The 72,089-nt window shown below is 35.1% G+C and overlaps 1 pseudogene; it reads left to right on the top strand.

Moving 5' to 3' along the window:
- Positions 1-22,934: 22,934 nt before the first annotated feature.
- LOC136388419 (large ribosomal subunit protein uL6 pseudogene) lies at positions 22,935-60,043 on the top strand (annotated as a pseudogene).
- The last annotated feature ends 12,046 nt before the right edge of the window (positions 60,044-72,089 follow it).

Below are 72,089 nucleotides of genomic sequence, written 5' to 3'. Positions count from 1 at the left end.
GTAGAGAACTCTCCCTCAAAATATTGTAAAAGAATAATATGTACCAGCTGGTATATTACTCCTGATTCTATTGAAAGATCATGAGAGCAAATTCTTCTAAACACTTCCCAGTTTGTTTTTTTAAGAAACTAAAAAATTCTTCATTAGGCAGGTATCTCTCATGACTGTCATTATACACAATGACACTAGCAGAAACATGATGGTTATGCTGTGATGTCTCTAATGGCACATCTGGTGAAATGTCTTCTGATTTGCAATATTAAAAATCACTTATGTTACATGTGATTTGAATTATTATTATTATTTTTTATTAAGTGAGAGACAGGGAGGCAGAGACAGACTCCTGCATGCGCCCACCAGGATCTACCAGGAAAGCCCCTACCAGGCAATGCTCTGCCTCCCCTGGGCCGTAGCTCAGCAACTGAGCCATTTTAGTGCCTGAGGCCAGGCCATGGAGCCATTCTTATCACCCAGGGCCAACGTTGCTCTAACCATTCGAGCCATGGCTGTGGGAGGGGAAGGGAGAGAGATAAAGATTGAGGTAAAGGTGGAGAAGCAGATGGTGCTTCTCCTATATGCCCTGACCAGAAATAGAACCCAGGATTTCCACATGCAGGGCTGATGCTCTACTGCTGAGCTAACTGGCTAGGGTTGAATTAATTTGTTTTAAAAATTAAATTTTACAATGCAAAAATTCCTAGACTGTTAGGATAGAGAACATAAAATGGTGACCTTATTTCACAAGCAAGATGCCAACTCCACCTGAGTAATTAATAGCTTTGATGAGCATTTTGAACCTTGATGTCCTCCGTAAGAACTGTCAGAGCCTCTTTGAAACATTAATTTTCTTCCTTAAGAGGAAAAACATGGACCACTTCTGAATCTTCTCTTGATAATATGGATGATAAAATTTGTGTTTTCAACAGAGAATACTGTTAAAACTTAAATATACTAAAGATATTCTTTAATTGAGTAAAACCCTTTGCAGTTTGATATAAATGGAAGGAATGCTATCAAATGAGGAATATTTTTCAACAGACTCCTTTTACTCCAGGCATATCTGGAAAATTACATAATGCCAAACTGCAGGAAGATGAAGACAAACTGATGGCTACTTTGAAATAAGTATGTTAAACAGTTCACATACTTTATCTCTGAAAACCTGGTTGTGTGCTCCTAATAGCACTGTTGCTAGCTAAAATTTATATAGTACTTTTTCCATTGAGTTGGAAATTGTTCCTTTTTCAGAGAGAGGTTCATGTTTATTACCAATGCAGAACTTGTTTTAGTTTTGAAGGTAAATTGAACAAGTGATTGCTTTCATATATCATGTAATTCCTTACATGTTGATGGCTGTAACTTTTCTACTTAACACATTTTATTCCTTACCATGCCTGTCACTGGTTTAAGCAATCTGCGGGTAATTGATTTCTTCTGTAAAACAGATAACATTTGCTTAAAGCTCTTCTGATAGCTTTACAGCCTCTGCATTAGGAGAAGCACTTCCGTCACCACTGGCATTCTTATAAAATATAATTATTATATATCCATCAAAGACTAAAAGAAAAAGGAATAGAAAAAGGCAGTGCAAATATTTCCTGAATTCAGCATCACTCCAGTCACAATACTACTAGTACTCATTTAAGCTCTGCTCGCCTCATTTTCCGGCCCTGGAACATATGATCCACCCTCCTTTTGAACTTCATTGATTATTTATTTAAACAAATCTTAGTCTCTTTCAAATGTGACACTGTGCTCAATCCATTGGATTTCCAAAAAAAAAGAAAGAAATGTATCTTTAATTTGACCAGTAACTTTTTCTCCACTATGATTTGTATTTTTACTCATAACCTCAAAAAAGTAAATACATACTAAATCCCTTAAGTAAACAATATTATAATGCACAAAATTTGAATACAAATAAATTTGAAGGGTCATAATTTATTTCCTCTTCTCTCTCTCTCTTTCTGCTATTTTGTTGTTTGGCTTTCTCAAGACCCAAACCAATTGCCACTTCAGGGTCTCTTGTCTTGACATAAAAGAGAGGTCACTTGTGGCCTTTTGTAAATGAGTGATCTACATTGCAGGAAAGCTGACCTGTCTTTGTTTTTAGGTTTCTTGGTGTAATTGTGTATGTGTATATATGAGAGAAGACTATCAAGAAAAAGAGAATTTTATCTATATAGTGTTTCAATAAAAATTATTTGCTATCTATAAATCTAATAGATATGACTTGATATTTTCTTTTCTTTTTCCATTTTAGGAATCCTTATACAAGGCTGATTATTTTTCAAATAGCGAATGTCAGTTCACTGAAAAGTGCACTGCAGGCTGAATATGTGGATAAGAATGAGAAACCAGAAGAGGACAGTACATTTTGAGGTGATGGAAGGCAGTCTAAGTGATTTGGGTGATCTATTAGTTTAGTATCTATAACATCTATTCAGGAAAGATGTAATAGGGCAATAAATAAACAGCTACCAACCAAAGAACAAATACTTTGTTTTTATATCCTAACTAAATTTGATTTGTCTTCTTCACTTTCAAGAAGAAGTCCTAACTAATGGGTACGGAATTAGCATCTTTTTATCTTTTGCATTTTTCTGTTTTATTATTAAAATAATTTCTGCATAATTTACATAGTAAACAATGTTCTGCCATTGGTTTATATATTTCACACTGAATTCTATATTTTTGGAACAGAAACTATCTACATAAGAATGTCTTAATGAATATTCTCAGATTTTTTTGTAATTTTGATTATTTCTAATTCAGTTTCTTGATTCAAAATCAAGAGTGAAATGGACTTGTCCTTGGCCTACAAGTTGTATTTTAGTTCTAGGTGCTCAAGCTTCTCTGTCCTCTTTGACTTGGTTGCCTCCTGCTGCACAAGCCGTCCTGCAATCCTCGTCACAGTCTTTCAGCTGTCCTGCATTCTGTCATTCCACTCTCATTTCCCCGCTTTGTTTCAGCCAGTTCCACAGCTCTTTGATCACAGAGAACCTCAACTGACCACTTGGCCCCAATGTGATCTCTTCGGAAGCGCCACATCTTCCATAAACTCTTCATGGTGTATCATAAGAGAGCTGATATGTTCCCTGTCCCCATACTTCAGCTCATCTTTCATCCAAAATTTTTATAACCTCTGTCATGTGCCACTTCTCTTTAAATGAATTTATGATCATATTTTAGTACCTACTTCTTTTCAGTTATTGTCATATAACTGACACTGATTTGTCCAAGTTCATGTCATTAGTTCTGACTTTAATCTCTTAAGGGTAGAATCTCTGCTTGAGTACATTTTCTTGTCCAGGGACTGCTATACCATTATATGTACATTAATAAGCAATGCGTATATTTTAATTATGATGCTTGTAAGGTATTTTCCCCACCGAGGAAGAAAGAAGGGCATAGCCACCAAGTGTGGATATGCAAAAGCTTTAATTTAGTAGAGCACTTCCCGGATGAGTTTTCTGGTCTGGGAGATGGGCCAGAGAAGTTGCGTGGATTCTTCTGCTGGGGGATAATTTCTAGGGTCGGTTGTGTGATGTCAAGTTGATATGATATGGTGAAATTTCATTGGCTGACAGGTGGTCGTTCTTTTTCAAAGGGCTCCTAAGAAGTTTCTTTTGGTGAGCATGGGTATGGGCGGTTCCAGCCAAAGTTTCCGGACCTGGTTCCTCACGTGACCTTCCCCCATTGCCAACCAACCTCACATTCCGACCTTTTATGTTAGATAGGGGCGCCACTATTCATCTGGCTACTTCCTGCTGGTTAGAGGCGTTGTGGGGAGGGGAGGTCGGAAGGTGGTGCTTCTGAGGGGAGTCACATATATGGGTGTAGGAGCATCTGTTTGACCGTGACTCGGGGAGGGGAGGTCGAAAGGTGGTGCTTCTGAGGGGAGTCACATATATGGGTGTAGGAGCATCTGTTTGACCGTGACTCGAGAATCATCATGGATGCGGCCCTGTAAGGATTTAAAAAAGAGGAGTAAATATCAGTAATATGTTGATAATTAGAAGAGGACCTAGGATAGTGGCAGCCCAGGTGAGGATGGGTGGCTGCCACCAGGAGTTAAGCAGGTTGTAGGAAGAGAGGTCCTTGTGCAGTTTTCTTGTAGATGGTTGAGGACCCCGATGCTTTCTTCCATTAGGCCAGTCTCAATGAACAGCATTGCTTCCTGCTTTAACTCTCTCTGGTGGCAGGTTCCTGGTGGGAGGGACAGGAGCAACAGGGGTATCTGCAGAGCCCAAACTTTTGGTGGGCCAGAGACAGGTAGGGGCCAGTGGTTCCCACTGCCAGCAGTCCTGCATGGGGGCAAGCTTGAGGCGAGAGACATGGTACCAAGGTGTTTGCCCTAGGAGCTTGGCTGCAGTAGGAGTAGTCAATATTACCATATGGGGTCCTGTCCACCTGGGCTGTAGGGAGCCTGGCTGGAGCTCCCTCAGAAGAACCCTGTCTCCTGGCTGGAGGGGGACCATTGGGTGTGCTTCATCTGGACTCCCTATGGGAGGAAGGGTCCAGTCCATGTGTTCTCTGAGAAGATGGTGGAGTAAAGACAGAAAGGGGAGGTAGGTGGCAAGAGGAAGGGGGTTTGGCTAAGAGAGCAAAACTGGGAATTCAGTGTCGAAAGAAGCCTATTAGACCGAGGAAAGAAAGGATTTGATCCTCAGTGGTAGGTGGCTGGAGACTGCAGAGGATCTGAGTTCGATCTAGAGTGAGACCTTGGGTGGTGGGGGTTAAGGTAATGCCTAGATAGACTATGGACTGAGAGTGAAGTTGAGCCTTAGTAGAGGAGACACGATATCCCTTCATGGCGAGGAAGTTAAGAAGGGTGGCAGTGTGTCTCCTTGAGGAGGACAGGGAGGGGCTGCAGAGGAGTAGGTTATCAATATATTGTAAGAGAATACTAGTTTCAAGATTGCATTAGCTAAATCCCGAGCTAGTGCCTGCCCAAACAGGTGTGGGCTGTCTCTGAACCCCTGGGGTAAGACAGTCCACGTAAGCTGCTAGGCTGCATTAGTGTCCGGGTCAGTCCAAGTAAAGGCAAACAGAAAGTAAGAGTCAGGGTGTAGAGGAATGGTAGAGAAAGCATTCTTGAGATCTAGGACTGTGAAGTGAGTGGTATGTGAAGGGGAAAAGAAGGGGTCCCATCCACTCCCATAACCGAGACCTGTAAGGGAACTAGAGGTCCAGAGTGTGATGGCAAAACAGAGAAGGTAGCCCCCGTGTCCAGAAGAAATGAAATGGACTTACCTGCTACTTGCAACATTATCCTGGGCTCAAAGAGGGTGATGGGGGTCTTCAAGTTCGGGTCAGTCATCTATAAGGCCTAGGAGTTTGAGCGATGGGCCCACCTGGCTGGCTTGGCCTCCCATTTAGGTCGTTTGTCCTCCATGTAGAGGCGCTGAGGAAGGGCCTGTTGCCCAAAGGGGGCAATCACTCCACCAGTGACTGAGCTGCTTGCAGTCAGTGCAGGGCTTAGTGGGTGGCTTTAGGCAGGGGCACTGCTGGGATCAATGGCCCTTCCTGCCACATTTAAAGCAAGCTCCTGGTGGGGTTCCTCTCTGTGGCCCAGACTTGGGTTGGGCACCTCCTGTGCCTTGCCCCTGTTGCTCTGCTGGACTCAGGGCTGCCACAGGAGCCTGGGTTTGGAGCATCACCTTTTGCAGCATGCAGGCCTGGCGAGCAGCCTCGGCCTTTTTCTACTAGCTGCGACCATTAAAAACTTTAAATGCCATGTTCACATTTTGAACCTGGATAGGGGTTTGGGGGTTGAGAATAAGGGGGGGGCTCCTGGAGAGCCCAGCACCCAGATCTAGCCAGAATGCTGGAACCAGAGGCAGGACAGGGCCAAGGCTTCCTGCAAGAAGACCAGGGTTGGGCCATAGTGTCAGGAGCCCTGCAAACCCGCGTGAGGGCCAGTGACCTGCAGAGGAAGTCCTGATAGGGGAGGGGCTTAAGAACACAGTGGAGAAGGGAGAGGCTCCTAGCCCCTAGGGGAGAGGGCTTCCTGGAGGGAAGAGACCCAAGTGGAAGAGTTTTGCAAGGGACCAGAGAGGGGTGACAAGAGAGGGGCGCCCCCAGGGGTTGGGCAAGAGAGGGAGAGAGTTGGGGGTCAGCAAAGGAGGAAAGATCAGGAGTAGAGGGTTTAGGTGAGGTTTCTCTGGCCAAAAAGGGCCTACACCGTAGAAGGGGCGGCACAGAGATTAGGGCGGGAGCGCAAATACTAGAAGCCCTGAGTGTAAGGGATCTCCAACCATTTCTCAGTTCTTTGGCAATAGTTAAATTGGTGAGGGTGTTAAAACCGAAAGTTCCTTCAGGAGGCCACTAGGTTCGATTATCCAGTGGGTTCTGTGGCCCAGCCACACCGGAGAAGATCAGTTTCTTCTTCTTTAGGGAGGGAGAGATTCCGGATAAAGCACTCCAGGAGTGTTTTTCAGTCAGGTTTAGATTCCTGCGCTTCTATGGCCACCCTCAGCCCTCGGAGTGATCAGAGAAGAAAATTGGTGTTCCACAACTCAAGCTCTGGTCACTGGATGGTTAAGTAGAGTGGGAGTGTCCAGGACATCTCCACAGACACACACACACACACACACACACACACACACACACACACACACACGGAACAGATAAGAGGTCCCTGATGCAGCTGTGATTACAGACAGGCACTCTTAGCAGAAAGAACTGAGGGGAGGCTGGAGGCAGGGGACTTACCGCACCGTGTGCCAAAGTGGGTGGAAAGTAGGAAGGGTCTGGTCTTCCTTGGAAGGGAAGGGGAGAGGAGCAGCCCCAGTGGGCTTCTAGTTTCTCCCGGGTTTCAGAGCCAAATGTAAGGTATTTTCCCCACTGAGGAAGAAAAAAGGGCGTAGCCATCAAGTGTGAATACGCAAAAGCTTTAATTTAGTAGAGCGTTTCCCAGACGAGGTTCTGTGCTCTGGGAGACATGGGCCAGAGAAGTTGCGCGGATTCTTCCACTGGGGGGTAATTTACAGGGTTGGTAGGGTGATGGCGAGTTGATATGACGTGGTGAAATTTCATTGGCTGACAGTCGTTCTTTTTCAAAGGGCTCCTGGGAAGTTTCTTTTGGCACACATGGGTGTGGGCAGTTCCAGCCAAAGTTCCAGGACCTGGTTCCTCACTTGACCTTCCCTCATTGCCAACCAACCTCACAATGCTATTGTATGTTTTCTTACTATATATAAGAGAGAGTAAGCTTTCAATAATATGATGTTATTCTTTCAAAAAGTAGAAATGTTAGGAAAATATTCAAGTCACAGGTCATCATTTATTTTTTTCCAATGATTGATTTCAGGGCTTCAAGAAATTTTCAAGTTTTATTATTAACTTTCTTGATAAAGTACATGTGTTCATTATGCATAGTTGTAACATTACTTTCTCTGAAATATGTTTTGGTTGTTGTTTTTTTACCTCAATATGACACTAGGCCATTCAGATAATGGGATGGGGAAAAAACTCAATCTTCAGAGTTTCATCTTAACAATTAATTGAAATGTTTCATCTTAACAATTGCCATCACTAATTTATTTTTTGTAACATTTCTAGAATGGTTTAAACTCCTACTGAGGATCTGTAGCATATAGTTGGACTGTAAATTCTTTGGGGGAAATATATTGTAGTTTTTACACTTACTGCATGTGTATAGAAGTCCCAGACATAGCCCCAGGCCAAGAGATGATTTTACCAAAACGAGGTAGAAAATGTTGCTACTTCAAATTCCCATTTCTAAGTCATATTATTAGATTAATTTGTCTTTACTATATCAACAATACCTTAAATTAAGAGATCTACTTTTTTAAGATTAAGAGAAGTCTAAGTCATAAATGAATAATATTATATTGCTGATACTTTTGAAAAGCATTGACATTTGAACTGATTTGTGAAAGGTAACCCAACGTGATGAAAGGGGAAATTCTTATTAGTGATTTATTCTTGAGAAAATGCCTCTAAATCCAAGTATAATATTAAATGCCTTTCTCAAGTCTCTTAGTGAGCTCTTCAAAGTGACCTGAGTTGAAGTCATTTGACCTCTGAGTATCTGAGGGAACTAATTCCTCTTCTAGCTAAAGATAATGTTGATACTGGTGTTAATACTACTATTTAAATTAAAATTTACTTATTCTTTGTAGTAATGGTGCAGAAATATATAAATATTTTTTAATCTGAAAGGATTAAAAAGGTCTATACACTTAAAAGTAGCACTTAAGAATATCTATATGTTTCTCTATTACTGCTTCTTTCAAGTATATGTCTTTGGGGTCCCTGTTAGAATACTTGTACCTCCGCAAGGTATGTTTCCCAGGCATGAGAAATGATGCCAGTTTTAGGCAGTAATATTTTAGCAGTATGATAATCATGCCCTTGATTGCTACTAGGTATTCAGCACAATTTGGGACTCAGGAGCATTGTATTAGCAGGCATGCAACTATAGCAATTTAGCTTCTGAGCCTCAACTGTCTACTTCCTTTACTCTAGATCTCAGCCACTTGTTCTGTGCTATGACTCAGTCTCTGATCACAGGGGTTTCCTGGCATAGTGCTCAATGTAGTGACAAGCCAGAGAAGAGGACTGTAACACGAGAGAATAGAGTAAGCTAGATATTGGGTGCAAGTTAAGTACCAACAGGATCATGGTGATTTTGAAGCCAGGAAGATCTTTGCCGGTCATGTGTGTGTGTGAATCAGAATTTGTTAGATTATTTCATTCTGTTCTTGTCTCTTTTTTCTTCTTTTTTTTCCTGTTTATTTCCCTCTTAAAACTCAAGACATAGTTTTCTTTCTAACTGTATAATCATCTATAGTACCAGTATCTGAAATATACTATGCAATCAATGTTTATTATATGAATGGAGACATCTATGTATAAATCTTAAGTGCTTAGACATTATCTCAATTATAGATAAACATGAATGTTTATAGCTATTAGAATCCAATGGGGGCCCTAGCCAATTGGCTCTGTGAATAGAGCATCAGCCCAGCATTTGGATGTCCTGGGTTTGATTCCTGGACAGGGCACACAAGAAAAGTGGCCATCTGTTTACCTTTCCCTCCTTCTTCCCTTTTTCTCTCTCAATTGATTCAAGAATTGCCCCCAACAGTGGTTTCTGGATGGATTCTGGGAGAGACACATGCATGAATCTATCTCACTATCTCCCATCCTCTCATTTAAAAAAAATTTTTGATGAGAATATTCTCAGTTGCAACATAAAATCACAATTTTATATAGAGCCTTTTGGGATATTTAGCAATATGAGAGAGAAAGAAATCCAAGCCTCTAATATTTTACCTATGTTGTTGCTGTGCTAAAACATTGAATAAGAAAGCATTTACAGCCTGACCATGGGGCAGAGTGGATAGAGCCTCCAACTGTGATGCTGAAATTCCAGGTTCGAAACCCCGAGGTCGCCAGCTTGAGTGTGGGCTCATCTGGCTTGAGCATGGGGTCTTCAGCTTGAACTTGGGATCATGGACATTATCTCATGGTCACTGGCTTGGTTGGAACCTCACAATCAACGCACATATGAGAAGCAATCAATGAACAACTAAAGTGCCACAACTATGAGTTGATGATTCTCATCTGTCTCTATTCCTGTCTGTCAGTCCGTCTCTCTCTCTGTCACACACACATACACACACACACACACACACACACACACACACATATTTAGAACAAGTATGAGTCACTCTCAGACTGGTCAATATGTTTCAGTGGGCTAGTATTTGGGATCTCCCCAAGGAAGAGGCAAAACTTAGAATGAAATAAGAATCAGTAGGGAATGATAGACCCAGAAGAATTAAAAATATGTTTTTAATGTCACTTTTAGGGAAAATTCTACACCCTTTAATGAAGGGATCCTAATCAGGGCAGGAACTAGGGATCCATATAGGGCAATGAGGTGACTGAGCAGATAAATGTTTTGTCCTCTGAAAACCAGTGCTCTGTAAGGTTTTTCCAGGGCTCTTCCAAGTTTCTCTGTTATTTAAAACTTTTAGATTATTATATTCCCTGAAAGTTTTGGTTATCTTTAAGTGGCAGCCACAGTTATAGGAGTAAGTAGATATATCTTTTTTTTTTTGCATGGGAACCAAGCAAGATCTCTGCACAATAGAAAAAGTACCGGCTAGGACCAGTGTGCAGAGGACAGAAAATTCACAGTTAAACTAGTTTCCAAATTTGTGCTTTCTGGAAGAATAGCAAAACTCACATTGATGCACAAGATCCTAAAATTCCCGACATTTTTTATAGCAACACTTATTAAAAATATGATTGCTTAAACTTTAATATTAGACAATGCTTCCAGATAAGCTCAACCAAGTCACAGTCTAAATATGATTTTGATTTTTATAAAAAGAAACTTATTCCTAATCATATGGCTGGAGAAAAACAGATGGGCAGTTGAGCTCTTACATTGGAGCTCAGGTTTATAAGCTAGTAGGGAACTTCATAGCTCTAAATAAGATAGAAGGCAGATGACTTCATGAGTTCAGCTAGGTATTGATAAGCAACTAAAACCCCAACTCATTATTTATTACTGTTTATTATTCTCCTATCCAAATAAAAAATTGTTCTGTGTTTTATGTTTCTGACAGGTACCTGAAAAGTACAGGCTTAAAATGCAATTCTAAGGTAAATTTTCTTACAGGCTATAAAGTTTGAAATGTTTCCTTTTAGAAAAAAGCTTCATGTTTTAAGTCAAATTGAGAGGCAGCAGGTGATGGCTGTGAAAAGTACTATGATGTCTGGCTCATAGGAAACAAATTCTGTAACACAAAAGATTAAGAAGAGTCCAAGAAAGGCAGTCTTGATTTGTGTATAGACTCCTGGCAAAGGTTTGAGAGACAAAGAAGGATATAGTCAAAGGTGATGTGGAGATGCATGGGATGTTCTCAGGGAAAATTACTCAAATATATCCTCATTCCCGAAAGATTATTGCATCAACAGTATCATTGAAAAACCTTTCTGCTAATGGAGAAAACAATGTAGTTCACCTCTGAGCAGATATTTGGTCCTGCCCCTATTAGCTTGTTAATGAAAGAGAAAAAGAGAGTTCAAGAGATGAGGACTAGAGACAGGTAAAACAGTCCTGAGCTCAATCTGGAGCTTAGCATAAAATGCAGTCAAATGTAGCACAAATCACTCGGCTTCCAGACAACCTGCAGATTGATGAACATGGAATAATGGGCACTAAGGAGATTAGGAGTTTAGAAGCAGTTCATTACACAGCACTATGGTAAAAAGAGCTGACTGATACACATGCTGATGGTAATGATCAAGTACAGTTTATCCATACAGACATATAGAATGTATTAACTTTTCTGATTTAACCACTGCATAAAAGGACATGTCCTAAGTCACAAAAGTTCTAAAACAATTCTGTACCTATATATAAAGTATTATCCATTAAGTCATAAGTAGGGCGTCTTGAAAGCTGGTTCTAATAATAATATATAGATTAATAGAGAACTAAATCATGATGAGTTTATTAATTTGTTTTTTGGAAGCACTCTGTACAACTTCCTTGTTTACTAAAATGTTGTGGATCTTTAAGATTGAAATGTTTTCTCTGAAATGTTTCCTGAAACTCTAATCTACATAATTTTTTTTTAATTTTCTGATATTCTATATATATATAGAATTTAGTAAAATTTTAGCAAGGACTCTGTTACTTAAAAATTCTTCATTTTGAAGTGTTAAATGATCACTCTAGAGGTTTATACGAATGCTTTTTTGTGGACTTTGGAAAGAGGGTACAAGGTTACAAATAAATGCAAATACTGTGGGAAAAAAATTCACAATTTATATTGTATATACTCAAAAAATTGTCCTTATGTCTATAATAGATTAAAATAACTTCTTCTCACACTGTATTTAAGTGACTTGGTCAAATATTTAGGCAAATGTCCTCATTAGAGTCCTAAAGTGTTACACTGATGGGGTTAATATGCTTTCATCTGCTACTTAGATTATCTAGTTGTTTTCAGGAATACTGCCTACAATTTCTTGTGCCATTTTTATAAAAGTTTTGTATGACAGTAATTTTATTCATGAATGATTGAATAAAGGCTATATAGTCTATCCAGTCCTTTACATTCAGAGTATCTATGAATCAAGGTATAGAATGTAAGAAATCCATTAACAATGAAAACCCTGTTTTAGTTCTTTATGTAAATACTTTTATTGGCTTGCATTTGTGTTTATATTTAACTTAGTGGGCAAGAAGAGCCATTTTTGGGATCTGGAGTAGGGAGTGAGTAACACAATAAAAATCAGTACACTGTAAAGATGAGTCTGTAACCCACCCCATACTTTCATGTAATTAATAGCCCTAGAAAATAAAAGCTTTAAGCCAAGTAAATAATAGTTTTGAAAAGTTACTGTAAACTTTCACTTCTGTCCAAGAGAGAGTCCTCGGATTTGAATTACCGTTCTACCAGAAATATTTAAAAACACGGGTGAAGCAATGGTTATAAGACACTGAAAAATAGTCCGTGAAGGACACTGATTCTTGAGAGACAGGAAACAAGATGAGCACAATGACTTCCCCAGCTGACTGACTGGAGATAGTTTCTAGGTGATAGCACAGAGAAAAGGAACACAGAGTCTGTCAGCCTTCTCAATAGTAGGAGATGGAGTGGGGAGTCCAGAAGGCCAGGGATTTTAAGGTTAACAGAACAGAGTACAGGAATGGAGAGGGATGCACATAGAGAACACTCCAGAGATTTTCAGAAGGCCCCCCTCAGGTAGTCAGTAGAGTACTGATTAGTGCATGCATGTGAGGAAAATGCCTGGGCTCTAGTAAATAAGCACTCAGTAAGATGAGAGGAAATGGTTCCCAGCACTCATAAGCATCTACAGTATTGCTGTCTCCACCAGCTAGATTATAAAAACTCATAATTGGGCAGAGTCCTCAGACGAGTCTTGTCTCACTAGTGGGGAATAATTTATCCTAAACACTCTGGTTCTGAAGCAGCAATCCTACATGCAAGACCAGAATGGCTCAAACTATTTTTAATAACCAGTAGCCAATTCCTTAGTTTTATTAAAAATCAGGCTTTCTTTATGGTGTTGATACAAAGAATTAGTCAATTTTCTGAAGTCACCAAAATGGAAAATTGTTTATGTTAATTCAATGAACTGAATGTTTGTGTTTCCCAAAATATATATGTGGAAATCCTAGCCCTCAGTGAGTTGGAATTGGGAGATAAGGCCTTTAGGAGGTCATTAGGTCATGAAGTTTCTTTATAAAAGAAACTTTAGAGAGCTCTTTAGCTCTCTTTGTGCCATCTGAAAATCCAGTGGAAAGACAACAGTCTACAACCCAGAAAAGGATGCTCACCAGAACCTAACCATACTGGCACCCTGATCATAGACTTTCCAGAAGTTTGAGAAATAAATTTGTATTATATGATAGGCCAACTAGTCTGTGACATTTTGTTATAGCAGCTAGAGCTAGACACTCAGTCTTCCATCTTTATAAAGAGGACACTTCAGATTTTACTAAATTTGTTGACTTATCCTGACAGGTGGACTCTTATCTCCTTAGTACTTTGCACCTAAATTAGGCGAATGATTTGTGTGTAGGCCAGCGAGTCTTCCTTAGTACAGTTTTATCTGATGCATTTTTAGTACTCAGTCTTCCATGATTCCACCTTAACTGGCATTTCTCAGTTTCCAGTGCACTGAAATTCTATACAGAAAGCAACCTCCTTTTGGCTTCACATCCTCTTCACCTTCCCCAGGAAATATCTTTTGTCTTCTTTTTCTACTTGCTCTACATTTTTCAGAAATATATTACAATTTCTTAATTACTGAGTCTCCTCACCTGTTTTATCATTTATGAGTTTATATCATCGCTTCCTTCTTTCATTTTAAATGGAACTCGGGGAAGAAGGGAAATAAATTCATGTATTTATACTTCCCACTTGTAACCAGGAGATTTGTGTGCATTTGTGGGGAGGGCTGTGTTGAGAAGAAGGAATTATTACATTAGGATCTTTACTCTCCCGTGTAAAAATATAATGATGCTTGCTTTGGGAAGACAGAAGCAGTTTTAACAGTATTGAATTAATAATTCTTTGAATAAAGTATGTTGCTTTCAAAAATTTGAACTTATATAGTAGATATATAAGCAAAACATAAACACAGTTATAATATAGCTCTCTAACCTTAGATACTGCAGTTTTTCTTGGAAAATGTTCATATCAACAATAATATATACAATGTATCTTTAGATGTGAGGCACGGATATATTATGGGTCCCAAGAATTATTTCAGAAACAATCAAAACAGTACATGGGATGTCAAGAGATTTTAGGGATGTTCTAGAAGAAACACAAACTTTAATTTCATGGTCAAATCAAGAAGGTAATGCAAAGAAAATCGATGTCATGCTAGAGAGTTCTCTACCTTAAGTATTTACAAGACTCTTGAAAAAGGAAAGAAGGAAATAATACAAGTGACCAACCTATTTGTCAACTGAAAAATTCAAAGTATATATCCATATGTTGAATGGATGTCATAATTTGACACCTGAAAATCATGTATAGTTTTAGATATGTAGATATAGATATGGAAATATAATATATATACACCTTAACTATATATACTACTTAATCTTGACTTAGGAAACTCTATTTTCATAAACTCTAGTAATTTAAATGTAGGTTTAAAAAATATCTTTCTGTCATCTGTGAAATTTGTATTAAAATATAGCACTTAGTGCTAACTTTTGCTGCATTGACAATGGTTGATAAATTTAGTTAAGAAAGAAAAAGTATGTAATGTTTGTATAGTAGGTGAAAGAGTAATTTCTGTCATGACAGCAGCTTCTGAAAACATAAAACTATTATAAAATTTATTTTTGATTTAGTGCTTACCTTGAGAAGAGATATCTTATAAAAGAAATCAATTGTGACTAATTTCCTGAATTTTTAACTTATTGCTTGAATACCTTTTTATTATACCTTAAGTGGAATTTTAAAAAGATAAGTGGAGATATAAGGAAACATGAATAAAAAGTTTTGCTTGAGAAGGAAAAAACAATGTAGTTGTTTTTCATGTTTTCTGTTTATGTTGATGAAGATCTAAAATGAATGATTCCTTAAAACTACCTTTTTTTGATTGACAGAAAAATGTTAACATTGTAAAACTTTGATAGTGATGATTTAATCCCAAACAAGTTATGCTAAACTTTTTGAATTTTGAATTCTGAAAAACTCTCACTTCAGGAAACACAAGAATAACCAAAAGAGAACAACTGTATTAGTGTAAAAAATATAACATTATTTTTGACAGTGATGACTCAGAGTTTATGACAACCATGACAAACTGAAGTTTATCTTTATTTTTTGCAGAAGGAGAAAATAAGGAAATGTAAATAAAATGATAACCTGATTAAAGGACTTTCAAAAACTGTCAATTCTCTACACTGTTATAGAATTACCTGTGGCTAATCATTTCCACTCTTCTTAGAGAGAGAATCACCTAAGGGGTTATATAGGGTAGACGTAACATCATTGAAAATGAAAGCTAAAGGACACAGGGGAGATTGCCTTCACTTGAAGACTTTTTGATGCATGAACCCTCAACTTCTGAGTTCACTGCCATTTAACCATTCTTTCTGATAAAGAATGGGGGATACAAAAATTTTTTATGTATTCTTACCTAGGGTTATTTTTCCTTCCACTCAGAATGGATGACCAAGTGCACTGCCTATATGGCTCTGCCATTGTAAAGATTTTTTCCTCTCTCCACTGGTTTGCAAGGTCACCCCTGTATGTGCTGGAATGAAGCCACTGTCCATATTTTACTTGTAGTCACATACTGAGGCAACCCATTCACAAATAAAACTTGGACTTTTTTCTGTTCTTTTAGTTGGTGATATAGGAACTCTCATACAACTAACTGTAGGTACAAGCCAGGGGAGGGACACTGGTATAACTTTGATGGATGACATGTGGTCTGGGCTACTTTCTCTTGACCAATGAACTATATTGGAGACTGTCTGATATTGTGACTTGTTTGATCCAAAAGATTGGCAGTTTTAGATACTTGGCCAGTATGTGTTCCATGTCTGGTGTTCTGTGTTTACTAGAATACAGTACCACACAGAGATATTTCTCATAGAATAACAATCTACTGTGCAAATACTGTGTAAATACTGTGAATTTACTCCAAAAACTCAGGAGACTGTTGCGATTATTCAATTGAAGATGCTGAAAATTCTACATTGTACCTTTTCCAACACTATAGGGTCTACTGGATTGTCTAATTTGTATAGTAGGTGAAAGAGTATATGGCCATATATTATATGGGCTGATTGTGTCACAACTCAAACCTGATAATGCACCCTTTCTTACTCCACCATTTTTTGTTTTTATTTATTTACTTACTTTTAAGTTTTAGATGTCAAGAAGTAACTTTCCCAGATTTCCATCTCGTCTGCCAATGATTATATCATGCTCTCCTAACCATTCCCATAACTCTTTTCAGGTTAAAATTTTTTTACTAACTCTGCAACTTTGCCTATAATTATGGCAATTTAGGTCACCTAGCTCTGACAGTTAAGTGCCATCATCTGTTTATTTAGTTATTTATTTACTTAGGAGAAAGGCATTATCACAGAGGTTTGTTTGAGTCCAGCTGTGTGACCCTGTGACCACCTCTCCTACTATTACCCCTGCCTAAAGAAGCATCACAGAGCTTCTTAGATACTCTGGTGCCTCTTACCAACACTCCTGATGGCCTTGGTGAAGGTATGTGTTCTTGAGTCTTCTGGCTTACATAACATGTCCACTTAGCATGCTCACTTCCCTCAGCCTTGTTATTCCTTCTTCTGCTGTCTGATAGGGCAGTATTTACACTTTTATTTTGCTGAGAGTTGGCCATCATTTTGCTTTATAGACATCTAAAAGCCAATCTAGCAGCAAGTTTGTCCTACTGCCTGAAGTCCTACTACAATAATAAATTTCTGGTCTTTAGAAACACATCTAGGACAATGATTTCCTGCTTATCTAATCATACCTTCTGGTGCCCTTGGTCCATACTACATACCATACTATAGCATGACTTGAAAACAAGTTAGATGACATCTCTGGTTTGCAATTTGCTCATTCAGAAAGTAGCAAGGTTTTCATTATACTGTACACCAGAAATTAATATAAAATAATAACATATATAATTAGTGATAGAAATGCAAAATTAAAAAGAAAAATAATGATCTTTCCAAAATATATATCTAATTATATCATCCATTACCTAAAAGCCTTTGAGAGCAGATGAGATCAGGCGCATTGAGGGTGGTATGGCCATGTATACAAGTAGTGACAAGTGTGGGAAAGGTTGTGGGAAAAAGGAACCCTCATTCACTGTTGGTGGGAATGTAAACTGGTACGTACAAACATGGGAAACTTTACTGAGGCTCATCAAAAAATTAAAGATTGAGTTACTATATGACCCAGGAACCTCTACTGCAAAATTTTGAAAACATTTATTTGCAAAGTTATATACACCTTTATGTTCCTCACAACATTATTCACGGTGGCCAAGACATGGAAATAACTGATGTATCCTTCACTAGATAATTGGGTAAAGAAGATGTGACATATATATATACTGTGGAATACTACTCAGCCATCAGAAAAGACAAAATACTGCCTTTTGCGACATGAGTAGATCTTGAGAATATAAACTAAGCAAAATAAGTCAGAAAAAGTTGAGAACCATATGATTTCACTTATATGTGTAATATAAAACAGAAAGGCAAATGGACAAACACACACACAAATACTCATAGATACAGATAACAGTATGGTGATTAGCAGAGGAAAGAGGGGTGGGGAATAGTAAAGGGTAAAGGGAGATAAATATATGGTGGCAAAAGATGGTTTGACTTTGGGTGTGGGCACACAATGCAATGTATATACAATCCATGTATTGTAAAAATGTACATTTGAAACTTATATAATCTTATTAACAGATGTCACCCCAATACATTTAATAAAAAAAATTTAAAAACAGTGAGGTTTGAGGATTGTGTTGAGAATGAAAAAACCTAGGTTTATAACCTGATAGAATATTATATACTAATTTATTAGCTTCCTGGTCTGTCTTCCTCTTCCCCTCTCCCACCTCTATGTGCCTTCCACTGAAATGCAAGCTTCATGTGTCTCAAGGGCATTCTGAATCATTCAGTGTTCTATTGTCAGCACCAGAATGATGCCTGCATAATAGACACTTAAACAATATTTGCTGAGTGAGTTAATTAAATTGTTTAGTTCAGTATTTGAGCTACAGTAGATCTCCAGTACATGAAATTTCTCATTTTTCCCATACTCTGAGCAAGTATAGTTTCTTTCTGTATATTATATTGTTTCCTATGTACAAGCCAAAAATTAATTTCCTGATTGAAAAGCATTCAAGAAAGTGGTGTAAAAAAAATCTCTTTAATATCAAGATTTCTAGATCATTTGAACAGGTTATCGAAATTATAGAGATAGATTAATTATGGATAATAATTTGGGAAATTTTACTTTAAGATTTAATCGCTTTTTATTTTAGCCTGTGTCTGACAGGATTATTTTGACATAAAGTGTTTTATTTGAAATATATATATTTTTACTTGTTCCACCATCCAACAAATACTCATATTCCAGGCACTGTGCTAGATTACACACATTCAAAAATAAAGCTGCCTCTCTTAATATTTCTGACACGCTTTTTAGAGTAATAAACTAAGAAAAGGTAAGTCATTATTGGAATTCTATTCTTGACACTCAACTCTCCTGTATTTGATAAAAGTGTGTGTTATTGTGCCTGGCCTTCCAGCATGCCTAAGGGCCTGGTTTTTGAAAGGGCTGTGAACTTTCTTTCAGTAGTATATTAGGACACAAGAGTATATCATAGTAATAGTAAACAAGTTCCTGTCAAGTGTGTGCTCTAATAGAGAGTTTGAGCAGAAAGAAGATCAGGCTAACATTGAAGATTGTAAAATCTACTGAGCAGGGACCATGCCTAATTCTGTGTTCGGTACTTGATTTTTAAGTAAAAGAGAAATGAAACAATTTTATTTCTGACTGTGTAGTTTCTCATTTGAAGAAAAATAAGGTTTCACCAGAAGTTAGCAGAAGACTATACTGTAAAAATTTAGAACTTAATTTAAAATATATAAATTTTTTGTGTAAAATCTATTCACTTTATGTTACTGATTGGTTCCATTAGTTTAATAGCTTCCTGTGAATATATAAAAAATGTTATCAAAATTTTTATTCATTTAAAAAATTAATAATAGACAAATGTGTTTTGGAATTGATAACTGTTTTTATTAATTTAAACCTTTATTTCAACTTAATTAAAAATTAAAGTTTTTTAAAAATTTTCTTACCAGGTCATAGTATGTTTGCTATTATGGTGAATCTGCAAGATTTTGCCATTGTTAAAACCTTTTTCTCAGGATAACATATTTTATTAAACTAGCTTTTAAAAATTGTACTTAAAAGAAACTTTTTATTACTGCATAGTATTTCGTTGTATGTATATATCATAATTTGTTTATTCTTCACCTCTTAATAGACATTTGGATTTTATCCAGTCATGGCTTCTATAATCATTATGTTTCTAATTCAGCTGCCAGGATCATTTGTATACATGTCTTTTTGTGAACATATGTTTTCCTTTCCCTTGAATGAAAACCTAGGAGGAGAATTCCTGAGTAATATGGTGTTTATATAACTTTATAAAAACTCCAAATTGTTTTTGAAAGTGGCTAAACCACTGGAAATGCATGAGTTCTTCTACTTCCTTACCAACACCTGATAATAAAAATATATTTTATTTTTAGCCATTCTATAGCATATATAATGGAACCCCATACTGACACATGCAACCAATCCCATGGACACGTCTTAAAATTTTCAGCTGAGTGAAATAATCATGTCCAAAAAAAGTATATATTGTATAATTTCATTTATTTGAAATTCCAGAAGGCAAACTAATCTGTAGTGACAGAAAGCAGATTTCGTTGGTGCCAGGGATGGGGTAAGGATTACCTGCAAAGTAGCATTGCACAAAGGAACTTCTGCAGATCATGGAAATATTCTGTATTTTTATTAGGATAGTTACATCAGTGTATATGTGTGTCAAAATTCATCAGAATGTACACTTAAAATAGTTGCATTTAATTGTATGTAAATTGTAAATCCATAAAATCAATAAGTAACATGTCAAACCACGCTTTTGATTACTAGTCAAAAGTCAGTCTTAAACATATCTGCTTACCGTTAGGAATACAAAGTGTTTAAGAGTGTGAAAAATGGGTACAGGCACTCAACAAATTCAAACACTGTGCTTTCCAGAGAAGAGTGTTGCTAAAAACACTCTGGATATCTTGCATTCTGACAGACTCAGTCAAGTTCTTACACCTAGAGAGTAAAAATCTAATTAGATGGTCAGTTGGATCAGTTTCTGATATCTCTAATTTTCTAACATCTGTGTTTGTTAACTGATACATGTTATTAAATTGTTACATGTTCTTTATAGAAAGCAATGCAGAGGAGAAGGTTATCCATCATTTATAATGCAATCTTTACATGTCTCAGATAATATGATAAGTATTATTTTATAAGTGCATTTTTACCCAATATCAAATCATTAACATTTCCCCAAGTCATTAAACATTCCATAAACATCATTTTGATAACTGCATAATAGCTCAGCATATGCCTGTACCATAATTAATGATTGCTCTTTTAATAGCATTTAGGGGTTTTTATTTTCCTAAACAACAGACATATTTCTAAGTCTGTTAAAAGTTCTCCAAAAATTTTGTTGAATAAATGAATAAGTCATAAACAATAATGTGAATAACATCTTATTGATACAATTTTTATATATATTTTGTGAAAAACTTTAAGATATATTCTCAGAATTGGAATGTTTGTGAAAAACATATAAAAATGTTAAAACTATTTGATTCATTTGTCAGAAGCCTTTTCTTGAGATAAAATATGAAAATGATACTATATATGAATTTTTAAAAGTCAACTAAGGTAAATTATAAAATAATTAAATTTGTTTTTGAGAGTTATGGTTCATTTCCAACTGATTATTTCTCTCAATGTTATAGAAGTATAATGGATGAAAGATAAAACCCAACCCTTTTTTAATTAAAAAAAAATACCCTCGTTGTAGTCTCATCTATAAAAACATCTTGGTTTTAGATCATCTCTGATTTCACAACCTTTATTTAAGTTCCTTTTCTAAATGCAGAACTTTTTGCCTTCTGCTGCTATGTTTTGCTAGCACTGCTTTCCTTCATCCAGTTTGGTTTCTTTGTATCTATATTCTTCCCACTCTGGAACTTTCTGAATAGCAGATACTAAGAAAACACAGAACTATTCTGTGGTGATGAGGGTGGCCGAGTTGACACTTTTTACTTGGTGCTCTGTTTATATTAATCTGCCCGGTTTAATTTCCCAACCCAGCATCAAGCATGAGGGTGCAATCTTTTTCTTTGTGTTGATTTCTCTTTGAATGTATTTCACAAAGTTAAACTTTCTTATTGCTGAAAAGAAAGTGCTGGACCTTAAACACCTTTTCAGGTCTTGCTGATGAAGCTGGCCGAGAGTGTTGTCTGATGACCTGGCTCCATGGCTGGAGAATTGTCAGCACTGATGCCTGCCTGCTCCTGCCTGTTCCTATCTGACCTCAGCCCTTAGTTATTATGGAACTTGGTGCAGTGAGGTGGAGGTAGAACAAAGATTCTGCTTTTGCCAGACTATTGCTAGAACAGTAATCTTTGGGCGGCTCTTAATTTCTTTATAGTATATTCTAGTTTCTCCATGTTCAATTCTCCCCTTTCTTCATAATTCAGTACAGTTGCTTAAGATAAAAGTATTGTGATTTATTTTTAAAAGATTGCTTTCCTGGATGAAAGTCTCCTTTAATACTAAATATAGAATTAAATTATGTCATATACCTTAATAGGTGATACCCTGAACTTTAATCCTTATCTATATGACCAAATAACTAACCTAGTATCTTTTCTTTATAGTTTAGCCATCATAAGAACCAAAATCATATGCTACATATCTGCTGGCTTTTGCAAAGATCAGTCTGAAAAAAAGTAAATAAAATATAACAACTCAAATGACTAAATGGCAGCATCGTAATACATCATATGTTTCAATTTAGGAAGGTACATTTATTCTTTTACTTTGAATAGAGTTCAGTAGTGTACTGTTTTATTCAAAATTTAGTTTTTGGCCGTGGTCGGTTGGTTCAGTGGTAGAGCATCCGTCCAGTGTGTGGAAGTCCTGAGTTCAATTCCTGGTCAGGGCACATAGGAGAAGCAACTGTCTGCTTCTCCACCCCTCCACCTCCTACTTCTTTCTCTCTCTCTCTTCTGCTCCCGTAGCCATGACTCAATTGGTTCATGCAAATTGGCCCCATACACTGAGGATGGCTCCAGGACCTCACTTCAGGTGCAATAGCTAGGTTGCCAAGCAGCAGAGCAATGCTCCCAATGGACAGAGCATCAATCCATAGAGGGATTGTGGGGTAGATCCCGGTTGGAGCACATGTGGGATTCTGTCTCTTTGCCTCCCTGCCCTCTCACTGAATGATAATAATAATAAAAAAATTAGAGTTTTTAAGCAGATTTATAAAACTATGAGAAAAAAATGGCTGTTTCTTTTTGGAATATGTTTTAAAACTGAGGTACAAAATCCTGAATGCTTTTGTAAAAAGCTTAAATATTTCACAAGGTCATATTGTTGATATTTGACAGCGAATAAAACTACAATATCTTTGAACACAATTTAAAGCTTTTACACTAGTCAATGCTGTTCTTCAATTTAAAAAAATGTATTTTTCTCTATTATAAATGAGGTGAGAGATGGTATATGTGGTTAGTCGAAATGATTGGCAAAATGCTCTTGGTAGCTGCCCATTTCCTTGACTTTAGCATCTTGCACTCTGTAAGGGTATGTCAGGGCTGACTGAGGAGTAAGAGTCAAGAGTTTGGGAACACTGGGGTCACTCAGACCATTTTCGTTGACAATATCAAGCACTGAGGTTATTGACCCAGAGGAAGAGAGACAGGCCCGACAGTGGCAAGCTGTGTTTGTGACTTTTGTTTGTCCTCCTTTTACATTCATCTTCTTTTTAATTCACATGGAATCTCCTTTTGTAACAACATGGGGAATGCCTATTACTTCTGGGCCCTAGGAGGACTTAAGTCTAGAAATACTTGTGGAATTTTGAAATTTCAAGACATGATGAGAAGTTATATGCGGCCAGTGTTCGGGTGATTTGATGATATATTCTGACTTCTGTCAAGAGGTATACATAAAATAGTGTACAGATGAATTAGAATCTGTGAAACATTTTAAAAAATATTTTGGCTTAATATGCTTTGACTTTTTCTGCAGACATTAAGTGGGCACAATGTTTTATTTTTGCATCTGAATTTTATTTTTCTCTTTTTCATTTTCTTTGATTTTTATTTCTCCTTCTCTCTCCTCTCTCTCTCTCTGTCTCTAGCTTGCTATAGCTTGCTAATGCACACATGTGCTCTCACACACATAAAATCACATTTGCCTCTGAATTAATAAGGCAGCTTTATAAAATATTTTGAGATTATTATTTTAAAAGTATATATATTTTAAGAGATAAAAGTTGGGCATGTTTTTAAATCGTTTTTGTAATATAGTCACAAATCATCTTTCTACTTGATGCCAACCACATAAAATTAAAATATTTCTGAGATATATATATATATGTGTGTGTGTGTGTGTGTGTGTGTGTATTAAATTTCTTTTCTTTTTTGGTATTTTTTTTGAAGTGAGAAGGGTGGGGGGCAGACAGACTGCCACATGTGCCTGACCGGGATCCACCCCTCATGCCTGCCAAGGGGCGATGCTCTGCCCCACTGGGGCATTGCTCTGCTGCAATTGGAGCCATCCTTAGCGCCCAGGCCAACTTTGCTTCAATGGAGCCTTGACTGCTGGAGGGGAAAAGAGAGATAAAGATAAAGAGAAAGGAGATAGAGAAGGATGGAGAAGCAGGTGGGTGCTTCCCCTGTATGCCCTGGCGGAGAATCGAACCTGGGACTTTCACATCCTGGGCTTCTACATTACATTTTTGAATTTCATTTAAAGTAGGAATCCTCTATAACAATGCCATCAGTAAGCATTAAGTGACATTAAATAATTTTGTAAAATATAAAAAGTAAATATTTTACTAGATGTGCCTAATAATATTTTATAGCTTATGTAGTCTGCATCTTACTAATACTGTCTAGAGTATTTATGATGACAACTGGGAATTAATTTAAGAAGTGTGGAGCTTAAAACCACTACAGCATTTTACTATTACTAGAGTTGTACCAGTACAAATGAAAAATGTTGAAGAATGTAGCAAGAGGCAAATGGCAGTTATAAGAAATATAATATAATGTGATTGAATGGTAATGTTATTAATGTCTTTGTTATATTCTTGCAATTAAAAGAATCTGTTTTTTGTAAATGAAATAGATACAATCCGCATCTGTCAGATTTAGGCTTAAACATCTAAGAAATAAAGACAATGATTCTGGGTTTTTTTATGTTTATAGGTAAATGTTATATGGGTGAATTTCTAAGCTTGCTCCTTTTATGATAAAACGAGAAATACTAGTAGTTTTCTATAAAAATTTACTCTTAAATTTGGCATTTAGTTTGAACATTTTCTTTGTTTCACTTTTCAGGCTCAACTTTCCTACATAAATAAGAATTTGGAGCTTGAGCAATGCCAAGAACCACATCTGTCTGAAATCAAGTATGTGTTTGGTAAGTGGGGCAGAAAATATTTGATAAATGTTCTATATTTGCAGGGAACTATAGTGTTTATGTTTTATCTATGATTTTATTGATGATTAAGAAAATTTTTAGCCTGACCAGGCAGTGGTGCAGTGGAGAAAGCTCGAACTTTGACGCAGAGGACCAAGGTTCGAAACCCCAAGGTCGTCAGCTTGAGTGTGGGCTCATCAGATTTGAGCAAGGCTCACCAGCTTGAGCCCAAGGTAGCTGGCTTGAGCAAGGGGTCACTCACTCTGCTATAGCCCCCCACTTAAGGCACATATGAGAAAACAATCAATGAACAACTAAGGAGCTGCAACAAAGAATTGATGGTTCTCATCTCTCTCTCTCCCTCCCTGTCTTTCTGTCTGTATCTGTCCCTCTCTCTGACTCTTTCTGTCTCTGTGAAAAAAAAAAAGAAAGAAAATTTCTAATTATTTTCTCAAATTGCTTTATATTGGGACTTGCTTTTGTGGATATGTTTACTCTATTGAACTTAAAACCAGGAAGTCTGTTAATCTGCCATTCTTAAATAAAAACAGAAAAGATAAAAATACATGCCTTTACATAATATATTTGAATCTGGTACTTTAACTTTTCATCAAAGTAAAAGTCAAAACAAAATGTTCTAATTGATCATATTAGAAAAACAAATCTGATTTGCTTTAGTCTGTTCAGGAGGATATAATAGAGTATTATAGACTGTGCAGCTTCCAAACAACAAAAAATTATTTTTAATAGTCTGGAGGCTGGGTTGCCCAAGATCAGAGTACCAGTCGATTTTGGTGTCTGGTGAGGACCCACTTTCTGATTCACAGAATGTTGTCTTCTCACTGTGTCTTTATGTGACAAATGGGACAAGAAAGATCTCTGGGATCTTTTTTATAAGGGCTTTAAATTTATCCCATTCATGAAGAATTTGCCATCATAATCAACACACCCTCCAAATATCCAACTTTCAAATACCATCATATTGGGAATTAAGTTTCAACATATGAATTTGGAGGAGGTGGACACAAACATATAGTATGACTCTTTCTCGCTATAACTTTCATACCTTTGTGGAGATCAGCAACTTAGAAGCCCAGGATGTCATATCTCAACTACTAATCTCAGCTTCCTCAGAGATTAAGAACTTCATGAATACCTAAATATTCTCTTATTGTACTTGGACCTTGACCTTTGTTTTTCCTTTGGTATCTCTGTTAATAGTTATTTTTTTAAAAAGACTCAATAATATATAAATAAAAGTGGGCTGCAACATTAATCTTTGATATCATGACCACAATATATGAAATCCCTCAGTATATTGTTGCCATTGGTGAAAAAATTTGCAAAAATGAGGACAAAACAGTGAGCAACAGTATAAAAAGCATTTAGAGAGATTATGGAATAAAATAAGCCTAAGAAATAAGGAGATAGAAGGAGACTTGACTTGGGTGGTGAACACACAATATAATATACAGGTGAAGTATTACAGAATTGTACAGCTGAAACCTATATAATTTTATTAATCAGAGCCACTCCAATAAATTCAATTTAAATAAATAAAGAATAAATAGAAAGGTAGAGAACAGAAAAAACAATAAAACTTAAAATAATTTATATCAAGTGTTAATTATTCATTTTGTAAATATTTGTTGAAAAGCTACAATGTTCTAGTGTCGAATCTATTTCATGAATTGCCTCTAATTACTTTGTATTGACAATTTTTCTAAAATTAAAACATTTGTGAAATTAACTATGTAATTAATTATGAAATTAAAATAATGGTTATTTAGTGAAAAATAATCTAATATAGGAAAATATCTAAAGAGAAAACTGAAAAAATTTAGTAACATTCTTGAGTATGATGCATTGCTAACATTTAGTATATTGTCTTTTTGTGTATATATATAATATATATGCAATATTTATTGAATTTTAAATCCTCTAAATATTAAACTATGCATTTCGCTTTTTAAAATTTAACTTGATTTTTTACTATTTTCTTATTCTATTCAACATCTAAAATATATTTTTAAATGACTATGTGTCTGCCAAAATTGACCTAATATTTTTTCTACTCAAATCTATTTAGATTACTAAGAGTATATTTTTGCTATATGTAGTACTGTAATTACTTTTCTTATTCATAACTCTTTGGTTTGCTTCACCACATACTTCCACAAAACAATTCCCCAAAAGTAAAACTATGTACAAAACTGATATCCAAAAAATTATTTCAATTTAAATGTATACTAGTAGTTTAAGATTCTCCTTATTAGGTAGAATACTAAAAACAAAAATACATTACTAGAGAAATCTTTGCTAATAGAGTAAACCAAAAGAGAATTTTGTTTTAATTTTTATTTATTTGACTGCAAATGTGGTTGAATACTTTTCATAAACATATGAAGCATTTGTATTCCTTGTATTATAATTGCTCTATTGAGCTATTAGTTTTTTCTAATTGACGGGTAACTACTTATTATATATTTATATTAGAAATATCCTTTTATACATATAACAAAGATTCCCCAATATTGTTTATTTTTTAATGGTTTTTCATATATATTTGATGTACTAAATTTTGACCAAGCTCAAATCTATGACAATTTCTATCATGATTTCTTTATTTGTGCTTATGTTTAGAGTCTGTCTCTGTCTAGAGAATTAAAAAGCTAACTGATGGAATTTTCTCTCATTTTTATCATATAAAATCTTAATCACTGTGGAATAATTTTTTATTACATGAGGGCTGACTAGTACATCTATACTTATAGTGACTCTTTAATATAGAAAAATAAATCTATCAAATAGGGTGTCAAGTTCAGAAAATTACTTTTTCAGATTTTGAAATAAATTACATTAAATATCTAAATTAATTTTAAGTAAGAATTAATATCACTTAAAATTTACTGTTATATCTAAAAAAGAGGAGAGGATCTGTAGAAAACGAATGTGTTCCTCTGAGCTCATCTTATGGCAGTGGAGAAATATCTTAGGGGAAAAAAAGTAAACTTCTGATGTACATAGGCATGCACCTGAATAGGAAAAATATCTAGTATTTTCTAATTATGATGGAGAAATATGTGCCTGATTTTTCTAATAGAAAAAGGAAGATGATATTAATAAAATGGTAAATGATAGTATTATGTTTGCATTTACAAGACTAAATTGGAATGAAAACAATGCTTAAGTGAGAAAAAAAAGAAAATTTATTATATAAGAAATACAAAATTAAGGTAAAAGTAGAAAAATCAAATTCATAATACAACACAATGTAAATGGACTAATTTTTTTTTATTGTTAGACAGAGACTGCTAGGTTGTATTAAAATGCAGAAGAGACTATAAGACACATTGTGAAGTCTTTGGCTTTTACGATGAGTAGGACAAAGAAATATGAGGCAGGAGATAATGGTGGTTTTATTTAAGGTGACAATGGGTATGAAACCTGTCAAATGTTGCTTATATCTTAAGTATAATGGATAATAAGAATTTATTATTGAATTTGGTAAAAATAGAGTTTACTGGCGACCCTAGTGAATAATGCCAAAAGCCTCATTGGAATGGTCTCAGTGGTAATGTGAGCACAAAGTGAAAGTAGATGTCTTCAAAGGAGGAATTTTGCTGTAAAAAAGGTAGAAATTGTGCAGAAGCTAGAATGGAAAATTGGAACAAGAGATGAAAGAGCTATAGAGGAAGGAAAATGAGTGAGAGAAATGAAATAATTGATTGACTAGTGTAATTGATTAAGTTATATTTCATGCAATCCAATGGGCACATGGAGAAGCTGGCCTTACACAGTAGCAAGGACAATTCATCCACAGTAAGAGGACTAGAAAAAGCTAATATATAGTCATAAAAGCAAGTTGCTAGAATTATGAAGAAAATTGGAAAAGCTTGGGGAAAGTTTTTTCTTCAGGTTTCTATTTTTTCAGTGGAAAAAAACCCTCATGGCTGAGTAAACATGAGCGAGCTAGCTAACACTGAAGAACTGTAGTGGAGTAATGAATAAGTCATCATTCTGGGTGATGGAGAGAGTAAATGACAATACAGTATCATCAAGCACTCACAACACAATTCAGTTTTGTAATTACAAATGTAAATTCAGAAAGTAGTGTGTGCCTGTGTTTCTCCAGCTTCACCAAGTGCAAATTTACATGCCAGTATAGGCTGAATTGGATTTAACCAGGGTGGTTGTTTTGGCATCCAGTATGAAGAATTAAAAGAGGAGTGAGAGAGTTGGAAGTGCCTGTGCGGGAGTAAATACAGCTGACTAAGATTAGCTGTGTAACTGGGAAAGTGGGGACATAAGGATGATGAGGACCATGAAAATCTGGTAGAATCAGTAGATTATAAATTCTCTGGGGTCACGAGTTTTTGAAAATGGGGTTTAAGAGAATGAGCTGAAACATTAGATGTGGTAATTACCGATTGACAAAATTGACATGGCGTTATAGAAGAAAACAAGTTTAAATAGAAGATAGAAAATAATATCTATGTTGAGATTCATGAAAATTCTAGTTCAGTAGTTTGTTTTGGACAGAGTGTCTGATACACACTTTGTATATTTAGTTGTGCTACTTGATATTGAGCTCCTCCAAAAATAAACTCTTGCTAAATGTATTATTAATCTATCTTAGATCTGTTTTTGCATTATTTTATCAAGCACTTTGGAAGCCATTGATATAATTTTTTTTTTTTTTGTATTTTTTCTGAAGCTGGAAACGGGGAGAGACAGTCAGACAGACTCCCGCATGCGCCTGACCAGGATCCACCCGGCACGCCCACCAGGGGCGATGCTCTGCCCACCAGGGGGCGATGTTCTGCCCCTCCGGGGCATCGCTCTGCTGCGACCAGAGCCACTCTAGCGCCTGGGGCAGAGGCCAAGGAGCCATCCCCAGCGCCCGGGCCATTGCTCCAATGGAGCCTTGGCTGCGGGAGGGGAAGAGAGAGACAGAGAGGAAGGAGGGGGTGGGGGTGGAGAAGCAAATGGGCGCTTCTCCTATGTGCCCTGGCCGGGAATCGAACCCGGGTTCCCCGCATGCCAGGCCAACGCTCTACCGCTGAGCCAACTGGCCAGGGCCCTGATATAATTTTTTGATGTTGACATCATTTTGTTACCTGAGCATGAGTTAAACACTTTTAAATTATCCCTTTCAAGCTTCAATGATAATCTCTACATTGATTCTCAACTTTTTTTTTTTTAAGTTTTTTTTTTTTTTTTTATTTTTCTGAAGCTGTAAACAGGGAGAGACAGCCAGACAGACTCCCACATGCGCCCGACCGGGATCCACCCGACACGTCCACTAGGGGCGATGCTCTGCCCACCAGGGGGCATTGCTCTGCCGCGACCAGAGCCACTCTAGCGCCTGGGGCAGAGGCCAAGGAGCCATCCCCAGCGCCCGGGCCATCCTCGCTCCAATGGAGCCCCGGCTGCGGGAGGGGAAGAGAGAGACAGAGAGGAAGGAGGGGGGGCTGGAGAAGCAAATGGGCGCCTCTCCTATGTGCCCCGGCCGGGAATCGAACCCTGGTCCTCCGCACGCCAGGCTGACGCTCTACCGCTGAGCCAACCGGCCAGGGCCTCAAACTTCTTCTTTATATACTGAAGCATCTTCAAAATTATGTATTCCCATGAAATAACCTTTCCCATCTACTTTCATCTGCTTTTGGTGTTTCTTTTTCTACTCTGTTCATTTTCTGTCTTTCACATGTCTTTTGTAAGGTTTCAATGCCAGAACTTCAGTCCTAATCCAATATTTATTTTGGCTGCTGAAACCAATTTGTAGATCCTCTATTTTTAGGAAACTTGAATATAAAGTCAGTTATGCTATAAATGCTTGCTGAAATATAAATATCTCTATACATAATTAAAATTATTTTCCTATAAAGTTTTAAATTTTGCAAAATTTCTATTTTTCAATGCACATGACTTCTAAAAAAACTCTTTAAAATTTTAAAGTTTCACAAGGAGGAGGAAACTTAAGTCATTTGGTTCAGAATTTTGTATGCTCTATACAAGATGATAATAAATGTCCTATTTATTATATAATCTATTTTCTTATAAGAGAGTCATAAAATATATCAGCATGTTAAAAACTCTGGAAAGTCTGGTAGTGAAGACATTTGACCAAATTTGATGCAGTTTTCCCCAAACATATTTGAGATCAAACTTACTATCCATCTTTCTTTTTTTCCTGGACAACTATATAAATATATATTATTATATATTTTAAGCAAGTAAGTGAGGGAGAGAGGCAGACAGAGAGGAAGGGAGAGAGATGAGAAGTATTGAACTATAGTTGTGGGACTTTAGCCATTCATTGATTGCTTTCTTGTATGTGCCTTGACCAGGGGGCTCCAGTGGAGCCAGTGACCCCTTGCTCATGCCAGTGACCTTGGGCTTCAAGCCAGAGACCTTTGGTTTCAAGCCAGTGACATGGGGGTCATGTCTATGATCCCATGCTCAGGGTGGTGAGTCTGTGCTGAAGCCAGATGAGCCTGCGCTCAAGCCAGTGGCCTCGGGGTTTGGAACCTGAGTCCTTTGCGTCCCAGGCCAATGCTCTATGCACTGTGCCACTGCCTGTTCAGGCAGGACGACTATTTATATATCATTAAACATATGCTTTTTAGAACAGTTTTTGGGAACTGATCTCTCTATAGATGAGTATACAGAGATGTGGTCTACTGATAGGTTTTTCCAAATTTTGTATAGCTGATTTTAGTGAAAGCATTTGAACTTATTCGGACTCCCAATTAAGTGCTTATTTCTGCCATTTGTCCCCTGGTACTTTCTTATCCCCAGTGCTGTACTGTGCCATATTGAAGCCTGAGGCAAAAGGAGAAACCTGTAACAATAGTGCTGTCTTTATTTAAAATGTTGATACTTTGTTTTTCATAAATTTATTTGCATAATTTTTTAAAAAAATATTGATTAAAATGTTATGTGTTTTGATTACTGAGTTTTTTGTTGCTCCTCATATTTTGTGGTGGAGAGGGTGTTTCATTCACCTCATCTACTCCTCACTTGAATTCCTCTTACAAGTCTGTGTATCTCATTCTGAGAATATTCATATTATTCTATTTTCCAAATGATGTAAAAACAGGATGAATTAGTCAAATTCCCACATCAAAACCCAACCTTTGGTGACTCCCATTCCTCCCAATCTTCTGCTTTTATTCCTGGGAATGATAGAGTGTCCCTCCAATATTTTGGTATACCGTGTAGATTATTGCACAATGTCTGAAAGTCTGAAATTTTAATTAAATGATAACTTACAACCCAGATCTTCCATTAACTAGTTTCTATGTGCAAGGGAGTAAGTTTGGGTCTGAGATTACATTTACTAGTTCCACTTCATGAAAATGTATATTCACCAGCTCATTGAACCCTAATACATTTTTCAAAATGTGTTTCAGGGAAGGGGATGTTAATAGGTTCAAGGAAAAAAATGTAATAATAAAATAAGTTAGATAGATAAAAAACCTTTAGGAAACTAAAGAGATCCTTTATTTCACGACTTCTCAGAGGAATTAAAAAACAAAAACAAAAAACCTTTTAGAACACAGTGTTTCCTAAAAATATCTGCACTATATACATATGTCTGAATGTGTGTAAGCTTTAGGATAGGACATATGTCATGGCTGTCATGCCACTATTGTTTCACAGATAGTCTTTGGATAGTGCATCTCTAATAGACTAATCAAGCTTGGATTTTATTTTATAGAAATTGTTTTCCATTTGATGTGTAATTCAGTGTTCAATGATACCACTTTGTTCTCCAGTAATGGCTCACTAATCCCAAAGACTTCCTTATGTATGGGAGAAATATTGAAAATTAATCAGTTGTTTCACCAAGTGGCAATTTATGAGAGTAGATTTTATTTTTCTCATCAACATGCCTACCTTTCACTACAGAATTTGTACTTCTCAGATAGCTGCTATCCACTTAATGATACAGTTCCCCCAATCAATCATTTTAAGCAGTTTCTATGTTTAACCCTATTAGTTCAGTTAACTCTGATCTGTTTACCTCAAAAGAAATTTTGAAAATCAAAACCCTAATCCATTTTTTCCACATAGAATGAACCCATTTTCATCGGAGTATCCGTGAGACCTAGACAAACTCTTACTTTGCTTCTATTTCTTACTCTCAGAGAGCTGAGAGTAAATAATTTTTTGCCTCCTATACCCAATTACTAATAGGAAAAGATTAATATTGATGTGTTGAAAATTTAATATGAAGTATAAGCCTGATATTCCTGAAAAAAAATTAAAATAATTTTATAATTTAAAGACATTTTGGAAAAATTATAATGATAGTGCTTTTAACTGCAGACAAATATTTAATACTAAACACTATTTGGAATCACTGCCTCTAAATCTTTCTCCATCTGTTTTGTTCTAGGTATGGACACTTTGACAACATGTCAAGGTATGTAATAATATACCTTCTTTCAATAGCATCACGACAACTGTCCATAACAGGCCTGAACTTATTTGCAAAAATTAGTTTTCATCTCTGAGCATCACATCAATAAATAGTCCATTCATCGGCCATACATATGGATTGTATTTGGAATAGAAAGCAATTTGCTCATCTTTAGAGGCTTCTTTAGTAGCATTACTTGAGGAGATTGATTTTTTTTAATAAAACAGGTAATTGTTGTTTATAAAATATTATGATGGCACAGAGTCTGTAGCAGCTAAAAACATTCTAGTGTTTGCTGCTAGGCATGAGGAGACAGTGACACAGCTCATTTCCTCAGCTGAGCTCTCTTTGCTGCCTTGTACAACACTTATTTCAAAGCATGCCACAGCTTAGAACTGTCGTGATCCCCATTAATATAAAATCATTGACCCCTGCTCCCGCTGGTGCGACTAAATTACATTCTGCTGCTCAGCGGCAGCCGCACATGGGGCCAGCGCTTTTAGTCATCGCCAGGTGCCTTGATGCCAGCGCAGCCCCTCTTACGCACAGGGTTTGCCTTTAATGAGGATTAGGCACCTTCAAAGATCTAGGAGGACCCACTCCCAGGATGGCAGCCTTTCTAATGGCATCTGGGTTTATCGTAGGCAAGTTAGTATCTCAGAGGAAGCTAGAGAGAGATTCATTTCTCACTTCTAAAAAATCGCAAGAATGTTTTTTTTTGTTTGTTTTTGGGGGTTTTCTTAGATTTTTAAAATTCATTTTAGAGAGAGGAGAGAGAATGAAAGGGGAAGGAGCAGGAAGCACCGACTCCCATATGTGCCTTGACCAGGCAAGCCCAGGGTTTTGAACCAGCAACCTCAGCTGCCAAGTCAACACTTGACCCACTGCACCATTACTGGTCAGCAAGAACGTGTGGTTTTGTAATTGGCTTTTTTTTCTCTCTCCCTCTCCATCAGCAAAATTTCAAGAGCATTATGTCTAACAATATCATGTTTTCATGAAACCTAAAAGTTGGGTGTACTAAAACAATATTCTAAATTATGGCATATCCCAGCTGGAAACATTGCTCTTTTATACTATGATATCACGATGTGCTATTAACAGAACTAAACCCATTCACAGATGACTCCTGCTTATTTTCATCTTTGTATTTTGGGTGATGGAATTTCTTTACAAAAGGATTGAAATCTTGATCCGTAGTGTGATTGCTCTCTCGCTGTGTGGTTTGCCTTGACATCAGCTCCTGACCCTCTGGGGCCTGCCACTCCACTAGGTACCCTTACTCTCTGCCAGTAAGACGGTCAGGCTGTGGATCCAGTGGGTGTGAAATTTGCAGGAACATTCTCTGTGCTGCTGCAGCAGCTTTTGCCCTGATTGTTAAGGGTCAAAGCTGGAGAGTTAAGTAGTGAAACGGAAAACAGTTATTGAACACAGAAAAACATACTTTAGGTTGTCAAACTTCACCCCTGCAGAAAAATGAAAAAGTAATTAAAGATTACTCACACATAGGTATTAAAATAAGTGTGATTATGTGAATGTATATACATATATTTGTACAATTATTTGCAGTTCGTTTAGATAAGTTCTTCATATAGCAAACTGTTACTCAATATAAAGGTCAAAAATACTTTATCAGAATAAAATCGGATGTCTGAAATATTTGTGGAAATCTGATGTTTTTATCTGTTGATGGGAGGAATCTCTGTATTAAAGTAAAATTGATGAGTTTAATGTAAGAGAATTTGAACAATTATAAATCAGTTGGCTTACTACCAGTTTTATTTTTAGTAGGGGACCTAATTATGAATTTATCTCAATCTAGTAACCATAAATACTAATTTTTTTTAGTTTTTGAACATATTTTTCCAAGAAACCATGCCTTAACTCTGTCCATGTGCACACTGAAATCAGTCAACAGTGTAAAATGGGACAGAGTTGAATCAATACTGTGTTGGTCACACTGATTGTGTATGTAGACTTTGCCTGAATTTTCTACTCTATGATTCTTATCAGAAGAAACAAATTAAGTTTTATGACCTTAGGGAGTATCTGCAGAGAGTTCTTACTAACAGCAGAGAGGTTAAATGGTCTACACTATTTAATTACAAAATTTATAAATACTATTTGTTGATAAAAATCCATTTTCAATAAAAATTCACAAAAGCCAATAGTAAGGTAAAATGGGAATGTCTGAGGGTTGAATTATCCCTGCAATATGTAAATAAATATAATGATATAAAAATAAGTATATTCACCATACTTTTTAAAATACTTATTTACGATTTTTGAAATTTTTTTTCCCTGAGGTTTAATTGTATTTCATGAAATTCAGTATATGGATTAACAACTTGTTTCTGAAAGCTGATTCCCAAACAGAGAGATTTCTTTCCAGAAGAGTGTGCTAACCCCAGTCACACGTCTGCTAATTTGGCCTTTCTCTTAATCTCTGAAGAACTTGCTGAACAGAAGTGAAACTATGCACGTGCTAATGGCTCGCGCTCTGCAAACTCCCCTCTTTCCCAGAGAGTGTCTGGTGTGCAAAGCTGAGCTGGAACAAAGATACACTAATTATTCCCCATTAATTTGTCTGCTTGAATGGTCCTAAATACCAGAGTGATTAATTAGCACAAGGCAACAGGGGCAGGATGTCACACCCTTCTCTGCATTTAAGTGTCTGCAAGGTTGTGCTCAAGTGTTGACAACAGCATATCTTTAATTTTCTCCAAGAAGAAAAGTTTAGTCAGTACAATTAATTTGAGCTTGGCTGGCTTGCAAGAATAAATATAACATGTGGAATGATATTAGTGCTGTATAGGCATTTTTTTTTTTTGCCTGAGAGTATGGTAAAAAATTTTTTTGGCAACTCAGTTATTGAATAGTGTATTTCCTAATTGTTTCAATTTGACTTAATTACTTTTGTGCATTTTGTGATATGGATTATAAAATAGATAGAAATTATTAGTCCTAATAGGCTGGGATGGATGGATGTAGATGAATATGTAGATAAGAATTAGAGACAGATAAAGAGTGACATTAAATTTGGTATCCTTTTAAAGCATGCATTTTATTTCATGGATTAAAATATACATCAATTATCAAAAATAATTTGAGACTACTCACCCCTAAGAGATAAGAATCAATTTAATCAAAAATGTTTAACTGAAAAGTTTATTTGTCCTAAAATGTTTAGAAGCAGGTTTTGCTGAGATTTTAAACTTTATGAACAATATTTTACTAAATAAGTCATCCAACTAGTTAACACATATAAACCAGTTATAAAAAATAATAGCATAATGATATTTAACACTTTCATTATATTTCTTTTTTTTTTGTAATTTTGTCAGAGTGCTTTTCAAAAAAAACTAGCTCCATTTTAAAACAATTATATACTGTTTAGAAAAATTAAGTGAATCAAATAAAATAGCTGTGCTCATACTATTTTTCTTCTATTTTTTAAGATTAAACTACAAGTATAAATATAATTCTGGAATAGAAGCACAATAGTATATAATTAAGAAGTAGGGTGTTACATTATATTTCTTTTCTGTTATTGAAATTTTAAAGTAGTTCATTTTGCTATGGGCCTGCTGTTTTGTTTTGTTTTGTTTTCAAACAGTAGAAAGAGAAAAAAAATCAGAGAATGCCATGCAGCCAGCGGCATGGATGTTCTCATGTTTTCTTTCACAGTCTTCCTCAAACCTATAGAAACCCAAAAGGCTATTCAGCAGCCAGGGTGGGAGCACTGAGGGAGGGAAGAGGTCACCTCTCCTGTCTCTCCATGTATCTCATTGTTCATCACTTGTCAATGCATTTCTCACACTCCATTTCCAGCCACTGTGTATCTCGTCTTGGCTGCCAGTTCCATGACCTTCACGACACTATTCTCTCTTCCTCCACTCCCCACATGTACAATTTTGTTTTGTTTTTTAATTTTTCCCAGACTGTGGTTGGTATAAGAGTGTCACTCTGGCTTTATAGGGTTGTACAAAATAGTTGGTGACATAACCAAGTGTAAAATAAAAGTTTCTCGGTACAGTGATCCCGTCCTCCTATCTCTTATTTTGACCTATCTCTGTTCTTCCACCTCCAATTTTCCCACAAGTTTCCACAGTGTTTGCTAACTGTTTATTGAAGCAACATGCATAGTTAAAAAATAAAATCACAACCCTTGAGCTTCATCTGCAAAATAGTAGTATTAATATTTGCTTCTTTATTTTGGATACGTACATTTAATAAGAAATATGATTTCTCATCCAATTTGTTTAACAGTCTGCTACTCTAGCTAAAGCAAGGGTAACGATATTTTCTTGATGCTTCCTAGTTTATTAAGTATTTCCCGTATTTGACATAAAATTATTGGCAATGTTTATACTTGACATGAGGTTAAGTCCCATTTCTGGGTGTTGCTACTTTTCCTCTCACTCAAAAACAGATAAACCTGGAGAGCTGGAATGGTGTTGGACTTCTTTATAGCAGGATGAGAAGTGCTTTCACTGATGTAGCTCCCTTTGAGTTTGTGACATGTTCATAGCTTTGTAAAGAGAACCAGTTTGTGATAGTCAAAGCTATATGCTGCTTCCCTGATTAAGAGATGGAGTCCAGTTTCTTCTTAAGTCTTGCCTGAATTTAGTGACTTACCTTTTTCTAAAGAATGAGGCAAAGTGATATCCTGTGAATTTCAAACTAGGTCATAGTTTCTCTGAATTGTTTGGTAAACTTGCATCTATGATGCTTCCTCTGAGAACCTAGAAGAAGCTGCAGGAGAGAGTTACATGGCGAAGCTGGTCAACAGAGCTGAGCTCTCATGTGACATCCAGCATGAACTGACCATCATTATCTTGGATGTCTAGCCCCATCAAACCTTCAGATGACACCAGCACTAGTTACCATTTGTTTACAACCCCATGTGAAACTCCAAGTGAAAATCACTCAGTTGAATCCATTTCACTCACAGAAATGTGAAAGATGATAATATAGTGTTGTTTTAAGCCACTAAGACAGGGGATGATTTGTAATAAAGACAGACTAATGAAACAACATAGTCTACATATTAGCATAATTTAGAATTTTTACTTCACAGTGGCAATCAAGATAATATTCATAGCTAGAACTTAAATAATTGATGGGGGGATTGTATTTGTGTGAATCAGCTATCTTCATTCATCTATTTATCCATCCATCTATCCATCCATCTATCCATCCATCCATCCATCCATCCATCCATCCATCTATCAAATGACTACAGTCATCCAGGATTTTGTTTGTTATATACACTGAGGAATTATTACACAGAAAAGGTTAAGTTCTACTATGTATATTAATTTAGAAATATCATTACAGAAATAATTTTTACAAATAAAGAAACTGAGATTAAAATTGTGCATCTTTAATAAACCATTTTAAATCATTTTAAGAACTGAGGTGAAATATTTGAGCTGTGATGATTTACTTTTAACTCTAAATTACACTGATTCCTAAGTAAAGAATTCCCTGAACAAAAGTTACAATTTTGTTACTTTTTGAAAATATAGAATAGAAAACTGACTAGCTATTAGGATAAAACCACCTATTTCTCCCATAATTCCTTCATAAATTATCCTAATAGTAGTGGAGTTTTTCTTGATGTTTTAGAAAATGCACCATCAATAACATCTTATGTGCTGTGGCCACACAAATCACATCTTTTGGGAGAGAGATAGGTGAAAAGAATTTAATGTGTAGACTTGATGTGTTTTGAAAATACATTTTTTGATTTGCTTCTTCTTGCCTTTGGTCTTCTTTGACAGTTCGAACTGCTTTTCCTTATCACATTCTTGGACTTGTTTCCTGTTAGGCCTTAAGTTGTAAAACTTAGAGTGGGAAGAGTTTATCAAAATGGCCTGTGTATCATAAAGTGGAGATGGAATGTTTAGTATTTGGACACCCAGCAGCTACTTAGAGCCTGGGAGAGGAATATAGAAGGTGTTCTTGCTTTGTGAAAGAAGAAAGGAAGAAAGAAAGAAAGAAAGAAAGAAAGAAAGAAAGAAAGAAAGAAAGAAAGAAAGAAAGAAAGGAAGGAAGGAAGGAAGGAAGGAAGGAAGGAAGGAAGGAAGGAAGGAAGGAAGAAAGAAAGAAAGAAAGAAAGAAAGAAAGAAAGAAAGAAAGAAAGAAAGAAAGAAAGAGGGAGAGAGAGAGAGAGAAAGAAGGGAGGGAGGGAGGAAGGGAGGGAGGGAGGGAGGGAGGGAGGGAGGAAGGAAGGAAGGAAGGAAGGAAGGAAGGAAGGAAGGAAGGAAGGAAGGAAGGAAGGAAGGAAAGGAAGGAAGGAAGGAAGGAAGGAAGGAAGGAAGGAAGGAAGGAAGGAAGGAAGGAAGGAAGAAAAGAAAAAGAAACCTGGTGGAGCTCATCCAGGCTGAATGGAGCCATGAGCAGTGCATCTTAATATAAAACTTAAGCAAAACAAAACTTCCTTTGCTTTTGCAAAATTTCTATTTCTTCATATACTTTTGTAATATTTTCTGTAAGTTTGATTTTTCTTTCTTTTTACAATTGTTTGCTATCTGCTCACTAAAATATGTTTTCTAATAGTGTTTGAAAATTAGAAATAATCTTAAAATTATATATGTTCCTAAAATGTTCAGTTTTTGAAAGATGTGTATATATCACTCATTACTTCAAAGTTGTGATTCTAAGGATTTACAAAATTATAATCAAAATATTCTGCTATAGCGTGAATGGTCGCTAGCACAAATTTCCATATTCTGGCTTATATTATAATTACTTATGCTTGTGAATTTTCCTCACTAAACCCCAAGCTACTTGAGGGAAAAGACAATATCTTGCTCATCTTGCCTTGTTCAAAAGCCTTTATTGAATTATGTTGATTCTTCAAACCTGGTTTCCCCTGAATTGTGATGTCAATATACAATAGGTGCCTTTCAGTGTTCTGATTCACATGCTCCAGGAGTTTGCTGATTTTGGCAGGTTTCTGTGTTTTGTTTTGTTTGTTCCTTTTAAAATATCTGACATTTCATCCTCAATTTGTATATTGGAAACATCAGTAACCCACATGAGCTCATCATCCACTTCAGCACAAAAACCCAATCTGTCAAACCGTTGATAAGCTCCTTGAGGACAGTGATTATATATTTACTTTGTTCTGTTCCTAATAAACCAATAATACTGCTTTGTACAAAAGCACTCGAGAAACAGTTGTGGAGAAGATATAAATATACCTGAAAGAAAAATATGTTGAACACTTGTGTCCATTATGACTTCCTCAATATAATGTGTTTCAAAAAATCAAAATCCCAGACGATGTTTATGGCAACACAGGTGCCAAGCTTGGGTTCTTTATGCACTAAATGGATTTTCCCTGTTGGCTTTTTTTGTCCCTTGCTCTTGTTCCTGTTCATATTCAAAGTCCTGGATACTCAGCGTATGCACTTAAAGTTAAATTTCAAAGATAATGAATTTTAGAGTGGGTGTTTTATTAACTGCAGCAATAAACAAGTGAGAGTTGCATTACACTGTGACAAAAGTTCTTCAGCTTCTATGGGCCCTTGTGTTCCCAGATGAAGAGCCAAATGGAAATGTTCAATAAAACATGTGTGAGACTGCACAATAGAACAGTCCTTACATTTTACATCTAGCTACATCAGGGTCACGGGAGGTGTTTTATTAGCACAGTCAACAATAATATCGTGATTTTTATTAGGAGCAAAAGATAGTGAGAGACTACTAATTATATTTCAGCCTGAGGGGCATTTTTTCTTGAAATGACTGTTAATTTGATTATTGTCGTGCAGTTTACAGATTTACATGAACTTATTTCACTGTGACACATGGTTAAGAACCAGACTAAGAATGTTGCTTTATTAATGGTTTTCAGTAAATGTATTCAAAAGTGCTAACTGTGTGGGTGTATGGATGATATTGATAGCACTCGGAAGGTTGAATCCTTTTGGAAGTAGCTAGCCTGAAGCCCTTTTCACATGATATTTTATTTGTTCATTCAGCGAGATGTTAAGCCTGCAAGAATAAAATAAAACCCCAGTGACATAAGAATGGTGTTGTCTCAGATATTACCAAAGTGGCTTTTCTAGAAATGTTTTCTTTTTTTGTTTTCCCCCTGCCCCAAGTAAGTCGGGCATTAGAGATGGGAAAAAGCAAGGGCTTTCTCAAAATACTTGCTATGGTGTAATCAACAGAATACTCCACAGTGTTTTTGTTGTTAAATGTTACAGAATAAGCATAATCTACTAACAGTTAACACTAACAGTTTTTGTCGAATGTATTCTAAAGCTAATTCATTATAATTTTTCTTTTTAATCTGCACACATTCTGCTAAACTGAAAACAAAAATCTTAAAGTAGTAGTGACCAGGCTCATTTTTATTTCATCTCTCTTTTTTACAAACATCATTAATCTGGTTCAAAGTCATACAAAAATTTTCTTCTGCCCTGTTCCCGTAAGAGATTCCACTCAAGACATATTTTTTTTTTTTTTTTTTGTACCTTTCCGAAGCTGGAAATGGGAGAGACAGTCAGACAGACTCCCGCATGCGCCCTACCGGGATCCACTGGGCACGCCCACCAGGGGGCGACGCTCTGCCCCTCGGGGCGTCGCTCTGCCGCTACCAGAGCCACTCTAGCGCCTGGGGCAGAGGCCAAGGAGCCATCCCCAGCGCCCGGGCCATCTTTGCTCCAATGGAGCCTTGGCTGCGGGAGGGGAAGAGAGAAACAGAGAGGAGGGGGGGATGGAGAAGCAAATGGGCACTTCTCCCATGTGCCCTGGTCGGGAATCGAACCCGGGTCCCCCTCACGCCAGGCTGACGCTCTACCGCTGAGCCAACTGGCCAGGGCCTCAAGACATATTTTTAATGATGGAAGAAGTCTTCAAAAAGGGGCAAAAGTTTAATATGTGGTTGGAGAGTACCTTCATATGAAAAAGGAGAGACTCATCCTGCAGCGTTTTCTATTTCATTTAAAATCAACTTGTTCTAAATAATTTAATGCATTTGGAAAGGAATCCTGAATTAGACTCAGCAAATAAAAATAACTATATTAATTTGAAGGAAAAAAGTGTCCATTTTTAAGATAACAAAATTTTAAATGTTATTACAAATATAAAAGTGATTTATATCAAGATTTTAAAGTTCTTGTCATTATTAATTAAATTATTAATGTGTATATTGGCAATAGAGACCGCTTAGTATCTTTATATTATATATATTTAAACTTATCAAAAACTACAAAAAATTTTGACCTTGGCCAGCGGCTCAGTGGATAGAGCATTGGCCTGACGTATGGACATTCTAGGTTCAATTCCTAGTCAGGGGTCACAGAAGTCCTCCCCTGCTTCCCTCCTCTCCCTCTTCCCCTTCCCATAGCCAGTGGCTCAATTGGTTTGAGCATGGCCCTGGGCACTGACGATAGCCTCAGGTACTAAAATGCACAGTACTTGGGTACTTGAGCATTAACCACAGACGGGTTGCCAGGTAGATCCTGGTCAGGGTGCATGCAGGAGTCTGCCTTACTGTCTCCCCTCCTCTCTCTCACACACACTCACACATAAACACACACATGTGCACACACACACACACACACACATACACCCCTACAAAAAATTGGCATATATGATCTACATTACAAAATGATCTTATAAGAAGTATATCAAGTAGGTATGATATCAATTAAACAAATTAATGTTTTTCCTATGGCAAATATATTTAATTTATATTTTAAGGACACCCTCACTGATATAGCTACTTTTATATCTAAAATGGGAATTGGATTTGACAAAAAATAGGTAGAAACTTGAATTTTAACCTTGCTATGAGTAATAGAAAATGCAGTATAGTATTCAAATATTATTTTAGTCAATATAATTAAAAAGCATTATCAGAAAATAATTCCAATTATACTTTGCCTTAGTATACAGAGGGGAAATATTTCCCCCCTAAACATAGTTTACATGCATGAACTGATGAGCATATTTTCTTCTGAAATATTTCTGCCTTTTGGGGAATGTACCTATATGAAAAAAAATGTGCCATGTATATATCAGCCATCATGAACTATCCTCTTTTTAAAGCATTTTAACAATGCCATTTTGCATCATGTGAAACTTATAAAAATCCAAAATTTCAGTAATATCATAAAGTCCATAAATATGGACTTTGGGCACTTAAGAAACCCTGAAAATTATTGAATCAGATTCTCAGCAGGATCTGGGGAATTTTGCTTATTTTTAAAACAGATTTTATTTGTTGATTTTAGAGGGGAGGGAGGAGCAGAAAGCAGCAACTCATAGTCATTGCTTCTTGTATGTGCCTTGACTGGGCAAGCTGGGGGTTTTGAACCAGTAACTTCAGCATTCCAGGTCGATTCTTTATCCACTGCACCACCACAGGTCAGGCTGCTTATTTTTTCATTGTGCTTTCCACAACTCTCTTTCAAAAATCTTAAAGATTGTATTGTACTAATAGTTTTTGGTTGAAGTATCAATAATTTCTTTATAATTGAACGTCAGCAGCCTTGTAAAGCTGACCCCACCCTGGCTGGCTGGCTCAGCATTGGCCAGTGCCAGCATGTGGATGTCCCGTGTTCAATTCCTGGCCAGAGCACACAGGAAAAGTGACCATCTACTTCAACACCCTTTCCCCTCTCCTTCTCTCTCTATATATCTTTCCCCCTCCTGCAGCCATGGCTTGTTGGAGCAAGTTGGCCCTAGCAGTGAGGATGGCTCCATAGCTTCGCCTCAGGCTCTAAAATACCTTGGTTGCCAAGCAATGGATCAACAGCCAGAGATGGGCAGAGCATCGCCAGTATGGGGCTTTCTGGGTAGATCCCAGTTGGGGTGTATATGGTAGCCTGTCTCTCTGTCTCCCTGCTTCTCATTTAAGAAATAAAAATTGGAAAAAGCTGACCCCAAAACTCTGAGTTTCCCAGATTTCCTGTGTATTCTACTGGACCACATCGGGCCTAGGACACTTCCTGATGTAATTCACACTCTTATCTATAAAGAATTTTGATTGGAGATATCTTGAAATCACTTCAATATTTCTCAGAAACCTCACAACAAATCCAATATAGATTAATTTTAAAGGTCATCTGAAGGTCTCACAAAGATGTTTTGACAGAGAAAAGTCTGTATTGTGCACACTAATTCAGCTAATATGTAGTCATACTTACATGGTGTATCTTGTGTTACGTAAGTGTAAAAGGAAACTTTAACTTATCCCATTGCTAATGCTAACCTATGCTTTGGCATTCAGGGCCATTTGTCACCAAGAAGCCTGATTATTACAAGGAAAGAAAAGTTGTAGCCACCTCTCTAAATCACACTGCAAATTAAGACCAAAATCAAAACTGGAACTGCAACTGTCCTTTCTCTAAGAGGAATAGCCATCACAGTAGAGTTTCTATTTCTTCCAGATTGTGTCTTACACTTCTTTAATTATTCTTTAACCCATACATTAAGATAATTTAGAGATAAGAATGAGTGCTATGAAAATTTAATTTGTCTTTTCATTTACAGAAGAAAGATTTAAAGTGTATATATTAAGAGTTGTAGCAGCTAATACTATCTAAAATGTCTTTGTAGCTTTGTTCCCCAGATTACCATCACAACCATTCTTAATAGAACCAAGCAGTATTACCACTGCTATTTTATGCATTCCTTCTAAAACAACTTTCATTTCCCTATAAAACTTGCAAAAACTTACATGATTCTTTCCTGGCTGGAATCAAGTTGCAAAGTGCTTTTATCTTGACTAGTTGGAAGAACAAGAAGAAGTGTTGGTGATAAGAATAATAACAATAATTGACAAAGCATTTACTATTTACTAGGTCCTGTGGTCAGTAATTTATGTACATTGTTATATTGCATAACACAAACAGAATGAATGATTAGAATGATGTTTCTTAAAATCCTGAAACTTCACTGTACTCAGTATGACAGTGGTTAATATTTTGATGAACATAGTTTTTCTTGCAAATACATACAAAACTAGCAAACACTCAGAAAGGTTCTACTGAAGACACAGTGGGCAACTAATGTAATCTTCAGCTTCAAGTATTTTCTGATCTTGGATTAGAAGCAACGAGGGCGGTTTATGTTTGTTGCTGGATGAGGAAAATTTTCAGGCAATGAAAGCAGGAACATGAGTCTTAAGTCTACTCCATAAAAACAGACAGAGAAGAGCCAAGTCATTTTCATCAGAGCACTGAACTAAAATATACTGTGTTCCACGAGCACGTTATCTCATTGCTATATCTGCACTGGAATGTAGATTAAGAAGTGTATGATAACACATCATTTCAGCTTTGCTAAGAGTCAGTCTCTATATCAGCATTACCTTTAAGTTATACCTCTGTAAGTTTATATTATTAGTTTGTGGTTATATGCCAGCTCTATGTGTGTAGAGCAACCGCGACCAAAGAAGACTCATTAAGGTATGTTGTAGTAGCACTGTAAGTATGAGTGGCATTGCCCTAGGTATGAAATATACTGTTAAATAGTAAAGTAACTTTTATGAGTCTGGAATAAATAAAGGACATATTTCCATCATTTTATATAATAGCTTAACTTCTGAAGAGTTCCTATTCTGTTAAAATTGTACAAAAAGTTTCAGTTTATAAAATTAATTTAGATTGTAGGTGCCATTTACACCTACACAAGTCTGTTGGCAAAGCATTAAAAAATTGTGTAAGAACTCAGGGCTGGTGTATTCAAGATATCTAGCATACCTACCCTCTCCTCAGTAAAATGCCAGAAGTGCTCCCAGTCATTGTGGCAACCAGAATGTACCCCCATGAATTTCCATGATCACTGTCGATGTGACAGTGAAACTTTTGACTTTTGTGATCCAAATACTCTTGTCTCTTTAAAAGGGTTTATGATAAATTCAATGGTTGACACAGTATTTGAAAAATTTTAACAAACATAATAATCTCAAAACTCTATTCCTACACAGATGCACTTGCCAATGGGTGACAAAGCGAAGAGAGCAAGTTTCATTATATTTTACATGAAACATTCCATGAAAATTTTATTCTCAAATGTCTCAATGCTGGTGAAATCCAAGTGCTTTACACAGTTCCCTTTGGGAATCAAGATGCTCCTTGATGTATGTTTCTTCTTCTTCTTCTTCTTCTTCTTTTTTTTTTTTGTTTTTTGTTTTTTGGTTTGCAGCCTCTTTCCAAAGGCTTGCCATTACAATCTCAGTAGAAATTCCTAGTATCAGACTAGTAGGGTTTTCTTACCACAGGACGACTTGTCAGTCAATATCTGTAATAGTGAAAGCTCTTTATGTGGAGCAATATTATTGACTAAGGTTTCCTTGAAATAATGCTATTTTCTACAACTTTCTAGTATGTTTCTTTTTTTCTTTTTCTTTTTTTTTGACAGAGACAGAGAGAGACAGATAGAGGGACAAATAGGGACAGACAGAAAGGGAGAGAGATGAGAAGCATCAATTCTTCATTGTGGAACCTTTGTTGTTCATTGACTTGCTTTCTCATATGTGCCTTGACTGGGGGACTACAACAGAGCAAATGACCCCTTGATCAAGCCAGAGACCTTGGTTTAAGCCAGTGACCTTTGGAGTCAAGCCAGTGATCATAAGGTCATGTTTATGATCCCATGCTGAAGCCAGATGCTCCATGATCAAGCTGGTGAGCCCACACTCAAGCCAGCGACCTTAGGCTTTGCTCCTGGGTCCTCTGCGTTCCAGTCTGACGCTCTATCCACTGCACCACACTGCCTGGTCAGGCAGTATGTTTCTTATTTATATGGATGCCATTGGTTAAGAAGATCATAAGGTTATAAGTTTCTATTAGCATTCTACAAATTTTTGTTCATTTAATAAAACACTTTTTGAGCAAGTGAAATGAACCTTGAACTAGGGAATGTACTTCTTAAATCCTTTTCCTGATGGGCCAAATAATAAAATATAATTTTAAGTTTATCAAACAACAATTATAACTAAAAACTGGTACATATTTTATAGCTGTTACAATATTTATTTATTTCTATTTAGCTTATAACAGAAATAATATACAAATATAATAAAATAATATATAATAATATAATAGAGGGGGTAGACTGGGTGGACTCATAATTTCCATTATTAACATGAGTTTAGAGTGACTGCTAGAGAACAAAAAAACACAAGTATCCTCGGTTAATTTTTCTTGGCCCAAACCAACCTGTCTGAGGTGATCTGACCTAAACATGCAGAGCATTGCAAACAGACTTGGTAGACTTACATGAGGCATGCAATAAATATCTTTTTAATAATTTATTTTCTTGTCACAGAACTCCAGTGAAAAAGCAAAATTGACATCTTGCTCTGCCAGTATTATACCTAAGCATGTCATAGCTCAGCCAGAAATGAAAATGAAGCACACAAGTGAACAAACATCTTTGCATTAGGGTATAAACTACAACAAACAGAACAGAAACTGCTGCCTAACACTGGCCCTCCAAATCAGTGAAGTCTAGTCCTTTCCCCAAAGAGACCAACTTCCAAGCAAGGTTAATCCTGCCTGACTTTTCGGTACTGACACCTACAGATAGGTAAAGACTCTGGAAAATAAGATTAACATTAGAAAAAAACATCTATTTTTCTTCTACCTTCATAACTTTGCATTTGGGTATTTCCCTTTAGAAATCTACTTCAAATTTTGTTCAAGGAGCCAGTGTTTAAGAAGATTCCCTTATAAGTACATTTATTTTGCCAGTAAATATTCCTTTTTCATATCAATTTTATTTCTGAAATTTCCTTTGATACTAACCTAGTGACATAGATTTGAAGAGAGAGCACTATTTTATAAATAAGGAAACCTATAAACTGTACCCTTACTATGCACTCTACGCTCCTTAAGGCAGACCAAGCATTTAAAACTGTTTTCTAAAGTGGTTTTCAATTTATTTGTCTCTTAAAATAGGTAATAAAAATGTTCTTTTCTATATAGTTAGGCAGCTATGGAAAATTATGTCAAATTCAGTAATTTCATCATTTGTTTATTGATTAAATTAACACTGAATATCTGTTATGTACCAGATATATTTCAATCACTGAAGATGAAGGAATGAACAAAGCGGACACAGGTCTTGGGCCCCTGGGGCTCACATTCTTATCTAACAAACTATTAATATATTATAAATTATATAGATTAATGATAATTGTATATAGTGCAAATATGGCTAAGCAACCGGGGCTTCAGAGTTCAATCATAAATTATGACCCTACTATGTCATATATTTTTGGAAAATTTTTATATCATTAATATTTACTTGAAAGTCAAACTCTGGAGTTTCTCAAAGAGAAAAAGCATTTCGTATTCTCCTTAGAATGTGATGGTTGTTAAGATAGCTGATACCTATTTTTTACATCTTCACACTTTGAGAGAAGATTGAAAAATGAAACAGTCCAGCCATGAAATCATTAACAAATTAGTTAACAAAATTTCATGGAAGAATTTTGGACCTTAAGGTGTCTCTACTAACTCCATCAAAACAAATGTCAACTTTTAGAGTTATCAAGGAGGCAATTTGTTCACTGAGTGAATGTGGTTTAATACTTATGCAGAAGTCATTGCAAACCCCACTTCTATTTTGGGGGATAAGAAAGAAAACAAAATGATGATAATTGCACCTTCTATCAGTTTGAGTTTCCTGAACTTTCTGAAGTAGATATAGTTGGAGATTAGAAGCAGCCTATGGAGGGTTTCTTGGGGAAAAAAAACCTTAAGTGATTTTTCCTGGTCCTACTAAATATTATTATTATAGAAATAAGCTTGTTTAGCCACTCTTTGCTGCATGTTCAAAGGGATGTCCATCATACAGAGCATGTAAAGATTATCTTCGCTGACCAGAACCTTCACTTCATTCCTTTCAAAGTCAAGGAAATTTTTGTGTAATGTACACAATCATTAAAACATTTGTTCTGCATCTAAATGTTTAAATGCTTCAGTTAATTGTGATTTTTATTTCCTGTCTTCATAAGAAATCAGATGAGTGTGCCTCTGCTATTCTAATGAAGAGCTCAGTGAGGTCAGAGCCAAGTTGTTGACGATGTCAGTAGAGCAAATATTTTCAACTGTGTTCCACAAGAATTTTTGAAACATGCCCTACCTGACTATTTAGTCAGGGGCACTGACCTTTTTCCCCTTATGTTGTCAATTAAAAAAATGACAACAGCCAATACAACAATAGCTGTTTGGTGTGAATGAATCAAAATTATATCTATATTTACTTGTCAGCTCAGAAACAATTTTAATTTTTGGTGAGCTGCAGAATTTTAGTAACTAATTTATTTGTGCCATTAGATGAAAAAGGTTGAAAATTGCTGCAGTAGGGTGTGGTGGAGTTTGAGGTGTCCTGGGGGGCTTGTGGAAGGGTGCTGGAATTTACAGATTGCTGTGGGTTTCATCCTAGATGGTTTACAGAGCGCTTTGGGATGCCTGAGGTGAAGATTACAGCAATTTTAAGAGTCTGACACACTTTCATTTGTTCAAACTAAACATGACTTGCAACCTCTTCTCCTTTCCCTGTTTATTTCTTTGAATGAAGATGACAGAAATGCTCTGCATGGACTATTACCCATTATGTGAAATGTTATGAATTAAACTAATTTAACTTTTAAAAATTCATTTAGTATTTTTCCCCTTCTCTGTCAGCAGCGTATACAATGGAGCAGATTCACAATATTTGTCAAAGTTATTAGGGCCCTGGGTTTTTAATTACTGTTTTGAACCCCTACACTTTCTGGTAAAATATGGATGATGTAGTAAATGAGAAAAAAAGAAAAAGAAATAACAGCTATTACAGTATACAAACAAAGTATCAGTGACTCATTCTCATCTAAGACAACAGTTAATACAATGGCAGTTGCTCTGGATCTATGTATCTTTTTTATTTTGTTTTATATTTTTGTGAGTGGGTCTCTAATGTTATCATCCCATACAATAAAATACAACCTCAGATGACACATTGTTCTTAACAAAATTAAAATAACGAATAGAAAGAATAGAAAGTTACATGCATAAAAAGCTGAATATTTTATGTACAAGCAAAAAGTTATCCTGTACTAAAAGTTTTAAGTGAATTTTTCCTTAAAATGAAATCATATGCCTGAAAAAAAAATGATCTTACTCTAATTTTTATGTTCTATTACATCACAAAATTGTATTTTCCAGAATTTACTGCTAATAATTTGAAATTGTTCTTTCAACCTCTGTAAATTATAAATGTACTATTGTATAGATAAAGAATAAATTACTTATTTTGCTCTTTCTTTCCAAGAATTTTAGAATTTATAAAAAACCCCAAATAAACATGAAGTACCTATTATAAAATGAGTCAAATTTCAGGGTCTATTATGCTATTGCTATGGACAGTTCTGTGAAATGCTGAAATATTAGATGTGAATTACATCTATAATTCTAACATCATAATCTCTGTATTAGTTTCAATGTTTCCACACTTCAGGGGCTATTTTATTCCCTACTGATTCTTAGCATTGTTCAAGAATACAATAAGTAAATAGTAAATATTTTATGGAAGAGTGTAAGCACAATTAATAGAAGTCATATAATGCTTATATTAATTAATACAAGAAAATAATATTAAATAACTTTAGTTAGACATTACAAGAAAATTAAATAAATGTAATTCAGCTGTGATAAATGATATAGTTTTTTTCTAGTTCTGAAAATTTTATACTTCTTATATGACTGGATATATCAAAGAAGTATAAGGAATGAATAGCTTTCCTTATAACAAATAAGTGATCTTTCTCTTTGTTGCTTTTCCAAAGTCTACAATCCATTCCTCTTCCTTTCCACAGCTCTTCTCTAGATTTCTTAATACTGCCAGGAATCTCTAGATGCCCTGAGCAATCACATCATAAATCTCAGAGAACAATCTAAACCCTAATTGTTCCCATGTTGTCAAATAAGAGTTACTAGTAAGAAAGGTCTGTAACCAAAACTACCAGTTGTGGGTATACATGTAGCTTTTGATATAGTGGAAAACCTTACTTCATAAAATATTGGTACAAGGGCCAAACTGCAACTTTATAATTATTTGCATACGAGTTACCACTTAAAATGAGCACCAATACCTGTGACATTTGGGCTGTCTAGACAAAGGTTGTTTACCCAAACTAAATCCATTAAAGGTATGTCTCAGAGTGTTAGCGGAAACATACTAAAAATATTCGTGTTGAGTCCAGCTTGCCCTGGTGCCTAATTCCATGGCATAAATTAATGTTCAGAGAAAGTCTCTTAACTCTTTCGGATCATTAAAGCTGTATTCAGAAGGAACAATTCCAGTGATAATTGGATTAATCCAAAATGCAAATATCGGCATGTTAAGCTTTATTTTTAACTGCAAGTTTTTGTCTACATTAAAGACATTAAATTTATTATTTGCATATAGAGACATACACAAATGGGTATTTGCAAAAGCAAAGGAGACTAAGAATGTGTGTGTGTGCTTGTGTGTGTGTGTGTGTGTGTGTGAGAGAGAGAGAGAGAGAGAGAGAGAGAGAGATAATTTGGGTAGAATAAAAAGTTTGGGAGGTTTAGCTTATTGGAGTGGTTTATAGATGAGACAGTTGATCATTGCAATATAATAACAGTAAATACAATTCCTGCAGGAAGGAATAAGCAGGATTTACTATATACACTGAGAGGCCATTGTATAGACTAAGTGCTTAGATTTACTTCTCTTATGATATTTAAGAATTAGAGTTCAATTTGTGATTTTTCATTTCTTAGTCTTGTTTTTAACCTCTTTTGTTCTGTGTTCCTCAGAATAGCTCCCTAGCTTTTATTTCAAAGTCACTGTTTTCTTTCCAAAAACACAGACTAAAACAGATGGAGCATGAAACTTTTCAACCAAAGTTAAGAAAAGCCTTCTGAATTATCACTGAATTTAGTACCAGAGGTATTACCATATATACAGTCTCACCATTTTACAAAAATATGAGTATGGAAAAAACTGGGCTTACGAGTCCACATAGTCTAATTGTTCTTGCATTGTCACTGATTTTCTTGGTACTTGAGTCATTTGATTTATTCAAATTAATTTAAAATGCATTTCTTCTCTGACACCTATAACTCCTAGGATTGTCTCTTCAAATCAGTACGTGAACCAGCGTACCTGTTCCTCATCTATCTAGACTAAACCGAAAATAACAGCTTCTTGAAAAATACTTGGGTAGGGTGATTATAATCATTATTGGTTTGGTTTTTGTTAACCTTTATATTTTGTTTGAAGAAGATTATGTCAATCCACCTGGAGTTTAATACTGTATGTTACTATAGTAACTGTATAGCCTGTTTGGCTGTGACAAAGGGGCTTCATCTCGTCCATTTCATGCTCCTGTGTCGACCTACTCCCTCCCAGTGTTTTATTATATCTGTCTTTAAGGGTATCTGCGGGAACCACAGCTGCTGTGCTTTTGTAACAGAAAGCTGCTTTCACTGTGTGAAATGCTTGCTCTAAAGAGGTCTTACAGGCTGATGGCATTATTGAATTTCAAAACAAAGACAAACAACATTAAATTGTTTATAGCTAATGTTCATGTTTTGCTGTATAACCATGTATTTTTCTAGAAATAGTATATAATCTGTTTTCTGGAAAAATTATATAATTGCTATCGAATGAAATTATAGATGAAAGGATAGAGAATAACCTTAAGGTGATATAACTTAAAAACAAACCCGAAGTATATTCAGGTCAGAAAATATGCAACTTGATATACAGACTTTTAAAAGAAATATTTTCATTTTAATCAAGTAATTTGATTACTATATTCCTTTCAAGTTTTATAGATATTCACTTTAGCAAAAAAGCCTCTTTAGGTTCTAGCCTTAATCCAAGTTTTAGTCTGGATTTCTTTTGAGAAAATGTATTAGATTCTGGGTTTTGTTTTTTTTTTTTTTTGCAAAGATAAAGCATTATTATTTGTAAAGGTTGAAATTGAATATAATTTTAGTGTACTCACAAATTATTTTTATGAATGTACTGAGAAAATAATTTTGATAATGGTTCTATTTTTTAGTTTCTCTCATTTTTCTAATCAAAGCAAGTCCTGAACCTGAAACTTTAAAACCCTCATCTTCCCAGAGTGGTGCAGTATTTATCTGCCTCTGTTCTATAAAAGGCAACTTTAATGAGATTTTTTTTTCAGAATGTCAGCACAGTGATTTTCCAGTTGTGTTAATTGTTGTGTTGGAAAAGTGGTGAATGCTCAGTGCTATCTTGTTAACTTGCTAAGCATCTGGTCAGCAGGGTAGTTCAGTTCCAACAAGGCTCTTGACACCTCTGCCAAGGGTTATTGATACCTCACACACCCCAGCTGAGGCAGATTGTTTTAGTTGGGCTTCAGATCCATAGCATAGCCCTTAGTTAGGAAGAAGAAAAAAAAAAAACAAAAACACAAAAAACAAGTGATTGACAGCCCACACCTCCTGGGCCCTTCTTACTACCAGACACAACATCTGCTATGCCCTGTGGAGCAATGAACCAACATACAGGAGAGAGAACTGATTCTAGTATTGTCAGGGTGGATTTTGTTTAACCCTTTGTAGTTAATCTCTGGAGAAAATTGTGATGTGGCCTTTCTGTGGGAGTGAGGATAGGTATAAATGTAGATTTGGGGGAAGATTAGAGTGCCTTGCTTTAAAAGGAATTTTACAGCAAGTGATGAGAAAGAAGTCTTATAAGTGTCTAGAAATAACCTTATTGTTGTGCTTTTTGCATTATCCAAGGAAAGATTTGTCATAGTCTTTTATCACTATCTCAGAATCAGGAAAACCAAACTTGTGCAGAGTAATGAATTAAGGGCAAGTGGTTTTGGCTTCCATCCATACAGTATTTTCAAGCATATAAATTGTACTGCATCTCGAGTTTAAAAATTATTTGCAAAATTTCAAATAAGATGAATAAGTCAGTATACTTGTTAAGTAGATAGAAAAGCCACAATGTGTCCATGCCAAAGCTTTTATAAGACAAAAGTGCTGTGCAGCTAACTTTTTGTGAATTCTGAAGTTACACTACTAAAAAATGGGAATTCTATATTATTTTTGAAAACTTGGCTTTTGTTATTGCCAACTTAACTACCTTGCTGATAGAATACAAAATCCTGTATTTGATAATAAATATGGTTCATTAAAATGCATCCAGATACTTTTGAAGATTGCCAGCAATATATAGGGACTCTTAAAGGTTCCCCAAAGCAAGTTTTAGGTTAAAATTACTTGCACACTTTTGAAGGGCTCTTTTTGTTTCTGGATAAAGATATCTTCTGAAACAATTTTTCATACTTTGGGCATATTACTAAAAAAGTTAAAGAATAGTAAGTAATGTTGAGGTAAAATGACATAATTTCTTTCCATGTATTCTCTGTTGCTGGCAAGGATAAAAATTAGAAAACAGAGTTTCAGTATTGAAAAAATATAGCAGTGAACCTAAGAGTAATTCAACAACTTTCTATTCACACGTGCCGGTATTTATCAGATTATCTCTCCTTCATATTGCTATGCACCAATGGTAATACTGTTCTGAATAGCCATGACACCTCTGCTTACAATGCTTTAAGGACAGAAGAGTTACAGAAGAGCTGGGAGCATTTTCTTATGTCTTTATTACAAGAATGTAATTAGCAATATTATCATTGTTATGCATTACTCTCACCTCTTGTCAACCTTCTGTTATTCCCACATAATTCACACAATATTATGAAGACAAAGAAATCATTACTTGAGTTATAAGATATCATATGGCTATTACTCAGTTATATTAGTGTGTATATATCTGATATTTAAGATACATTTTCAACAAACTTGTTCTCATGCCAGAAGTTTTAGCCCAAGACTATCTTCTAATAACCAAAACTTTTACTTAAATACAGATAATTCAAGAATTTTTTTCTTTTAAAATTTTATTATATGCCATATTAATATGCTTAATTCTCTTTAATTGATTTAGTTTTCTATTACTATTCCAAAGCCCCATAATTCACATTATTGTAACTTTATTTTATATCTAGATATCTGCTTAGAAAATACATTAGTTTTTGGGGGGGGATCTTTTTTGGGGGTGTTTATGCAGACAAACTCTTCCATAGAAATACGAAAGAAAAGAAAAAAATAGGTATAATAGCATATATATATTATATATATATATATATATTTATTATCTAGTCATATAATCTCTGTGTGGGAATAGGTCATTTTAGCTCATTCACACTCATTGTGATAAGACATTGCTGATGTCTATCATCTCATTTTGTGGTTTTTCTTTATCATGCATTCTCTGATTCCTTATTTCCTACTGGATTGCTAAATGCATTTGGTCCTGATTTGATAGTTCTGTATTTGATTTCTGTTCCTTCAGTTGTTATGCTTAATTTTTAACACATATATTTAAATATATTTCTCAAAAGATCAAAAATGTATCATTATCTTCTTTCCCTATTTTCCCTTTTCTCTCTGTGACTTCCTCTACTCTATCCAACTCATTTGTAAGTCTCATCTTGAATTCTGTTTTCAGATTATTATTTAAAATCTTTCTTCCTTCTTTGCTGCTACCTCCTATTTCACCTCCGCCTCGCCTCCTCCTCATTTTTTCTCCTTTCTTTTCTCCCTCTTCTTCCTTTAATTTAATTACTAAATTTTAACAAACAATTAACTTAATATTATGCTTATCATTTTCTCTCCATTTTATACCCTTATAAACTCATTTACCTTTCGGAAGAATATATTCTTGAGTGTTTACTGTTTTTTCATTCAAAGAGGTTCTTATATGACTTTTGTGAATACATTTCTTTAAACATTTTCTTCCCTATACACTATTATATTATCCCTTAGCAACTGCTGGTAGATAAAAGTGTCTTTCTCCATTCTGCCTACTATTTTCATTTTAAAATTTATTTTTATGGATTTCTTCATCATGATCATTTATGATCTCAATAACTTGCTTTTTACCTGAAATTGTTAGTTTATTTTTATACAAGTAATTAGATTTTTATGTCAAAAAAATCTAACCTTTATTATAATCTATTTATCTCACAAATCTTATTTTTTTATTATCTTACATATATAAAATATATTTATTTTGAAGTTATTTTCTGATTTTCATTAAATCTATGTTTTTGAAAAAATACATTTGCAAATTTGTATTTTTCTCTTTTATGGGTTAATTTCTTTGCGAGTTATTATTATTATTTTTTTTTACTGAGAACAACAGAGTCAAAGAGAGGGACAGATGGGAACAGACAGACAGGAAGGGAGAGATCTGAGAAGCATCAATTCTTCATTGAGGCACTTTAGTTGTTCTTTGATTGCTTTCTCATATGTGTCTTGACTGGGGGGCTACAACCTGGGCTCCAAGTCAGTGACCTTTGGGTCCAAGCCAGCCACCATGGGATAATGTCTATGATCGCACGCTGAAGTAAAAAACCCTGAATTCTAGCTGGCGAGCCCATGAGGAAGCTGGATGAGCCTACACTCAAGCCGGTGACCTCGGGCTTTACACCTGTGTCCTCTGCATCCCAGTCTGATGCTCTATCCACTGCACCACAGCCTGTTCAGGCTCTGAGAATATTTCAATAAAATAAAACAATAATATTATATAAATATTAAAACAAAATCTACACATATTTTTTTTAAATATTCTATTTTGAGACTCTTAAGAAAACAAAAATGTAATTAGAAGTTTTTTTTAACAAGAACATAAATAGGAATATTTCTGTCATCATTTATGAAATATTGCCAAAATTTACTCAAATAAATATTTTATTGAATAAAAATATAAAAATGAATAAGTTAAACATTGAAATTAGAAAACAAATGCAAAATAAATATTTATAAAAATGTAATAAAATATGCAAAGAATTAGAAAAGCCTGAAAGTATATATAAACCTGGTAAATCCAAGAACTTGTTTTTTTATAGGAGAATTTTAGATAGTTTACAACCCAAAAATTGACCTAAGAAAGAAAATAAATATTTTAAAATGAGATGAAAAGTAATGGGTTTATCTGTGTACATATATTATAATTATAATTAATTGGAAACCTTGCTATAATAAATATGTGACCATTATTGACTGAAGAAAAAATTAAAATTCTCAAAAGAACTGAAAAAATTTTTAATTATTACCCGTAAACCAAAGTATCAATTTTCCTCAATTTTTCAAATATAGGAATTACAATATTTTATTGTTAATATCGTAGTGAAGTATGGAAGGATGTTCTCATTAATAAAACAAAAAATTTATAAAAATTACACCAAAACATAGACCTATATCTTTTATATAAATAATTAAAAATCACTAATAAAATATGACCAAACTATAAGCCCATATATTAAAAAATTATGTCATGTTCAACTAAGTATATTCTGAAATATATTTCTAAAAAATATTGCCAATTAGCCTGACCTGTGGTGGCGCAGTGGATCAAGCGTTGATCTGGAATGCTGAGGTCGCAGGTTCAAAACCCTGGGTTTTCCCCGTCAAGGCACATATGGGAGTTGATGCTTCCTGCTCCTCCCCCATTTTATCTATCTATCTATCTATCTATCTATCTATCTATCTATCTATCTATCTCTATCTCTATCTCTCTGTCTGTCTTCTCTAAAATAAATTTAAAAAAATATTGTCAATTAATATAATGTAAAAATCATAAGATAGTTGGGCCCTGGGCGGTTGGCTCAGTGGTAGAGCATTGGCCTGGCATGCAGGAGTCCCGGGTTCAATTCCCGGCCAGGGCACACAGGAGAAGTGCTCATCTGCTTCTCCACCCCTCCGCCTCTCCTTCCTCTCTGTCTCTCTCTTCCCCTTCCGCAGCTGATGGTCCGGTCGCTGAGGATGACTCTGTGGCCTCTGCCTCAGGCGCTAGAATGGCTCTGGATGCAACAGAGCGACGCCCTAGAGGGGCAGAGCATCGCCCCCTGGTGGGCATGCCGGGTGGATCTGACTGCCTCCCCATTTCCAGCTTTGGAAAAATGCAAAAACAAAACAAAACATAATATAGTTGAAAAGTTATTTGACATTTAACACTCATTCTAAGTCAAAACAATAAAATTAGCAAAATATTAAAATAGAACAGAAAATTTAATAGATGCTTTCTTAACATAACAAAGAACAATAAGCAATATAAATATTGTGTGTGTGTATATATATATATATCTACTTTAAGCTACTAGCCTACATTATTTTAATGGAGGATTATTATATTCATTTTGATGAAATAAAGGCAAGAGTTCCAATAGTCACCACTATTTTTTTTTGTCATTTTGCTCCAGGAAAATGGACAACTAGACAACTAGACAAAAAGAAAATTATGAGAGAAAGATAGACAGATAGATAGATAGTCCATTTTTATATATGATATTACAAAGCAAAAACATTAACTAATAAAATTTATGAAAAATAGGTAGAGTAAAAATGTTGCCTTTAAAAGCATATAAATATAATTTTCTATATCCAAGGTAAAAATTAAATGGGAGAAGAAACCATTTTATTTTAAACAGCAACCAAAGTTATAAAATACCTAGAAATTAACTTAAATATGTATATGCATCTAAGAGGAAAAAGGGGGCCCTGCCGGTAGGCTCAGCAGTAGAGCTTCGGCCCGGGGTGTTGAAGTTCTAGGTTGGATTACCAGTTAGGACACACAGAAGAAGCAACCATTTGCTTCTCCACTCCTCCTCCTCCTACTACTCTCTACTCTCTCTATTTCTCTTTTCCTCCCTTACTCATGGTCAAATGTTTTGAGCAAGTTGGCCTTGGGCACTGGCTTCATGGCCTGGCTCAGATATTGAAATAGCTCAGTTGCTGAGCAACAAAGCAAATGACCCAAATGAACAAAGCATTCAGGTGGATCCCAGTCAGGGCACATGAGGGTGTCTGTCTCTCTGCCTCCCCGCCTTCCCATATATCACTTAACCAAAAAAGAAAATGAAAAATTTTGCCAATAGCTATACAAATAATGGCAAAATGAATGAAAGTCCTACATTCTCATAGTGGAAGGATGAGTAATCTAAATATGTAAATTTATCTCTTTTCTGCATCTACTCCAACAATGAAGACCATTTTTCCATTCTCAGCAATCAGCCTTATGACATCCCAGAAAATATCAATGTCACTCTGAAGGGAAGCACAGATACTGTGAAGGGTCCCAGAGCCACCCTGTACAAGGTATTCATTTGGTCACATTAATGTAGAACTCATTCTCCTTGGAAAGAAAAAGAAGAGGTTCTGGGTTGACAAATGGTGGGGAAATAGAAAGAAACTGGCCACCATTAGCATTATCTGCAGTCATGTACAGAACATAATCAAGAGTGTTACCTGGGCTTCGATTACAAGATGAGGTCTGTGTATGCTCACTTCCCCATCAGCATCGTTATTCAGGAGAATGGTTTTCTTGGTGAAATCAGAAATTTCTTGGGCAAAAGATACATCTGCAAAGTTTGGATAAAGTCAGGCATTGCTTGTTCAGTATGTCAAGCCCAAAAGATGAGTTGATTCTTGAAGACAACAACATTGAGCTTGGATCAAATTCAGCTGTTTTGATTCAACAAGACACAACAGTTAAAAAAAAGGATATAAAGAAATTTTTAGGTGGTATATATGTTTCTGAAAAAGGAACAGTTCTGCAGGCTGATGGATATGATCTAAGTTGTTCAGCTATAAAAAAAAAGCAGATGCTGAATGATACCTTGGATTTATTTGTGATATTTTTAATGATGGATCAAAAAGCCATATATTGATTAATTTGGGGGAAAATTAAATAAATATGTATATTTATAGTGCTGGGTGGGTGCCAGGTGACTTATCAGGGGATCATTTTGTAAGTTATATCAATGTCTAACCACTATGCTGTACACATGAATCTAATATAATATTGAATGTCAACTATAATGGAAAAAAATTAAAATTAAAAAAATAAAGATGTAAATTTATCTGAAATTAGTTTACACATAGTTTAAATTCAATCATTAGTCAAAGGGATTTTTAGAACTTTATTATGATAGGGATGGGTAAAATGGTAATAGCCAATAAAATATCAGGAAAAAAAGGCAATTATAAAAGGGATTTACATGATGAGATATGAAATATATATTGCATAGTTACATTTATTTAAACAGGATTAACTGCTATAAAAATAAATATCATCCATGGAAAAGAATAAGGCCAGACATAGATTCAAGCATAATCTTGTGGCTATTCTAACCAAATTATTTAATATTAAAATTTATCTTAACTTGTTATTTTCTTATCTAACAAATTATTTAAGTTCCTTTTTTATTGTGGGATTCCATCCATTAGAATATAAAAATGTACAAGAAGTTTTTTTGTATTCACATATATATTCAAACAGTGCTTAAAGTATAGTAAATGATAAATATTTATTTGAACAAATTACTTCAAAGTCATTGAAAAAGAATAGATTAATCCATAAATAGTGCTGGCACATTTTTAAAGCTATAGTTGACATTGCTAATTATATTATATAGTTTTGTGTATACAGCATAGTGAGTAGACATTTATATATCTTTAGAAGTGATCACCTCAAAGAACTTATTACCTATCTGACATCATTCATAGTTATTACAATATTATTAACTATATTCCCTATGCCATACTTTACATCCCCATGACTATATTTATAACTTGTAATTTGTACTTTTCAATCCCTTCCACTTATTCACCCCTCTCCCAACACCCTCCCATCTGGTGACTATCAGTCACCTTTGTTTTCTGTATCAATGAATTTGTTTCTGTTTTGTTCATTTATTTTGTTTTATAGGTCCCACTTGTAAGTGAAATCATATGGTATTTGTCTCTCTCTGACTTATTTCATTTAGCATAGTATTATCCAGTTCCATTCAACTTGTTGCAAATGACAAGATTTCATTCTTTATTCTGGCTGAGTAATATTCCAACATGTATATGTAGCACATCTTTATTCATTTATCTTTGAATGGACACATGGTTGCTTCCATATCCTTGCTATTGTAAATAATACTGCTATGACCATAGGGATGCATATATGTTTTTGCATTAGTGTTTTAAATTTTTTCAGGTAAATACCCAAAGTTTAATTGCTGGGTCATATAGTAGTTCTATTTTCTAATTTTTTTTTTTGTATTTTTTTGAAGTTGGAAACAGGGAGGCAGTCAGACAGACTCCCGCATGCATCCGACTGGGATCCACCCGGCATGCCCACCAGGGGGCGATGCTCTGTTACAACCAGAGCCATTCTAGTGCCTGAGGCAGAGGCCACAGAGCCATCCTCAGCACCCAGGCCAACTTTGCTCCAATAGAGCCTTGGCTGTGGAAGGGGAAGAGAGAGACAGAGAGGAAGGAGAGGGGGAGGGGAGGAGAAGCAGATGGGCGCTTCTCCTGTGTGCCCTGGCCGGGAATCGAACCCGGGACTCCTGCATGCCAGGCCGATGCTCTACCACTGAGCCAACTGGACAGAGACTATTTTCTAATTTTTAAGGAAATTCCACACTTTTTTCCATAGTAGCTGCACAAATTTACAGTCCCACCAACAGTGCATGGAGATTACGTTTTCTCCACACTCTTGCCAATACTTATTAGTTGATTTATTGATGATGCCCATTTTGACCTGTATGAGGTAATATCTTAATGTGGTTTTGGTTTGCATTTCCCTGATGATTAGTGATGTTGAGCATCTTTTTATGTCTGTTGACCATCTGTATGTCCTCTTTGCATAAATGTCTATTAATGTTCTCTGCCCATTAACTAGTGAGATTTTTTTGTTTTCTTGACATTGAGCTGTATGAGTTCTTTATATTTTTATATTAACCCCTTATTAGTTATATCATATAAAAATATCTTCTGCCATTTAGTATGTGGCTTTTTGTTTTGTTGATGTTTTCCTTTGTGGTCAAAAGCTTTTTAGTTTTATGTAGTCCCATTTGTTTATTTTTCTTTTGTTGTCTTTGCCCTAGGAGACATATCCAAAGCAATATTGTTAAGACCTAAATCAAAGAGCTTATTGTCTATTTTATTCTCAAGGCATCTTATGGTTTTAGGTTTTAATTTAAGTCTTTAATTTGTTTTAATTATTTTTATTTTTATATATGGTATAAAAAAGTGGTCCAAATTTGTTATTTTTATTTTTTGGCATGAACCTGTCCAGTTTTACCAACAGCATTTATTGAGGAAACTAACTTTACCCCATTGTATATTCTTGCTTCCTTTTTAATAGACTAACTGACCATGTCATCATGGGTTTATTTTTGGGCTCTATTCTGTTTAATTGACCTATGCTCTGTTTTTATGGCAGTACCATCTGTTTTGATTACTGTGGCTGTGTAAGTATACTTTGCTATCAGATAATATGATATGTCCAACTTTGATCTTTCTCAATATTTCTTTGGTTATTTAGGATCTTTCATGTTTCCATATAAAATATAGGGTTATTTGTTCCACTTCTCTGAAAAAATGCCATTGGTGTTTTGATAGGAATTGCATTGAATATGTAGAATGCTTTAGGTAGCATGAATGTTTTAATAATGCTAATTTTTTCTACCCATGAGCACATTATAGCCTTCTATTTATTTGTTTCTTCTTTAATTTCTTTCTTTATTGTCTTATAGTTTTTCTATCTTCATGATAAAATATATTTTAAGTAATTTATTCTTTTTGATGAAATTATAAATGGGACTATTTTCTTAATTTCTTTCTTATAGTTCATTATTGGTGTTTAAAATTGCAACCAATTGAACATTAATTTTTATCCTGTTGCTTTACTGAAATCATTTTTTAGTTCCTAATAGTTTTTTCATAGAATCTTTAGGGCTTTCTATATAGAGTATCATTTCACTTATAAATGACAGTTTTACTTCTTCCTTTTCAGCTTAGATCCATTTTATTTATTATTTTTGTTTAATTGCTATGGCTAGAACATCTGATACTATGTTGAAAAAAAGTAGTGAAAGTGGATGTCAATGTTCTTATTCCTAATCCTAAAGAGAATGTTTATAGCTTTCACCATTGATTAAGATATGGGTTTGTCATATGTGGTTGTTATTATATTGAGGTGTGTTCCTTTTAGTCCCACTTGGTTGAAAGTATTTTTTATCATAAATGTATGTTAGATTTTGTCAAGGATTTTTTTGTGTCTATTGATATGATCATATCATTATTATGCTTTATTTTGCTTATGTGGTATATCACACTAACCAACCTCTTATCCTAAGAATAAATCCCACTTAACAATGGTGTATAATCTTTTCAATGTATTGCTGAATTTGGTTTGCTAATATTTTGTTGAAGGTTTTTCCATAGAAATTGTACCTTTGACAATTTGATTTAAAATTGAGATATGCCAATAAGTACAACTAGCTCATATAATACATACTATTAATAGACTTAATAATGAATGATTTTAAAATTGCATTTTAAAATACAATAAAATAAAATTATTTTAAGAGAGAGTATATGTAATATATTGAATTTCTATTGTTGAAATGAGCTTATTTCGATAGACCAGCTTTAGAACACGGTAATCAATGCCACTAGTGAAATTTCCCAATAGTGATAAATTTTTAACTCTGCTCAGTTATATATTTTTTTATTTTAAGATATTTTTGTGGAATATTCTTATACTTTTTATTTTTTATTATTAAACCTTGCTGTCTGATTAAAAATTACATGAAGTACTAAATAAAATATATTTCATGGACAAGAGTAATGTAGATTTCAATCTTTGACCATAATAGAGCAACTCATACTAGAGTTGACCCCCTAGTATAAATAAAAATAAACTGAACAAAATATGCAATAAAATACTGTTCAGACATTGGATAACACACAGCATAAGATTGTGATCCAAGAGAAAGAAAATGCATTACGTGAAATTCACTATTGCTCTGCTTAGTACCTGAGCACAGTCTGGACATTATCTGAGCCTATATATGGCAAAGTAGAGTCAAAACAAAGTAGTCCTCTTCACTGATCTGAGGAGGCAAAGATTGCTGTTTGGAGATACTTAGGACTTTTGGTGTCTAACAGGTCAGGTATTGCAGAAAAGTGAGCTGTACAGGAATAGAATTCCAAAAATCAGTGAAAGGATTAACTCCCATGTTTATCTGACTAGAAAAGTGTCCATGAGTAGATTGAAATTCTTGAAGGGCTGGCAAATAACAATTGCTAGAGATCTGTGAATGGAATGGAAACTGAGGATATTACAGTGATTGGAGGCAAAAACTTTTTTTGAACTAGCTAGAGTAAAGAAGTCTCTATAAAGATGAAAAAAACACCAGATGGCAACCCAGAGAGACCAATCTGGAGAAGAAGGACTACTGTAGCCCTAAAGTAAGTGCTACTATAAACACAACCAACCTAATCTAAATGACAAGGCTCAAAAGAATCAAGCTGATCACCAGTGTATCCCCTGTAAATGAAATACTTGCCAGAACAAAACATATTACTCTCTAAAGAAAGACAACAAAATTACCCAGACATTGAAATTAGAAAAACAAACAAAATAAATAACAAATCTGTTAGTGTAATAGTTATAATGCCATGGCTAAAGTCTTAATTCAAAGTCTTAAAAGAAAATACGGTCATAGTGAATAAACAAATGGGGATCTTATCAGAGAAGTTGAGTTTATAAAAAAGAATCAAATGACAGTTCTTAACATTAAATCATATGAATCCACTGAATGAATTTAATATCAATTTGAAGAGAGCAGACAGAAGGGTTAGTGAACCTGAAAAACATCAGTATAAATTATTCAATCTGAGGAACAAAGGAAAAACAAATATAGAAAAATAAAATATACAGTATATTAACAACTTGAATAATATTAAGCAATAAACTAAATTTTCCGATTTTATGACCAAATATCTGCTTGTAGATTCAAGAATTTCAATCAATTTGAAACAGAATAATACATAGGCAACATTAAAAACTGACTAAAATAAAAGATAAATTGAAAATCTTGGAAATAGTCAAAGAAAATAACACATTACTTAAAGTGGAACAATCATGAAAAAATAGCGGGCTTCTCATCAGAAAAATTGGACAGAAGGATAACAGAAGATCTTTCAATAACATAATTATTAATCCAAAATTCTATATACTGTGAAAAACTGTTTTAAAACAGTACAGTCTGATAAAGACATTTTCAGATAAGCAAATAACTAAAAAATTACATTGTCAGCAGACTTGCTCTATAAAAAATGTTCTAGGAAATTCTTCAAGCTGAAGAAAATTGCCACAAAATGGAATCTCTACAGTAAATAATGTAGATCATAAAAACTAGTAAACATAAGGATAAACATAAAAGGTTATTTTTTTCTCTTAAATATTCAAAACAAAAGTTTTAAAGAAAAATTGTGTTCCAAATAAAGCAGAAAAATTTATATTGTGGACTTTATTTGTAGAGATACTGCATGTGAGGGTGTATGTTTGTGTGTGTGTGTGTGTGTGTGTGTATGAATATTAGCACAAAGCTAACAAAGGAAATCAAAACATTTTTGTTCAAAGATTCTTATGTTTTACATGAAAAAGCACAATATTAACCCAGAGTAAACTTTGACTTAGACATGTTGTAACCCATAAAGTGATAATTTTAAGAACAAAATACCATGTATTACCGATACAAAACCAATAAAGGAAATAAAATAGAATAATAAAAATATTTTAGAAAACAATGAAGAAAAAGAAGGAAAGATAGGCATAAATTCAATAATATGAAATTGAAATGCAGAAGCAATAAAACTGTATTAAAAAAGCATGAATTAGCTCTAGGCTGTCTGCAAGAGGTAAACTTGTAAATATAATGCACTGATAGGATGAAAGTAAAAGAACAAAAAAGGTATATCACACAAATTATAAGTGTAGGAAAGCTGTAGTGTGGAATATTAATACCAGAGAAAATAGATTTCACACAAAGCTTATGGACCGAGAGAAAGAGGTTAATTTCACATGATGAAAGCATCAATTCATCAAGAAGACATAATAATTATACATGATGTTGCCTGCTAAGAAAGCCTCAATATATATATATATAAATAAATATAAAATCTGACACAACTAAAGGGAGAAAGACAAATCAAAAGATATAGTTAAAATTTTTAACATTCCTCCCTACAAAAAATAGACAAAAGTTGTCACAGAAAATATGGAAAGCAGTATCTACCACCATCTTAACATAAATGGTCTTTACAGAATACTCACACAATAGTTGCTGAATACACATGGGTATAAATGCTCAAGAACCATTTACCTAGGTAGATAGTCTATCTTGTTATGATCAGATAGTATATTCTGTTATAGTATATAGATGGCTAAAATTGACAAAGTGTGAGGCAAATCCATCATAAAAAAAGAAAGAAAACCCAAATTACTAATAACACAGAAGAAAGAGGAATCTTACTACAGATTTATAAGGAAATATTGTGAATGGATTTGTTCAATAAATTTGACAACTTAAATGAAATGAATGAATTAAAAAATTTCAAAAACTAACATACGATGAAATAAAAAGTCTGAATAGCCACATATCTAGTAAAAAGTAGAGTTTATTATTTAAGAATAAATATAAATAAAACTTGTTCATAAAGAAAACACAAGACATAGATAGTTTTCCTGGAAAATTCTACGAAGAATTTTAGAAGTGTCAATCTTATACAAAATCTTTTAGTAAGTAGAGAAGGAGAGAACACTTTCAAACTTATTTTATGACAGCAGCCCTATCCAAAACATGGAAAAAACATTACAAAAAGAAAATATCTAAGGCCATCAACAAAAAGGTGTAAAAATTTCTAATGTAACCACTGAGAAGATGCATTTTATTAACCTGACCCTTTCTTCTTTCTGTTCTTCCACTCCCTTTCTTAATCATTAAGCCCTTAGGACACCAGATTCTGGTCAGCATCAAATTCTTAAGGTCAAAGCCTCAGATCTGTTGAACACAGAAACAGAATTTCAATCAAGCTAAATATCACATCTGACTTCAGTTGTGTTTCAGTCCCAGGTCCATGAAAGTGGAACAACCATCCCGACCATTCCCTCATAAAACCAGATAGAACAATGCCATGGCTGATATCAGGACCTGACACAAAGATCACCTGATCCCAATCAGTCAGTAGAGCCAGGACCCCAACTCCTTTATCCCACCATAATTAATGATTTTCTACCTATATAACTCTTCCCCCAGAAGCCCTCAGGAACCAGGTTTTTGAGGAAAGGCTCACCTGTGACTGATTTGGCACTATTTTCTTAAAAACAACCCTTTATTTTCTTGGCTGCAAACTCCTGTTAGCATTTTATTGGGCTTTTATGTGCACAAGAAAATAGACACCTTTATTCTGGTAACACTAACAAAATGATAGTAAAAATAAAAAAAAAAAAGCCAGTAATATACAGAAAGATAATGAGACCTGAGTAAATGGGGTTTCTTCAAGGAATGCCAGTTTAACATTTGAAAATCAATTGTTGATTCATTATAATAATAAACTGAAGGATAAATAGCTTGGATGTCTTGTCTGTTTTTAGCACTTCTATTCCATACGATGCCAATTAAGCAAGAAGAAGAAATAAAGTTTGGAAAGAAAAAATAAAATCTGCCTTTAATTGCAAATGACATATTGTTTACATAGAAAATCTCAAGGAATTTATAAAACAACTACTAGAACTAATAGGTTAATTTAGCAAAGTTATGGGGTACTAGATTAATATATTAGTGGCATACAGAATGAATTAAAAATCATTCCCTTGCCCTGGCCGGTTGTCACAGTGGTAGAGCATCTGCCTGGCAAGTGGATGTCCTAAATTTGATCCCCAATCAGGGCACACAGGAGAAGCAACCATCTGCTTCTCCACCTCTCTCTCTACCTCTCTCTCTCTCTCTCTCTCTCTCTCTTTCCCGCAGCCATAGCTCAACTGGTTTGAACACATGAGCCTAGGTGCTGAGGATGGCTTGTGGAGTTTCCACCTCAGGTACTAAAAATAGCTCAGTTATAAGTGTGACCCCAGATGAACAAAGCATTGGCCCCAGATGGGGGTTGCAGGGTAAATCACGGTCTGGGCTCATGCAAGAGTCTATTTCTCTATCTCCCTTCCTCTCACTTGGAAAAAGAAGAAAAAAATATTAAAAAATTTAAAAAATCATTTCTTTATACAATAATGTCCAAAAACAAGAAACATCTAATAATAAATTTAACAAAAGACTTCAAAAATTCTATACAGAAATTCATGAAACATTCCCCAAAAAGAAATTAAGAATAATCTTAATTAAAGGAGAGATACATGAGCTTTTGATTAGAGCATTCAAGACTGTTAAAATGTTAATTCTCGCCCTGGCCGGTTGGCTCAGTGGTAGAGCATCGGCCTGGCGTGTAGAAGTCCCGGGTTTGATTCCCGGCCAGGGCACACAGGAGAAGTGCCCATTTGCTTCTCCACCCCTCCTCCTCTCCTTCCTCTCTGTCTCTCTCTTCCCCTCCCGCAGCCGAGGCTCCATTGGAGCAAAGATGGCCCGGGCGCTGGGGATGGCTCCTTGGCCTCTGCCCCAGGTGCTAGAGTGGCTCTGGTCACGGCAGAGCGACGCCTCGGAGAGGCAGAGCATCGCCCCCTGGTGGGCAGAGCGTCGCCCCCTGGTGGGCAGAGTGTCGCCCCTGGTGGGCGTGCCGGGTGGATCCCGGTCGGGCGCATGCAGGAGTCTGTCTGACTGTCTCTCCCCGTTTCCAGCTTCAGAAAATACAAAAAAAAAAAAAAAATGTTAATTCTCTAGCCTTTCCTAATTGATCTGTAGGTTAAACACAATCCAATATAAATCACAAGCTTTTCTTGTACATATATAAAAGCTGACTCAAAATTTATTTGGAAATGAGAAATAAATCACCATAACAACTTTGAGGAAAATAAAAATGGAGGACTTATATCATCTAAGTTCAAGCTTTACTACAAAGTTACAGTAATTAAAACATCTTGACTTTGTTTCATGATAAAAAATAGATCAATGAAAAACCTAGAGAGTCCAGAAATAGGCCCACAGTTAATACAGCACAATTGTATTTGCTCAAAGGCACTAAAGCAAATCATCAGGGAATGTGTTTTCAACAAACAAAGCTAAACAACTGAATATCTATATATAAAAACATGACGCTCAAACTCTACCCAACATCAAACATAAAAATTAATTTCAGATGTATCATAATATAATGCTAAAATTAAAGTCATAATAATTCTAAAGGCAAACAAAGATTATCTTAGAAAAATAGGTAGGCAAAATATTCCTTAGATATGGCTTTCTAGAAGAAAATAAAATGAACCAGAATAACTAATACTTTTGAAAAATATAAATTACAGTCATAATGAGATGCTACTCTACTCCCACTCAATAACTGAAATGTTTTAAAAAATGAAAATATTATGTTGGAAGCATTTGGAACTCTCACACATGGCCACTGGGAGTGCAAATGGTACAACTCATTTAGGAAAAAATTGTATCCCTTTCTCACAAAGTTAAACCTACACTTACCACGTGACTCAGTAATTCCACTATTATGTTTGTTTTCCAAGAGAAGTAAAAACATGTCTGCAAAAAACAAAATGGTTTTAAAGAATGATCTTGGCATTTGGTTATAAAAGCTGAAAGAGTGTCTTGAATAAACCACTGTGGTATAAGAATTATTTTGAGATAAAGGCATTAGAATTTTTGAAACCCCCTGTCTTAAAGCAGAACCTGCAAAAGAAATTATATAAATCCCTTCTCCTGGGACAACTCTAATCTAATCTCTTCTGGAGACAAGAAGCCCTTGACATTACACCAAAACACACATTGTCACAATACTATCATATCTCTGACCTATTTTCTTAAGGACCTTTCCCAAAAAATGATTTATTTTTTCACGTATTTTCTCTTCTCCTTTGTCTTCAAAGAAGTCATCTGCTCTCCCAAATGTGCCCCACTATCCCCCATGCCCTATTAAACTGGCACATAACACAAATTATAACCAACTTGAGTCACATTTCACTGTGAATTTCCATGCTTTTTTCCTCTCCAACGCCTCTGCTCCATTAGTAATCTGTTTTGGTTAGTTTAATTTGCAGGACCTCAAAGACAGAACCTAAGAGAGTAAAAGAAAAGTTTTATTTCTGAAAAAGCCAATTGCTGAAATAAAAACCAATATTTATTCAGAGCAGGCTGAATAAATGAATTGTACATTATACATAGAAGTATTAAGCAGAAATAAAATGGGGAAAAAAACTCTTAATAGATGAAGCAACATGAACAAATTTTATTGACATTATGTTGAGTAAAAGATGTCACAGCACATAATGCATTATTTCATCATACTATATTATATAACTTCTAAATTTTGATAGGAGTGTGGGTTTCAGTAGTATATCAACTCCAAAACTCATAGAATTTCACATTTATGATTTGTGAACTTTACTATATACAAATATTACCTATAAATTAATCAAACTTTAAGTTCTCTTCTGTATGCTTACTTTCACAGTGGTGTGGACTGGGGATTCTGAAAGTATTTTTCATTTATTCCATAGTACTATGTGAAACCAGGTTGTGCCTGCACTGGGGGATATAGTTATAATGGACATTCTTATGCCAATTAAAAAATTTGAACATGAACTACTGATTAGATAATAGTACTATATTTCTGTGAAATTCTGTGGTTTTGATCATTGTGCTATAGTTTTAGAGAATGTCTCTGTTCTTTGGAAGACATACTGAAATATTTCAATGTACAGGAAACAATGTCTCCAACTCTGTTTTAAACAGTTCAGAAAAAAATTATGTATGTGTAAAGATAACAGAATGGTAGAATCACAAAATAATTAGGGCAAAAATAAATAAACAGTAAATTGAGATTAAGAGCTTATTGGAGTCTCAGAAATATTCTTGCAATTTTCTGTTAGCTTGATATAATACCAAAAATACAAGAAAAGTAATAAATAATTGCTCATTTTTCATTTTTTCTAAGTATAATGTTAACTTCTGAAACCATTATTTAGAAAGGGCTATCAAAGACTACCTACCCGAAAGCTAACTGAAAATCATATATAAATTTTGTTTGAATATTTTTAACTATGCACCAGATGTGCATATTATTTATGAAATTATATTTTTATTTTACTTAAAATTTGTAGGTAGAGGGGGATTCCTCTGTAATTTGTACCTTGTTTCCTCACTAACCTGTCTGTAATATGACTGACTTTTTCATGGACACTATGTCAATATCATATTGGAAATTTAGAAACTGTGATTCCGCATCCCTTAGATTTTCTATTTTTATATGCTTTCCAAATACAAATTACTCTATTTTATTACATTTTCATGTATTACATGAACATTATTAATTTTCAACTTTGCTATTCTGTTGTTTAAACCAATAAAATATTCTGGTTGGTAATAAAATGTGTTATGCTTCAACAACACAGGTTTTCTTCAAAAACTCAGAGGTCAGACAAAACACATGGGTTGAGTCACTTTGGACAGAAAATAAAAAACATTAAAATGGCCTACCTTTACTATTTCACAATTCTCTATTCGTAGACCATAACTTCCTTCAGTTGATTCAATCTAAATAATGCATTGTTTATTAAGTGCAGTCATTCATAAAGCAAACATACAATTCATGCTTATTGCATTAAAGTTTAAAATGGCATGGGGCATGAGTCAGTGGAGTATATTCATAAACAATAATACTAGTAATAACTTCAGAAATAAAAGTTAGCAGATTGAAACACATTCATTTCTTTTTAGAACAAAATCTGGTTCATCACCCATTCTTAAGTGAATTAGA

The sequence above is a fragment of the Saccopteryx leptura genome, chromosome 1 (genome assembly GCF_036850995.1).
Source record: "Saccopteryx leptura isolate mSacLep1 chromosome 1, mSacLep1_pri_phased_curated, whole genome shotgun sequence".
NCBI classification, from domain to species: domain Eukaryota; kingdom Metazoa; phylum Chordata; class Mammalia; order Chiroptera; family Emballonuridae; genus Saccopteryx; species Saccopteryx leptura.
The sequence above is the reverse complement of the archived record's forward strand: the minus strand, read 5'-3'. Positions and strand labels throughout refer to the sequence as shown.